The 72089-nt window shown below is 45.6% G+C and overlaps 2 protein-coding genes and 1 pseudogene across 3 annotated transcripts; all 3 read right to left on the bottom strand.

Annotated features, from left to right (window-relative positions):
* Positions 1-768: 768 nt before the first annotated feature.
* LOC146209196 (sulfotransferase 1C4-like) lies at positions 769-7151 on the bottom strand. Its single transcript, XM_084596918.1, has 2 exons — positions 6936-7151; positions 769-1856 (listed from the first exon to the last, which is right to left on the bottom strand). Exon 2 carries the CDS (start codon positions 1795-1797, stop codon positions 844-846), a length of 954 nt encoding a protein of 317 aa, XP_084453044.1. The 5' UTR covers positions 1798-1856; positions 6936-7151; the 3' UTR covers positions 769-843.
* A 26433-nt stretch (positions 7152-33584) lies between these two features.
* LOC146209195 (sulfotransferase 1E1-like) lies at positions 33585-38171 on the bottom strand. The gene is made up of 2 exons (XM_084596924.1): positions 37989-38171; positions 33585-34754 (listed from the first exon to the last, which is right to left on the bottom strand). The coding sequence occupies exon 2, from the start codon at positions 34699-34701 to the stop codon at positions 33754-33756; it is 948 nt and encodes a 315-aa protein (XP_084453050.1). The 5' UTR covers positions 34702-34754; positions 37989-38171; the 3' UTR covers positions 33585-33753.
* A 7525-nt stretch (positions 38172-45696) lies between these two features.
* On the bottom strand, positions 45697-55963 carry LOC146209194 (amine sulfotransferase-like; annotated as a pseudogene). The gene is made up of 2 exons (XR_014705706.1): positions 55725-55963; positions 45697-47234 (listed from the first exon to the last, which is right to left on the bottom strand). The product of XR_014705706.1 is annotated as an amine sulfotransferase-like (transcript).
* Between the last annotated feature and the right edge of the window lie 16126 nt (positions 55964-72089).

Here is a 72089-nt window from a genome sequence, read left to right as displayed (position 1 = left end):
GTCTTCCGCAAGCGTCTTTTTTCCATGTAATTAAAGGAATGTTTTTAATTAAACTGGAATTTATGCTCGTGTCACCGATTGGTACCATCTCCTCGTCGAAATGCTGGCTTGGCTTCGTCAAACATTGTTGAGCACCCTTTAGTTCTCTTTGGCCGTCTTCCTCTCGTTCTACCCTGCATATGACGCCGTAGTGCAGGACTCTGAAAAGTTAGGTCACCTATTGTTCTATACCGTCCACCAACACCGCATAGCACATAGGCGCTTATTTCGCCTTCTTCAAAAAACGATCGCCGCGACCGGGATTCGACGTAGCATCCTTGGGCATAGCAGGCGAATGTCCTATCCCACTAAAAAAAAGGCGCGGCCCTGCATCCTCTGTATTTTTGGCATTCCAGAGAAATACATTTATATAATTACATTATCGTTCGAATTTGCTTTCAAGAAGGGTTCCTGTTAACACAGAGTATCAACATCACTACAGCGGACGTCAAAGTAACAGCGTATGTAAACAACGCTAGGAAGAAAGCATTGCACTTTTTGATGTGAAAAGTAGGGAAAAGGGGCTATCCATTATGCACGTGCGCTAATTGCGGAAGTAAATACGGTACTGCTTAAAGCCGGCCTTCTCTGCATCAGCGTCCTCTGTCCTGTCATCCGTCTTAATTATGCGAGGAACTATAAGATAACGAGACACGGCAGCATCTTTTCCCTTTGACATGATCATTAAGGTAACTACCTTTCCATGTTTAAAATAATGCTCCATGCACAATAGATTTGGAAACTTTAATGAAGTATATCACAGTAGATACGTCCATAAAACAAGTAGTGCGCCTCAAGAAAAGGCTACATGACACCATGTTTTCGCCACGTATCAATGAAATCGGTGTTTGACAAGCGCTCGTGGATCCTTTTTTCCAGCCTGGCATTTTGTTCTGGAGAGAAATGGTTCTTCCAGTCGCCGACAATACCTTTGCGGATGAAGCTAGCAGTGGAAGGATTCTTCTGAGACGCCTCGTGAAATACCTTAAGACCTTTCGGGGCGTCTCCTTCGATTTGTTTTGTGAAGAAGTTTGTGAAGTTTTCAAGGGCGTAATTCTGCATAGATTTGACGTCGCTGTATTTTATTACATTCTGCAAGATCTCCTCGTTCTCTTGAAGCAACTTGTGGTAATCCTTGTCGAAGAACTCTGCAATCTTAAGCACATTCTCCCGTGGTTGGGCCTTCATGTCTTCGTAGTGGAGAAACAGGACATTAGGGTCGTTTCGGTGCTCGTACCAGCCCAGAACGTGGTCAAAGTAGTCACCATAGTCGGTCTCACCCGAAATAAAGATCTCGAAGAAATCGTCGAATTTGCCATTGGCGAAATCATACCCCGTGAAGCCGCGCGTGTGGTGGAAAAAGGAGACGCAGGTGTCCTTGGGATTGCGGCAGACGTACAGGTACTTCGCTTCCGGATGCATGGGCATGAGATGGTAGGGAAGGTGGGTCTTTATTACTCCCGGTCGAACCATATATCGCACACTGTCGGCTCCCAGCATTTCAATGAACGGACTGCTCTTAAAGAACTCTAGGCCGCTGGCTGGAGGCACGCCTTTGTTGAAGATGAGGAATCCAATGTGCTGCGTCCACGTGGTACCACATTTGGGATATGTTACGACAAACTTGTCATCAGGACGTGGTTTATAGCTGAGACCAGAGCGCAGCATTTCGACAGTAAAGTTTCGGCTGAGCCTCAGCACTCCGTCCATGTCTTGATACAGTGGGCCATTTGGGGGCCGTACGTCTATGACGGCCATCCTCCTGTACGTCCTGGGCTTTTGTAGGTGAGAGCTGAAGGCTTTGCTATCCTTGTTTCCTGAAAAAAAAAAATAAACACCATCAGTGATTACTTGTATTAGTACAGCTGCCCCACCGTGAAGCATGAATCATCGACCCGTTTTTAGATGTTCCAGCACAATGGCTTCCAGACTCATTCATTGTCGCTTTGTTCAAGATTCTGCTATAAAAAAATATCTTATTTAGCATTCTCTTACAGTAATAAGGGGCGCAATCCGGTTTCCAGGTTTGTTGTTATTTTGGCTTCATCTTACATCCTTTTCGCGTAGCCAGTACAAAGGCAGATAGAACTGATCGCAATTCTTGAATAGACATTTAATTGCCACTCAGCTATGAAATTTCGCGTGGTTCTCCTCTGTTTCCTTTGAGATATGAAGAAGTATATCGATTACGTGTTTTTGGAAACAAATCACTTGAGATTTACAAGACATCCGGCACTATACTCTCAGCATGGCAGGAACTTGCGAGGTGTATTCAAATAGATTCACCTAGTTATTTAGGATATTATTGACGCAATGGCTGATAAGGCTAGAGGGCACGGAAACAATGCCCATTTAATTACCGTGGTACTTGGGGCAGGAGATATATTTGGATGGACTAATGATAGAGACTGTGCTACAAGGGAGCAAGAATACTAAAACCTAGTGCATATATTTATAACAAAGGCGTGGCGTGAAAATACGCCATAACTCTAGACGCAGTGTAATGAGTAGTGCCAAAAATACACCCTTTCAATATGCGCTATATCTTGAGCCTTGTCACGAGTTAACGGGCGAAGCGTCCCCTCCCTCCCCCCCCCCCCCCCCCCCCATGCCCCCTATCGCGTTTCGCTGTGGCGAACACGTATGTGGTCCATATATGCTACCTCTACAAACACGTATACAAATTTGTACCACAAACATTTGTTCTTCCCCACCCGCTACCCAGATAAATGCCCCACCTGTCAACAGAACCGACCTACACTATATAATTTTGTCTGGGCCTGCTCAAAGTCACCCGGCGGCATTCCACCTGTACCTCACTCCACCCTCTCATCTTGGAAAGATGCCTTGTCCCGCACGGAGCTGACCGAACAACGCCGGCTAATCTAGCGGGCCGAGAGGATTGCCGTGGCCCGCGGGCTTATGGACTGATTTGTATTTATTCTTTCTGAGACCGTTTTATTCGCAACAACCCGCAAGACCAGCAACAGCTGTTCTGGCGGGCCTGCAGGATTGAGGCGGCACATGGAGCCCTGGACTGAGGGCTCCACTCAGGAAGAAAAGGAAGTTTATATAATAAATGTTTTTCCTCCTCCTTCTCCTCTACAAACACGCAGCCCTGCCGAACGAAAACAGAACTTACTTATATTACAATGCATTAAAATATTGCTCAATGTCATTACAGGCTTAATCACGCTATCAATTAATATAAAAGACAAGCATGGAACGGCAAGCGATAATTTGAAAATTTTCCAAATGCTGCGCTTCATGGAGGGAAGGGAAAGTGGATATGAAATTCGAAAGCCGCCTTACTATAGACGTCGCATTGTGATGACTGTGCCCTCAAAGTCGGTAGCTGCTTAAATGATATATATGGTTAAACGTCCATAAGATGCATTGGCTATGAGCGACATCGATCGTAGTGGAGGGCTGGGGACGATTTCGCCAATCTGGATTTTTAACGTGCGCTAACATAACACAGCATTCAGGCGCTGTGCGCACATCAGCTATTCCCACTGAACTCCCAATTAAAGAACAGCGCTTCCTAATCTATTCCTTGACAGTCCTGGCAGATAACTGATTTTGTAGGGAGCTTTAAAAGTTGTGTTGAAAGCTACTCAGTCAGCGAGGCCTTTATGTACTATCGCAACGCGACTTGCAAAACTGTAGGTAGGCGCACTGCGTGCCTTTCGGGTTGGTGTTGTTTATAATTGTCTTTCGTAGATCGCAGATTTTCACGGTGAAACAATGATTAACACATTTTTAGGTAAACGAGTAGTGCGACTGTATGCTAAGCGAGATGACGTTCATCACTGAACCTATTCCTGGTAAATTAGCGTTAGAAATTGTTTTTGGAACAAAGGATTTCCATGTCTGATTCTAAACATACGGTAAGAAAAAGAACGCCTTTAATGCAAAGAGAGTTTTGCCACAATATTCAGTATAGACAAAATTCTGGAAGGTTCAATACATCAAGGCTGTATGACATGCTGTTTCTAGTTAACAGAGACCGAGATACATTTTCGGAAATTTGTGATCCACCTCCCGGATTTTTATATCAAAACGCAGGAATAGGCGAACTGTAGATCGATGACTTCGGAATAGGAATTTGTATTAATCGTTCTTTTTCTACAAAGCGTGTACTAGACGCATGTTGATCCGATATTCAGAACAATCCGAAATGCATGTGGTGAAGTAGGATGGTAGGTATCTACAATGCACTGGTCTATTCCCGGATTGAATATGAGAATCGCTAATGTGAGTGAAAGTCAGCACAGGAATATCAGCAGAGCGTTATTTGCCGAGAACATAATGAGATTTTTAGTCCATGCAATATACCTTCATATTTTTATCCTTGAATGCTCCGCAGTTTAACTAGAATTCCGATTCTGACACCCTTGATGCCGCGAGCACCGCAAGATAGTTCGCGCAAAGCTGTATCGTTCAATGAAGTTTCACGTCTCACTTATGCTATTTCACTGCGTTCTCCTTCCCCCGCTGAGAACGAAGGCTGCGCTAGAATAGCGTAAAGGTTAGGCAACTAAAATAGACGAGGAATCAGGAGTTCAGCCAGCCATTGCCATAACTCAGTCTTTTTAGCACCGTACGCGGCATATGAAGTGCTCTCGGGTTCCATCAGTGGCACGTTGTTTCTTATGAATCCGAATGAAGTACAGTAAGTTAAGAAAGATTACGTTATAAATTCTTCATTCGTCACAACATCACTACCACGCGTTGCTTCGCTTAGATGACTATTAGCTCCTTTCAAATATTGAAAAATGAGCCACACGTTTATACCTAATGGGAATCCTGGAGGCATGCGATCACCCTGTTAGTTATGCTGCCATGTGTCGAGCGTCTACCACGATAGGGGGGAGGCATCGAAGAAACGAGGCGAACGCGCTGGTGTTGAGAGCAGTAAAAACGCATTTATTTTTGCTCGTAACTTCTGTTCGGGTATTACCGTGTGCATCATTATGGTTTGCCACCTGTTCTCAGCCGTATGCAGCGTCAATGACATTGCAGCTGCGATGGCTGAAATACTCCCGGCAGGGGCATCTGTTAAAGCAGATGTTTGATGTGCTATATGACACCACGGAGTCTGAGAACATAAGCTTAGCCCTCCGTGGAATCGACGTATTCGTGGTAAAGGGCGGCTAAGCCGATGCTGATTGTTTGGACCTTTAATACCCCTCGGTGGAAGTGGAACACTACCTTGACCCTCCTGTTCACGTAGACGATACCTCCGAGCTCACCCGACCAGGAAAAATCGGCAGTCACCTCTTATATACGCCCCCCCCCCTCCCTCCCTCCCCATCTTACTGTCGTATCCCCTTTCCTGTCTTCTCCTTTCTTTGTAATTTCTTTTTTCTAGCGGCGATGAATAACCTTGTTTAGTATAGGTACCCATAGTTGTGCTATACTATTTTGGTTACAGCTAATGCGCATAGATGGCTTGCGCATGATTATCTTGCAAGCTTTTGTTCCGTTCCCTCGTTGGGCTGTTTGGTAGGTAGCTACCACATTAGCCGAAAAACAATTTTCTTAGGCTAGTTGTTGTTATTTTCATCTGATCGTCCTCCTCTGAAACAGAACGCACCCAACAAGCCTCCCGTTGCAGAGTTGCTTCTCTATTCCTGAGAGCCTCTGAGAAGAAAAGTCTCAGGTAATGAGTTACTCTGCTCGTTATTCTGAAGCAAGGTTGTAAAAAAAAATGAGGGCGTAGAATCACCGGGTGCATAACATATTGTTTCACTCTTGTGATGCAACCGTTAGGGGTCACGACTCCCCATAGTCGATGGTTGTTTGGTTTGGTTAGTGGTGTTTAACGTCCCAAAGCGACTCAGGCTATGAGAGTCGCCGTAGTGGAGGGTTCTGGAAATTTCGACCACCTGCGGTTCTTTAACGTGTGCACTGACACCACACAGGCGCCTTGCTTTTCGCCTCCTTGCTCGCTGTGTGCACACAATACTCTGCGCATACGCTAAGCTGCTGTCCAAGTAATTCGAAGTTAACGCAGGACATAATACGCAATTCGCGGCTATTACCTTTCCGCACATGTCGCTACACCAACAATTAACCGAGAAACGACTTTGCAGAAGGTCACTCCAGTTTGTCGTGAGGCGTATATTTCTTATTGGCACTCGTACATAGATGAATTCCTATTTAGGGAAGAAGATGGTGCCACTGAGCGTCTGCGGAAGGGCTGCTGAGGAGGCCACAAAAGGAACTAACGCGGTGGACAGCAGTGGAAACAACGGCTGCTGAAGTTAGCGCAGGCTTCAAGGAGCCTCAATTACAGTCCATGTTAGACTGAACGCTCCCGTTCGCTGCAATGTGGAACGCTATCCAAATGCCGAACGGTAAAAGGAGACCATTCACGTAGAAATCACATTTTCCTCTAATCTTCCTTTCGTGTCAGTGAGACGTTCAGCGTCTGTGACAGTTCGAAAAGCACGTACTACAGAACGCCGATCGCTCTTTGTTTTTAATCCTACACGCTGTTACAGCGAACACTACTGCTGCACAGCCCACTACGCACGGCAAGCATAAAACGGGCATACATATCAGAATAAAAAATGCTGAATAAAGAATTAAAACAAAAAGGCAGCTGAGAGGCGTGGTTCGCTTCTGAGACGTAGAGAAGAGCATTTACGTCAGCCCTCGGACTAATATCTGTAAGGCAGGAACGATCTTTTTCTTCAGCTTTCAATACCTCAAATGACAGTTCCCCTATCGGAATGCGAAGCAAACATACCACGCAGTTTAGTTATTTTTGGCGATGCCGTCGGAGCCTCTCCTCGTGCATGCCATTTGTATGCAACAAGTTCTCCCATGCGAACGTAGTACGTATACACTTTAAGAGGAAAACGTCTACAGGTCGTCCTTGCGCTCACCTTGTCGGCGTAGAGCGTCCGGGGGACCGTTTACGGTAAGCTGTCTCCCGAGTCCTGACAGGCCCGGACCGTAGGTTGCAGAAAACTAGCGGCCGCACCGTAGAATATCAGATAATGCTTCCTGCTGGGTCGCCAGCAGTAGAAAGGCGGCCGTTCAACGAATGCACTAGCGCCCGGTTATCGCCTTGCGTCACTCGGAAACCCGAGGCGGTGGAAGCAGCGGCTGCTTCGGCGAGGAGGAATGTTAACGCGGCCTAAAGCCCCTTGATACTTTGAAAGTTACGCCAACGATTGAACTTTGCCGCCGCCGCGCTACCTCCTCGCCTCCTCCTCGCCCCTTCGCTGAAGGCCGGCTCTCCGCCCGATTTCCTGAGCGACGATTGGTCTCCCTGCCGTTGCCATTGGAAACCGACGCGCGTCCGGCGTTTTCCTTGTGTTTTCTTTTTCCTTCGCGCCATTTTTCCCCTAGTCTCTGCGAGCGAATATTGCGCGCTGTGCTTTTATTGCAGCGTGCAAGCTCTATGCCGCGCTGTTGCGCGTACAACTGCAGCAAGCGACCTGAAGATGGTTATGCGGTATTCATGATATCTCAAGGCAAGCGTGACGGCTTGCGCACGAGTCAATGGATTCACAAGATTAGTCGAAAGACGTTTATTCCTAGAAACAACAGAGTTGTTTGCGACGTCGAGTGCCTTTCTCACGCCCCGTAATAACGCGTCACCTGACGCTGCGTTTTTTATTCCTGCTTGCTGCTCAATATTTTTGCGGCGGCAGCATGTTCATTGTATAAAAATAAGGTTAACCTCTGCAGCATGCTGAATATTCTGCGAGGCTCCAAGGCTCCATCATTTAACACGCTTCGACTTCTGTACAGTCAGAAACAGGGCGCTATAATCTGCTTTTTGGTGTCAGAAATAACTGGAAAATTACAGTCTCTCGATTGCATTTGTCGCGATTATGCTAGGATCCCTGGCCTCCTTCACTAAAAATCAAAATTCGGGCTTGTAGAGGAGCTAGCCTTTCCAGCTTTTACTTGTAGTGTGCGTCGGTTACTCGGGAGCAATGAATGCTGGCCCTGAAAAACTCTTTGGCAAGTAAACCCGAGGTATTGCGGGTAATCTGCACTAGTTAGGTCGTATGGCATTTTTTTTTTTTTTCAATTCTTGAATGTGTCTTGCCATGCTTCGACGCACGCGTGGGTTAAAAAATATGCGTTCGTTTTATCAGGGATACGGCCAATGTGCAGGAGGTGTTCATATTGTCACCAACACACGTAGCAAGCAGCACAACAACCGAGCTGGCCCTTTTTAATCAAGCGAAAACTCGAGAGAGACGAGGATGAAGCTTAGCCACGTGCCAAGCCATTCGGCCACTTGGTGGCGCCAGAAGATGGTCAGCGGTGTGGCATTGCCCCCCTTTCAAGGGGCATCGACCCGATGCCGCAAGCGTAGGGGAATAGTCGAAAAGCGGGGCAAGTAATACGGGAAAGTCTCTGGCTCTGGTTTGGATCCTGAATTGGTTTACCGATTGTAATAGGGCTTCATTCTGGCAACGTGAACTATTTCAGATTTCGGCTGCCGAGAGGAGCGTACAGTGCCTTGTGGTAGCACCTCGTAGTTCACCGCGCTGAGGCGGCGGAGCACCTCGTAAGGTCCAAAGTATCGCCGCAGAAGCTTTTCAGAGCGCCCTCGCAACCGTATTGGGCTCCATACCCAGACTTGGTCGCCGGGCGTGTAATTCACCTCTCGGTGTCGCAGGTTGTAGCGCTGGGCGTCGTGTACTTGTTGGTGCCGAATTCGCTGTCGGGCAAGCTGGCGTGCAGCTTCTGCGTCACGAATAAATTGGTCAGCACCCACGACAGTGGAGGGAGCAGAATCTGGAAGAAGCATGGCATCCAGCATAGTCAAGGGTTCGCGTCCATGAACCAAATGAAATGGAGTGAAGCGTGTTGTTTCCTGGAGTGCAGTGTTGTATGCGAACGTGATGTACGGCAGAATCCGGTCCCAGTTCCCATGATCATCGTCTACATACATAGAAATCATATCGGCAATTGTCTTGTTAAGCCGCTCAGTCAGTCCATTAGTTTGAGGATGATAGGCTGTTGTCTTGCGGTGGGTGGTGCCACTGAGTCGAAGTACCTCACTCGTGAGTGCCGACGTAAACGAGGTTCCTCTGTCAGTTAAGACGACTGATGGCGCACCATGACGGAGTACAATGCTGTGAATGAAGAAATGCGCAACTTCATTTGCGGTACCACGTGGAATGGCCTTGGTCTCACAGTAGCGGCTAAGGTAGTCAGTGGCAACCGCTATATACCTGTTACCCATGGAGGACTTCGGAAATGGGCCCAGTAAGTCCATGCCGACCTGTTGAAATGGGAATTTCGGGGGATCGATAGGCTGTAAGAGCCCAGCTGGTTTAATGGGTGGTGTTTTCCGCCGCTGGCACTCACGGCAGGTACGGACGTAGCGGTGCACAATGGCAGCTAGCCTGGGCCAGTAGTACTTTCGGCGTATCCGTGCCAATGTGCGAGAAAACCCGAGATGGCCGGAAGAAAGGTCATCGTGGCACGCACGAAGAACTTCGTCATGTAGCGTTGTGGGTACTACAAGCAGATAAGCAGTTTCAGTTGGACCGTAGTTCTTCTTGTAGAGCACACCATCACGCAGGCAAAATGACGACAGTCCGCGCCTGAAGAGCTGAGGAGGAGATGACACGGTTCCTTCGAGGTATTCAATTAGGGGTAAAAGTTCAGAGTCAGCCCGCTGCTTTCGGGATAAGGTGGACGTCGCGATAACACCAAGGAAAACGGAATCGTCGTCGGAGCCGTCCGCGTGGCAGGGAGTAGGGGCGCGGGACAGACAGTCAGCATCACTGTGTTTTTTGCCGGACTTGTGCACGATTGTAATGTCAAATTCTTGCAACCGAAGGCTCCATCGAGCAAGCCGACCCGATGGATCTTTCAGGTTTGCCAGCCAACACAGAGAGTGATGGTCGCTCACGACACGAAACGGACGACCGTACAAATACGGACGAAATTTCATGACTGCCCACACAACAGCGAGGCACTCCTTTTCGGTAGTTGAATAATTAACTTCGGAACGGGACAAAGTGCGACTGGCGTAAGCGATGACACGTTCTGCACCGTCCTGCCACTGAACAAGGACCGCACCGAGGCCAACGTTACTGGCATCCGTGTGCAGTTCCGTGTCGGCCTCTTCGTCGAAGTGCCCAAGTATTGGCGTACATTGGAGACGGGACTTGAGTTCCGTGAAAGCGTTTTCCTGGTCGGGGCCCCAAAAGAACGGCTCGGCGTCTTTTGTCAGGCGGGTCAGAGGCTCAGCGATCTTGGAGAAATTGTTAACAAACCGACGATAGTACGCGCAGAGGCCGAGAAATCGACGCAAGCTTCGTTTATCCGCTGGTCTGGGGAATGAAGAGACAGCGGCCGTCTTCTCTGGGTCTGGGCTAACACCTCGAGCACTGACAATGTGGCCGAGAAATTTCAACTCGTTAAAAGCAAAGTGGCATTTTTCGGGTTTTAGAGAGAGACCGGCAGATCGGATGGCCTCGAAGACAGCGCGCAAACGTTTCAGGTGCTCGTCGAACGTGTCCGAGAAAATCACAACGTCGTCGAGATATACGAGGCATGACTGCCACTTCAGACCAGAGAGTACAGTGTCCATCATTCGCTGAAATGTGGCAGGGGCCGAACACAGGCCAAACGGGAGCACTTTAAATTCATACAAACCGTCTGGCGTAATAAAAGCGGTCTTCTCACGGTCTCGCTCGTCAACCTCTATTTGCCAATATCCACTGCGGAGGTCAAGGGACGAAAAGTAAGTGGCATGGCGAAGGCGATCGAGGGAATCGTCTATGCGTGGCAGGGGGTACACATCCTTTTTCGTGACGTTGTTGAGGCGTCTGTAATCCACGCAAAACCTCAAGGTTCCATCCTTCTTTGCCACGAGGACAACAGGCGAAGACCAGGGGCTCGTCGACGGTTGGATAACGTCGTCCTGGAGCATTTCTGTTACTTGGCGGCGGATGGCATCACGTTCTTTTGAAGACACCCGGTAAGGACGCTGACATAGTGGACGTTGGTCATCGGCAACTATAATTCGGTGCTTCGTTAGTGGCGTCTGTCGGACCTTGGAGGTTGATGCAAAACAATCTCGGAACGAATTGACAAGATTATCTATGCAGCGTTTCTCACTGGGCGAGAGGTGCGGGTTCACATCAGTCTGAATGGCTGTAGGCGCCACATTGTCGGGGTCTGACGTGTTGGTTAAAGCGTACTGGCCTGTACATTCTCCAAGTTCTTCAAAATAAGCGACCGCCGTGTTCGCCGTCAAATGTTGGGGTTCACATGTGAAGTTTGTCACTAGCACGTTGGCTTGGCCACGGACAAGTTCGACAAGGCCCCGAGCTACACAAACTTGTCGAGTTAGAAGCAGTGACATGTTAGCTTCAGCAATGCCACTCATGCCAGTGCTATGATCACATTCGACTGTGACGAACTTGCTCGCACGCGGAGGGATCGTTATGTGGTCGTCACAGACACGCAACATCGTTTTCCGGAAGTCCGTGTTGCTATCAACGGCTCGCTTCGTTGAAAACGATACCATGAGCTGCTCCCGAAGGTCTATAACCGCACCATACTCTTGAAGAAAATCCATGCCGAGAATCAGATCTTTGCAGCACTCTTGTAGTACGGCAAATGTGCCAGTGAAAGTAAAACCGCAGATCTCTATGCGGCAAGTGCACATGCCAATCGGCGTCATTACATGACCACCGGCGGTACGCATCATTGGCCCAGACCAAGGCGTCAGAACCTTACGGAGTGCCGTGGCTAGCTGGCTGCTCATGACGGAGAAATCGGCGCCGGTATCCACAAGTGCGGTCACATCACAACTGTCGGCGGTTACAAAAATTTCCCCGGAAACAATGCGTTCGCAGCACGTCGGTAAGTTCATCGGATCGGGTCGTCGCCGCTCGGGCCGTCGCGTCAAATCGTCGGGTGGAGGCTGTTTAATCTGAAACGTAGCGGCGGCCCCACCCCCGGAGGTCGCCGTGTTTAGTTTTCCCGGTGAGGGGACGTGCCTCTGAATTGCCCAGAGGAAGAGTACCGAGTGGGCGAAGCAAAACGCTTCTGAGATGTCGATCGCGACCGCCGTTGTGGTGACGTTGGCTGCATCTCGTTAGCAGCCAGGTACTCCTCAATCTCCTGTGGTCTTTCGCCATAGCGGGGTCGAGGCGCGTTTGGTGGAAATCCTCTCAAGCCTATTCTCCGGTATGGGCAATTGCGAAGAATGTGACCAGGTTCGCCGCAGTGATAACAGAGCGGTCGTCTGTTGGGCGTGCGCCACAAGTGCGCCTTGCTGATAGCGGGACGCTGGTATTGCTGTGGCTCGACGGGGCGCAGATCTTGTTGCTGCTCGACGGGGCGCATGTAGCGAGGCGGTGGTCCGACAACGGGACGGAATGGATTTGGCTCGGGAGCAGGTCGACGTAAGACATCACTATAAGTCATGATGCATGGCTCCGGTTGTGGTGCTGGTGGTGGTGGTGGCTGCACCGCTCGCCGAATTTCATCACGGATGACGTCCACGGTAGAATAATTATTTGCAGAGGGAGCATTCAAGTGGAGGTTTTTTAGCTCTTCGCGGACAATGCTCCTCACAAGCTCCCGCAATGCCTCGTCGCTGGCTGCTGGCACGGACGCACAGCAGGGTGTGGCCGCTACGCTTGCCTGGCGGCCGTATTGGGTACTCCGTTCCTGCAGGGAACGTTCCATGCTGGTAGCTTCTCTCGCGAAATCTGCGACAGTTCTTGGGGGGTCGCGAATGAGGCCAGCGAACAACTGCTCCTTCACCCCGCGCATGAGGTGCCGTACCTTCGTTGCCTCAGGCATGGTAGGGTCGGCCCGATTGAAAAGCCGCATCATGTCCTCGACAAACATGGCCACACTCTCATTTGACTGTTGAGACCTTGAACGAATTGCAATCTCTGCATTTTCTTTGCGTGCACTCGAGCTGAATGTTGTAAGTAACTCACGGCGAAAGGCTGCCCAGTTGACAAAGGATGCCTCGTGGTTCTTGAACCACGTCTTGGCCGAGTCTTGCAACGCGAAGTACACATTCATTAGCTTCCGCTCGTCGTCCCATTGGTTAAATGCAGCCACACGGTCAAAACTGGCCAACCAGTCTTCCACATCCTCTAACCGGTCACCATGAAATGATGGCGGTGATCGCGGTGCGAGAAGGACGAACGGTGGGGCGTTGCTGGAAGGCTGGCTTGTCTGGCTGCTCGTCGTGGATGTCATGGTTCGAAGCGGGGTGGACAGCGGTTCAAACTCAGGTTGTAGGCCTCGCAGGCGACGGCTGGCTTTATGGACAGGAGTCGCGTCCACGCGTTGATGAGCAGCGTCACTGACGTCTTCGGGGGCAACGTACATGGGATCTTATCCTGCACAATCCACCAAATGTCACCAACACACGTAGCAAGCAGCACAACAACCGAGCTGGCCCTTTTTAATCAAGCGAAAACTCGAGAGAGACGAGGATGAAGCTTAGCCACGTGCCAAGCCATTCGGCCACTTGGTGGCGCCAGAAGATGGTCAGCGGTGTGGCAATATGATCACACACGCTTCACTTTGACCATGACTACTAGGCGTTGGCAGGTTAACTTCGCTTTGAAAGCTGGAGCTCTAAAAGCGCGATTCCGCGTATTCATTTATTGCTAGAAAAGTTATCCCCTCGATGTCAAATCAGCCGGAATCATTGCATCAATTTTCTGTATTTACGAAACTTAAACAATCAATGATGATTATAGTTATTATGTAAAAATAGGGGAACATTTTGCGAGCAACAATTCTTAACACTGTAACATATTACTCATTTCAATTGTATGCAAGATTTTTGTTTTTTCACCTAGCCTTAGTAATTATCTCATCGCTCTATGTTCTAGCTACATTTCACTGGGGACCAGTTTGAGCCGCCAATATTACACGAACTCGAAAAAAAAAAAAAACAGACCAAACGCAGTTCCATCAATTTTCTCTCACCGACCTGTCCTGAAGTCAAGGAAGCCTCCTCGACAGAGACATGAACCTCGCGCTGATAGTAGTCAGTTATTTCTGTGGCTTGCTCTTTTCCCACCTCCATTTATGAGAAAACAAGAAAGTATAAGAATTAAAAGTCAATGTATAGTTGTCTCGTCAGATATTATGAGATAACAGAGATATGACTGACAACGTAAGTCAATGAAAATTGAAGTATATGGGACGGCATCAGATTAAATAGTGATGGTTATGAATAGTGATAGGTAATGATGGTGACTGTTACGGATAATAATAGTAAATTATAGTAATAGGCCCGGATAGTGAGGTGATAGTGTTCGTTGCGGATAGTGACAGTTACGATAGGTCTCTGGCATTAGTAGATATAGTGATAGATAGGATAGCGATAGTTAATGAATTGGCAGTTATACGCTTTCTCATTTCCGCACGTTGAAGACCTATGTGCACCTTGTAATTTTTTTATTTGATTGTTGCGTTCAATGAAATCAAGCTCTTTTACACAGCGCATGAGACCACAGCATGCTTGCCCCAGGACTTCAGTGTATCGGCAATAGGGCCCACCACTTCTCCCAGTGTACCCTGCTGTCTTTTAACCACACGCGAAGTCAGTGAGGGGCCACGTACTCATAAAATTATTTAATTCCTCCATCAGCATCATATCAAGACTGCCGTGGCAAACCTGTTCCTTGCCTCGAAGCAGCAAGGAACAGCTCAAAATTTGATTTTATACAAAATTAACTAATGAACGCAGATTATCGCGGATCGCTAACTAGCACAGTGCCATTACACTTGGCCTAAGCTTTCCAACGGTATACGGTTCGGTGTTGCAGCTAAAATTTAGATTTTAATTGCAATTTACTAAATATCAATTAATTTGGCCCAGTAATTGATTGAAATACATGTACAATTAACCAATAATCCAATCTCATGGTTGATCACGTGACATATACTATGCTTAGAGAGATAGCTTGACAGTAGCGAAATAGACTAAGTCCTGCTTTAACCTTCTCTAATCTTGAAGTTCAAAGCACCAGCCTGGATCGTTTTCTGAAGTTTTACCGCGGTGACAGATTTCACGCTCTAAAAAAAACAAACACAAAGTCAGAGGCAGTACTAGATTAAGTGCACAAAGTAAAACCTTATCATGAGACTTAAAAAGTGTCTGTAGCACAGAACTCGCCTGAAAGCTTTGTTTATCAGTATTCCCCATTCAAACAGTTCTAAGAAGAAACCAATCAATTCATGAACTTTACTATCGGCATTCTCAATGCTTTTCTCGCAATTTTTCAAAAATTTTGTGCACTCCTGGAGCGCAGACCTGGCCCAAAAGCTCGCGCTTCACTCACTGCTGCGGCCGGCCGGCGGGCGTCAGGGGGAAAAAGCGTGTCGTGCGCAGCGCTCGCCGCCGCCGCGCGAGGAGAATCGAGGAGGAAAGCGCGGCGCGGAGGAGAGTGTCGCTACTTTCAAATTATCAAGGGACTTTAACGCGGCCGCTGCAGTAGCGCCCCTCGGGCAGTGATCTCACGACGCGTGCAACCCTCTCTATAGGAGAGATTGCGCAGGAGAGAAAAAAAAAGTATGAAACAAGGTGCTCGTAAAGAAGGAAACGGTATGCGGCGCCCGTACACCTTTTTTTTTGCAGCTTCGATATGCGTGAGGAGAGGTGCGGGTCAGTGCGCACGCAATCCGCGCACGAAACATTTCCGCTTCGCCGGCGCGTATCGATGCCTCGGTAATGCGTAATGTCTAATACCATGGACGTGCAACATGAAATGGTATTCATTGGTGATTACACGATACACAGACATCGTCGCAATGAATGAATCATTTTCACGATAACGCATGTTTCTGATATTTTCTCCCTGATTCAAGCGATAATTTAGCTATCTTATTTTTATACTTTTTTTTTTTCATTGCGGAATATATTCAGAGTGATTAGGCATGCTTTCACTAAGAGCGTTGAAGGCCACATCAAGAAATGGTTATGATTTATGCTGTTCTCTGACGCAAGTCATCGCGTCGAACGTTTCATTCTGCCAGTAAAGTAGAGTTTTGTGACAACAAATTTCTCTTTCTCATTTTTGCTAATGTTTGCTTACAACATGCTAAAAGCACACGGGGTCTATTACTTAAATAGCTAAAAGAAAACCAGGTCTATTACTTTAAATTACTTCAGTGGATCCAAGAAAACAAACCGCTTATCACCGAGGAGAACATAGCAGTGTATGTCCGATCTGCGATCCCAAAAGGAGAGTGCATATGACACGAACTAATTATGGTCGCCAAACACTAACTTTTCAGACTACCAAACTATTGAACAATGCGCATGGATTTGATCCAATCCTTTGCTGTTTTAAACGTGAATGCAGACGCTTCTTAGTTACTTCTGCAATTTCATACACGACTCAATGATGTGTATGTTATAGCTATGGTGTCAATAAATTAGTTGAATCGCCAATCCGAGTTCTTTAGATTACACATGGGAGGAATTGTGTGCAATGCTTGTAATTGGATACAAAATTGTTTCTTGGTTCTAGTATTTCTTCTCATGTATTGATTTTAATGTTTATCGTGCGGGCTTTGCACTTGAAGTTTTTGTAGCCTGCACATGTTACCCCATTTTCATTCGTTCATCCACAATCTTGAATCATTTAGTCTGTACCAGGCGGTACAGTTCTCCCTTTTAATGAGTTTGTTAGGTTGTATTGCTGCTACTGACCGAAGTGTTGTCTTTAGTTCTGCTCTTAATGCAAAAATTTGCAAAAAGGGGACAAGGCCTCGTCAGCCTTGGCCTTCTCTTAGACACTGTCTGAGGAACAAATAAAAAAAATATGCCAGTGCACCTTCGCCGGCAGCGGTGAAGCGCGTCTGTCGACCCCTGAAGTTGTTGACCCACTTGGGCAGAAACATGAAAGAAAGCTGTATTGTAACCACTTGGAGACAATAAAGCAATTTCGCCTTGCCTTAGCGGCCGCTTAAGGTACCTGTAGTTGGCTTGTGGAGCGCTTTCCTTGCCGCCCTAAGGAGTACACTGAAATAAGCGTTAAGTGAGAAGCATCTTCGCTTAATAATGATTTGTAATAATGATTTATTGGCAACAAATTTACAAAATAATAACCAGCCCGTTTAAGCATACATGCTTTTGAACGGCGCTGGGCAGTACAGCGGTATTGTACATGTATCTAGCCATGCACAAAGAAAACTAAAACACAATATTCAAAAACAGCATTGATATGAAAAAATAAATAAAATGATAAGAGCAAAAAAAAAAAAAGGGACAAAATATTTACAACACAAATCAATGAAAGTTAGGTGTAACAAAATATGCTATACAGTATTCCTTACTGATAATGTATCTAGAGTGAAACAGCACACGGCATCGTAAACGCTCAATTGCATTGCACAAATGGCCGAATGGACTGTAAAGACATTGAAGAGAGGTGAGTGACATATTGATTTCAAATTTATTGAAGATAGAAGGTACATAAAAATCCCGGCATATTTTCCAGTAAATCGCATAAACGCGCGTAGCTAAGAATTGTTCTGTATGGCGCAAACATCTATTCTTACATTTGAAAGCTTCAGAAAAGTAGTGCTTATATAAAATTTTATATGAAAACTGTTTCTCTATGGACAATATGTCGAAACGAAACGATGGAAGTTAATACCATAGGACAGGCTAGAGGCAATTCTTCCCAAAATATATTTAGAATGTTTAGTTTGTAAGTGGAGGCGGACCCATATACAGTGAGACCATTTCTGAGTACCAACTCACCTAAGCTCTTGTAGATCTTTTTTTTTTTATAAGTGCATCACACAGCGATCTCAGGGAGAATAGGTATGCACAAACAGTTGCTAAACGTTTGGCTATTTCGGTGATATGAATATTACATGATATATTGTACAAGCGAACGTCATGCCTAAGTATTTTGTGCTGTTAATGAGCGGAATGGGGATACGCGAACAATTTCCAGAACAATTGTAATGCAAGAAAATTGGTTTATAGTTTGGAATGATTTTCTGTGGGTTGTGGAAACATATAAGGTTTTTTGGCTTTGTTAATTACTGTTTTATTGTATGCAAACCATGAAAACACTTGTATTATATCAGTTCGTAATATATCCCCGAGATCGTTATATGATGTTCTAAGCAGTACAAGGGCAGTGTCATCTGCATGCAAGTATAGCTTGGATTTCAGGGGCAAAGTAGCTAAATCATTGACATAAATAATAAATAGAAGGGGACCTAGAATTGAGCCTTGGCATAATCCAGATTTAACGTCTAATAACTTACTGCAACAATCGCCTATTTTTACACATTGTTGTCGATCTGTGAAGTAATTATGAAAAAATGTTTGGTATGGCCCTCTGAAACCAAAGTTCTCTATTTGGTCTAGCAAAATTTGATGATTAATTGTAGGAAATGCCTTCTGAAGGACAATAAAAAGTGTTGAAACAATATTATTTCTATCAATTTGGAACCAAACGAGGTTATTAAAATCTTTTAAAAGGTCAGTAGTGCTGTAACCTGAACGAAAACCGTATTGAACGGGGCTTAGTAAATCCCACTTTTGACGGAATGCCACCATATGGGCGCGAAAAGCCTTTTTAAGAACACAGGCAACACAAGAAAGTATGTTCACTTGTCTATAGTTGTAAACATTTCGTGCTCCTTGGCCTCACTACACTAGTTTTAAGTTTAACATGAATCAGGCCTGTTCTCTTTGTTTCATTATTGATATAACTGAGGACTGCTTTCAGTTTATAAAGGCAAAAATTTACAATAATATCCCTGATTCTAATGCCATCATGACAAGGCTACTTTGTGATAAGAATCGTTTTCACGATATTTCAGAGTTCTGTTTCCGAGATGGAAAAAAAAAATAAGCCGAATTAATATTTGATGTATCAGGTGTGACGCTACTGGAGAAAGATGAATTAAGCGCAAGTATCTTGCTAACAGATTCTATGAAGTGCTTATTAAAACCTTTAGCCAGCTTAAAGCTGTCGGGAAGGCTTGTGTTATTGAATTATCAATCGTCCGCCTTGGTGGTCTTCCTAAAACAGAGTTTACTAAACTCCAGGTCTTTCCAGAATCGTAGCGAGAAGCAGAAAATGTTTGCAAATGATAGCGTTTCTTAGCTAGACTTATTTTCGCGGTTATTTTATTTTATATTTGTCTAAATTCTTATTGCATCGTAAGGTCATTTGGTTTTCGGAGCAGGTTTTTCTGAAGTGTGCTCTTAGTATAACAAAGTTCAAGTATTTTGTTGCCAATCCAAGGGCTGCGGAAGTTTCTACGCCTGAGCTTAATTCTTCTTTGCGACTTCTGGTACATATCTGGAAACCTTTGTGCCAAGAACTCGTAGCATTCCAATTGACCCACACACATAAGCGAGTCCTATAGTTAAAAAAACTAATTTATTTATCTACTAAGTCATTGTGAAACACAGCGTTTCTACGAGCTGTTTGCCAGAGGAGTCAGAGTTTCCCAGAACGACAAGCGCAACAAAATAGAGATCCGCTAGTTTTTCCTTAATTACACACATCGAACCCACTGTCCCTGCACAGCTTTGTAACAATGTGGTCAATAGAGCTTTGAGTTAAACAATTGCCTAGAAGTTCTTCACGGGTGTAACCATCAATTTGATTTTCAAGTCCAAAGCTCGCTAGCAAAGTTAGGTATTCTGTTACGCCTGCTTTGTTACCATTAGAGACATCCAAGTTGAGATCACCAGCTAGTATGACTTGCTTTTTGATCCATGGTTATGAAGAAAACATGACAATGCTTCCAAAAAAAGTCAATGTTCTTGTTCTGAGGGCTATGGAACGAAACAGGGTAGGGGTAACATTAACAGATAGGAAGCGTGCAGAGTGGGTCAGAGAAATATCTCAAGGTACCGACATTCTAGTGGAAATTAAGAAAAAGAAATGGGCATGGGCAGGACATGTAGTGCGAAGAGAGGATAACCGATGGTCACTTAGGGTAACAAACTGGATTCCAAGAGAAGGAAAGTGTAGCAGGGGCGGCAGAAAGTTAGGTGGGCGGATGAGGTTAAGAAATTCGCGGGGGTCAATTGGATGCAGCTAGCTCAGAACCGGGTTAAGTGGAGAAAAATGGGAGAGGCCTTCGCCCTGCAGTGGGTATAGTCAGGTTGATGATGTTGATGTTTTTGTTCGGCGGTCTGTATAGTGCGCACGCTAACAATTCTTCGCCTTTTACGACATTTAAAGCAAAAACTTCCGTTTCCTTGAAGTCTACCTTCACCTGTTCGCATAACCAATCGTTACGCTCAAACATAAGTATACCACCCCCCTTCCGGCTAACTCTGCACAGTAAGAATGACTGAAAGCCTGGAAGGAAGAACAGGGAACATTCGAGTTCAGAAACATTAATCTCAGTCAAGATTAGAGCCTGCTGTTGGCCTACTTGGGCAGCAACATAAAAAGAAAAAACCGTTCTGTAATCACTTGGAGACAATAAAGCAATTTCGCTTTGCTGTACTGGGCGCTTAAGGTGCCTGTAGTTGGCTTGTGGAGCGCTCGCCTTGCCGCCCTAAAGAGTACACTGAAATAAGAGTTTAGTTTAGTGAGAAACAGCTTCGCTTGCGGACAATTATGCACTCCTGTTGAAGCTATAGGCATCTCCGCAAAGACTAACTAGAGGCTTTGTTTCTTTACGCTGCGCGAAAAATGGCAAAGGGAAATGTTTGAACTACTGAGACAAAAATTGAATTAGCTTAAACATAAATAAACCAGATGGAGAGCGAAGAAAATAATACAGTCGACAAAAAGTTTGGGGTCCTTTATAGGGTATGACACGTATCTAGGCAGTTTTAGCAGACAGGTATTGCGACCACGCTTCGCTTACGCTGACCAGCTGGCATTTTTTAACCATGAAATTGTTTTGCCGGTGCACCCCACAATGGCCGCTCATTGGTTATGGCGCTCGACTGACGAACGCAGAAACGCGGAATCAAATTCCAGCCGCGGCGGCTGCATTTCGTTTGAGACGAGAAGCAATGCGCCCGTGTCCTCTGAGATGTCAGTGCACATTAAGGAGCCCAAATTGGTAGCCATTTGCAAAGTTCTACACTACGGCGCTTCTCATAGCCTGAATAACTTTGGGACGTTAAACCCTCAATCCCAAACCAAACTGTTCTACCGGTTTGGCTGAACGGAGCTGTTAGGCTGGTTGCGCCAGCTAGTGAAGAAAAAAACTGATTTTACAACACACACACACACACACACACACACACACACACACACACACACACACACACACACACACACACACACACACACACACACACACACACACACACACACACACACACACACACACACACACACACACACACACACACACACACACACACACACACACACACACACACACACACACACACACACACACACACACACACACACACACACACACACACACACACACACACACACACACACACACACACACACACACACACACACACACACACACACACACACACACACACACACACACACACACACACACACACACACACACACACACACACACACACACACACACACACACACACACACACACACACACACACACACACACACACACACACACACACACACACACACACACACACACACACACACACACACACACACACACACACACACACACACACACACACACACACACACACACACACACACACACACACACACACACACACACACACACACACACACACACACACACACACACACACACACACACACACACACACACACACACACACACACACACACACACACACACACACACACACACACACACACACACACACACACACACACACACACACACACACACACACACACACACACACACACACACACACACACACACACACACACACACACACACACACACACACACACACACACACACACACACACACACACACACACACACACACACACACACACACACACACACACACACACACACACACACACACACACACACACACACACACACACACACACACACACACACACACACACACACACACACACACACACACACACACACACACACACACACACACACACACACACACACACACACACACACACACACACACACACACACACACACACACACACACACACACACACACACACACACACACACACACACACACACACACACACACACACACACACACACACACACACACACACACACACACACACACACACACACACACACACACACACACACACACACACACACACACACACACACACACACACACACACACACACACACACACACACACACACACACACACACACACACACACACACACACACACACACACACACACACACACACACACACACACACACACACACACACACACACACACACACACACACACACACACACACACACACACACACGCACGCACACACGCACGCACGCACGCACACGCACGCACACACACACACACACACACACACACACACACACACACACACACACACACACACACACACACACGCACAAATGTGGTAGGTTTGACTTGTAGGGTTGAAAGGCGCAAACCCACTTAAACTATGCAGACTGTGGAGCGCTCTGGAAATTTCGGTTACCTGGGACGTTCTTTAATTGCGCGCACCTCATGCAGACGAGACCTTAACCAGTTACATTTAAGACAGCGTTGACCTTTACAAACATGTCAACACGCCCATGTCCGAAGCGGAGAAGGTCAATCACATCCTGCAAGACGTTGCTGACGGCGCATTTCAGATGGTGTTCCCAAAACTTCCTGCCACCGTCACTGACGTCATCAAACATTACCTGAGCTACAATGAGTTCCGCAAGCAGTGTGCTTCTTTACTTCGTTCCGGTGCCTGCTACGAGAGGCTCTTCACAGTAACCGCGGGCGGGTCTACTAGTTCAGAGGACGCCCTTTTGATTCAAGAAATCCCCTTTGTTCGCGAATAGGTCATTCGGCAGCTGTCACTGATCCTTCAATTACAAAATACTGGCCGCCTTGATCCTCACTTAGCTCCGTCTTTGGCATCTACCATATGGCGGGTCGTGCAAGGCCATGTCTCTAATGTTTTATACGCTCAGCGCCGCGCGCTGTCACCGATGACGGCCCCTCTGACGTAAGCCGAACTTTCGGCCAGGCCGTTACTCGCATCGGCAAATATTTCCTAGCAGTCAGTCCCTTCCTTCCATCCACTTTTGGCTGAGGCTGCATTCCACATGTCCCTGTCTCGAGGGACGTAAACACTCACCCCCCCCCCCCCCCCGCCCCTTCTCTCCCTGACTCTAACAAAAGCGGTTTTTACTGTTCTGTTACAGAAAGAGGATATGTGACTAATATTTGGGCGACCAGAAAATTTCATCCCTGTGCATACTGTCGACCCTTTGACGTGGTCACTGACCACCACGCTGTGCGCTGGCTAAAAGCCCCGTTTGGCCGCCTTGCTCGCTGGGTTTTCCTTCTCCAGGAGTTTGACATTCATGTCATTTGTCGATCAGACCTGAAACATACGGACGCGGACGTTCTTTACCGCTCGCCACTGCCTTGCGCTATATCGTATGAGGAGCTCCGTGCTTACGAATTTTCGTTGCTTGCCACAGCGGAAAGGCTCGTGACTTTCAAATTTGACTCCAGGTCATTCGTCTAGAGCACTCGTCTTCAAAGCGCACCACTTCTCCATTCGTGATTGACTGCTGTATGTCAGCAATTATCTGTTTGACGAACGGAAATGACTTCCAGTCATTCCCCAGCATCTTCGCATCGACATTTGCACTCTTTCCCATGCTTACACACAGTGCGCCAATGGTGGCGTGTTGAAGACGTACACACGCATGGGCCATCGGTTTTACGAGCTTAACAGTATCACTTTATCCGCCATTTTGTGCGCAATTGCCTGTCTTGTCAATGCCGAAAACCTCCTTACAAGTCCCTTGATTCGTTGGAGCTGTTACCCTGTCCTGCCTGTCTGTTTGACCACGTTGGCACAGATCTCTATGATCCTCTTACCGCCACTCCCGCCGGCAACAGCTGCATTATCTTGGCAGTAGATCATCTCACCCTATATACACTGAAACATCACTGTTATCCTTTGCTTTCGCACGATACGTCGCTTTCTTCTCAAAACCTGATTATGCGCCATGATGCCCCACAATAAACAACTCAGCGACCGCTGACGCGTTTTCCTGTCCCACTCTCTTGAGGCCCTCGTGAAAGAATGCTGAATCCTTCACCGCACCAATACCTTTTACCATGCAACCACATACTAATCGCCTAACAAAACGTTTCAATCATACTCTGAATCATATGCTGGCTATGTCATGTCTGAGCATCGAAAAACTGGGCGGCGTTCACGAAACAACATAAGACCGTTTATTCCTGCAACTTAGCAGGCTGCCAGCTGGTTGCATTCTGGGGGTGAAGCGTTCGTGCCAGCGTCTTTTACAGCGAGCACGGACTATCGGATGACCAATAGCCGCACACAGTGCATGCTCATGCAACAAGCGACAGCGTCACGTGTGCCTCAGTTCGTGCGCACACAACAGGCTATGTACGCGGATGCCGCTAGTTCCAGTGGGACCAGGTTCTTCCCTCCGTTACCTCAGTGTAAAATACTTTGACACAGAACACCACTCTACTCTCTTCATTCTGTACAGGCGCGAGCCAATCTGCGCAATGGAAACAATCCTACCCCACCGCCCTGACGTTTCCGAATCGACGTCACTCTCTGATGCCACCAAGTACATTTGAAGAATGCCGACAGCTCGCCTGATCGCTTACAACGAAACACCACTGGCAGCAAAAACACCGGCGAGGCTTCTTCATAGCCACCAAACGCCCTGGTGTGGCTCCGGGTCCTTGCCACAAGAGCCCACCAGGAGGGGGAAGCACAAGCGAAAAGGATAGAGGAGCGTTCTGTTCACTACCCGTGGATTAGCGCTCACGGCCCGCAGTGGTCAGTTCATACGATGACCGGAGATTCTGGGTGACGGCGGCGGTCTCCGCGGCGGAAAATCTGAACCGCACGCGTGCGCTATCACCCGCTGAAAACTCCAAGAAAGTCGTGAAAGGCGCGCTCGTCTCGGACAGTGGAAGAGGGTCTCCAGGGTACGCCGGGACGAAGGTGGGAAACGTGCGGCGGTGTCGCTGCGGGAGACTAAGAAGCAGTGGAGGGTGGCCGGTGTGCCCTTCCTCTCACCATTCTCCTTAACAGCGCACGGCCGTTTTATTGGGACATGGAATTCGTGGGTGTCCTCACATCACCCCACCTTAAAATCGCGGTACGGCTAGAGGTAGCCGAGTTCACCGAGGTATATACCGAGAGGGACCGGCTAAATGCCGTTTAAAGTTTAAACTAATTTAAAAAAAAATGCCATATATAAAAAGAAGCAGGCAGTACACAGCCATCGGCGACGCTGCAGAAGGTCATGGGTGCCGGGCAGCAAGGAAGGACGAACCATAATAGGAAACGACCATTGAGCCAGGGGCACACCTGCGACAACCGCCGCAAAGACAGGTCCCGCTCCTTCACCACCGATCGGCCAGGGCAGCAAGCTGACTGGGAGACCGGCTTGCCTCTCGTCAGCTGCTGGACCACTTGCGCTTGCTTGCCTCTTTTTTCCTTCTGTCGCCGATGCAATCAATGGTATGCGCAGCGAGGCGCCAAACTGCTCCCACTGGTGAACTCGTATCTGTGAGCGCCGAACGGTGTCAAGGCGGTCCTTTTGCAGTGGCTTTCGGTGTGGTAGACACAAGTGCCAGTTACAGGAACGTTCGCTCGCCTCGTGGCCTACCGGAAACAGTTTTTATTTCCTACTTGGCGGTGACAATAGGCTTTGTGTCTTGGAATGCGTCCACTCTTCGAACATCTTGACTCTCGATGCCGTAACGGTCGTCGCAGCACCTTCCAAACTAATCCCCCCCCCCCCCCCCCTCCCCTCTCCTTTCAGTATTAAAAAAAAAGCGCGTGCTTGCTCTGGAAGTAAAATGCACTGAATATCAACAGAGCGTATCGTCCATATTAAGCGCAAGAGATTACTCGTTGGTCAGAGTAAGTCTGCCGTGGAAGCAAGGTTAGCGAGGCGCGATGCTGAAATGTCGAGCCCGGCCTTTTGCTCCAGCTGCCTGCTGGTGGGGGAGAGCGACCGACTTTGGCCACGCAGCGGCGGCCGGGTAAAGAGTCCGCCATATTCACTTGCAGCTCTGTCGCGCAGTTGGCGTATGCTAGACGCAGAAACCATGACGTTGTTTCGAAGTCAGCTCTACCCGTTCGGCCACCTCACCATGCACATCCCTGGACAGACCAATGACACTATTTGAAGCGAGTCATAGGGCCACTCGCATGCCCAGCGATGCACACGTCATGCGATATAGCTCGTCTCAGCGCGGCGTTACTAGCCTCGAAGGACTCATGTGTATTCTTCTTGGGAGGAAAAAGGATTTCGCAAGGTGCCATCGGAGTTAAGCAGGCAGGGATCCAACGCGCCCACAGCAGTACAAACTATATTCGAGCGCCCGCACAGGCAAGGATACCAGTGCGCCCCGGCCAAATCGCGCAGCCCAAGAGCCCATCGAACACTTGTCGACAAAAAAAAAAATAAAAAAATTGCCGGCGATTACGTTACTTCCTAACGCGAAATTTAAGCGCAGCTCATCTCCTGATGCAGATTTTCGATAGACTGAGAAGACGAATTCGAGCAAGACATGTATGTACAATTACCGACAATTTTTAATTTTGCACACGTATTCCTTCTTCCTCGTAAAAAGTGGGTCTGGTTTGGCCACCTGCATGCGCTGCTGACTGAGGCTACGAAGTCTGGTCCGTGTAGAGTGCATAAGGGGTGTGTATTGCCCGCCCAAGATTGAGTAAGGATGAAGCAAGTGGGGTGGGGAAGTAAATGTGGACATCTCACCTGCCAAGGCAGCTGCGACGTGTGCCGCCTCATGGTCCTCTGATTCGTCTGAGTGACCTGGGGTCCATTGAATAAGGGCAGGTCTGGACTCGAAATCTTGCACAAATTAAGACGACATACAGGAACACCCGCTCGACAGCAATTAGGGTTTGCTCGACACATGCATGCATGAATGTATAGTTTGCATTGAGCACAGGCAGGTGCCTCATCATTTAGAACAGATGTCGCGGCAACCTACCACCTCCAGCCCTGTATGGTATGCGATTGCACAGAAAACCAATGCCAGTGTCAACGCCTTTAAAGGGGGCTGAGGCGGATGTTGCTTGACTGTGAATTTCAAGAGCGTCAATGATTTCACGTTTTTTTTTTTTTTTGTCAGAAACGGTACCAACTAGCCTAATGTGAAGTTCTAACGAAGCTCTAGGGCGGTGTTAGGTAACCATTCGGTGTTGTTTTTTGCGTCAGTGTTGGGTATCCCGTGGGCATTGGTGTGCCGTTTGTTTCTTGGAGGGATCAAGCCGGGTGTGCTTCTTTGAGTATCCAAGAAGTTTGCAGGCTGCATCTTGTCTCGGAAGCCTGTACAGTTCCACTTCGGCGCAAGTATAAGAGTAGCTGGCTGTGTGCATTTTGACTGTCTACTTTACTTAGAGTTCCCCATAATTTGTTTTGGCTCGAACAAGTGCTACTTTCTCATTTAAGACGACATGTTCCGTGGCCAGCAGCGGGAGTCGAAAATCGCTCGGCAGGACGACATGCGGTAAAACAAACTGCTTATGGCATCAAGATCGCCAGGCTTGAATGATTCGTTAAGCTACTCAGAAAAGTAATGCAGGGAAGATGTGGGGCCTTGTCGTGATATATATAATAAAACAGCCAACAGTCAATTACCGACAGAGAAACATATTGGATCTCTCGTTTTGTTATGAATCAAAGTGAACTATAAGACAATATTAGGACTAATCAACTGGAGTGTAGAAGGAAACATTTGCCGACGATTACGTTACTTCCTAATATGAAATTTCAGCGCAGCTCGTCAGCTGTTTCACCCTTTTCGGTAGATTGAGGCAAATATTTCGAGGAAGGCATTTATGTACAATTAAAGACTAGTTTATTTTTCAGACATATTGTTTCAAGAAACACTCCACTAACAATTCTTGATTGTCATGAAGGAAGCTTTCTGGTAGGACAAGTGAAGAGAGCAATTAATTTATCGGGAGATTGCGGGAGGCAGCGCGTGGGCCCATAGAAACGTTGCGAGGCAAAGAAACTGATTGATTGATTGATTTATAGGAAGGGAAAGGCACAGTAAATGTCTCACTTGTTTTCTGTGGACACCTCAACCACGCCGTGAGGGAAGGGCGGAAGGGGGGGGGGAAAGTGGAAAGAGAGAAAGAGGAGCCATAGTGGAGAGCTACGGAGTAATTTCGACCACCTGGGGATCTTTAACGTGCGCTGACATCGCACAGCACACGGACGCCTCTTCGTTAATGCCACAATCTGCAGACGTGAAGAGGAGGAGGAGAAAACATTTATTTACAATGAATAGATTTGGGAAGGGGGGTGCGTATGGTTGTGGACCTGAGTGGCAAACGCTATTCCGGGACGCATTGGCCGCCACCGCTGCCTGAGCTCTCTGGAGCAGGACACGCTGGGCCTCCAGGTAAGAACCTTCGCAAATATCCTGATCTTACTTTAAAACGCTGTAGCCAGAATTAGCAAGTGTCTCATCGAAGTTCTAGCAATATATATTTTAAAGCAAAATGAGGGCGCGCTAGATCCGGGCCAGGAATTCCTCGAAAGCCAAAGGACGGTCGGCTAGAGATTCGGACTATCAAACTATCTGTATATAGACAATCTACATCGAAATATGATGCTTTCTTCCGTGAGTGTGTGAATTCTCGGTTATGCACATGTTACCCTGCAGTTTGGTGTGGGCGCTCGCTTTATTCATGAATTATCTTAGCAATGTGTGGTCACGTCTTCCAGTTGAGCTCTGAAGCGTGCCTTTCATAATTAGTTCACAGGAATGGAAAGGCGCAGTATCTGTCACACTTGCTTCTGTGGGCACCTGAACCATGCAGTAAGAGAAAGAAGGAAGGGGGGATTGAAAGCGGAGCTAGTTACAATGGAAAGGCGCAGTATCTGTCACACTTGTTTCTGTGGGCACCTGAACCATGCAGTAAGAGAAAGAAGGAAGGGGGGATTGAAAGCGGAGCTAGTTACAATGGAAAGGCGCAGTATCTGTCACACTTGTTTCTGTGGGCACCTGAACCATGCAGTAAGAGAAAGAAGGAAGGGGGGATTGAAAGCGGAGCTAGTTACAATGGAAAGGCGCAGTATCTGTCACACTTGTTTCTGTGGGCACCTGAACCATGCAGTAAGAGAAAGAAGGAAGGGGGGATTGAAAGCGGAGCTAGTTACAATGGAAAGGCGCAGCATCTGTCACACTTGTTTCTGTGGGCACATGAATCGCGCCGTAAGGGAAGGAAGGTGGAAGGTAGAAACGGGGGACAACGCTGACGCCGCGAAACCCAGGAACGGGCGCCAAAGAGCTGCGCTCTGAAAACATGACCACACGCCTAAGGCGTGATCAGAACCCGCGACCTACAACCTGGGCCAGGTTGTATGGGTTGTATGGGTACTGATATTCATGGGCGTTTTTTGCTTGGCCATTCGAAGAGTTGGTTACCTTCTAGCGTTCTGATGCTGTCGACAAAGCAGCCTTTGTCATTCAACCTACCATTTAATATAGATGTATCAAATTTGTGTAGCACACCACTATCGTGCCCTATCGTCTGGCAAAATACTACGAACACTGAGCACATGATGTGCAGGATAAGTATTAGTAGATCAAAAAAAAAAAAGAATTATTTGATAATGATGTTAATTATTTCCATGTCATTCCGCTTTGTTTGAGCAATACATAACGGGTCGCACCTGCTTTTTGCGGAGTGATTGCGTCAAATTAAACCTGGCTCATGCGGTTAGTGTGACCTTCGGTCAAGTAAAGTGAGGAGTTAGTAAAAGATGAGAGGGTCGCGTGGAGCAACCGTCGAATAAGCTATTTGTGCATTCGTAGGCTCGAATTTATTTCTTGACGCTTAGAATCCTCCTTTTATATCGCGTCCGGCCACCTGCCCGACGCAGCCTCTTTACATTATCTTGCCATCGAAGGATTTACACATGAAAGGCACTGCAGCGAACTAAGATTAATAATATTGGCGCAATAGTAGCTTAAAGCCCAACAGCAAACAAACTTTATTTTGGTCACAAAGTGAGGAGGAGGAGGAAACTTTATTGAGGAGAATTTGGAAAGTTCTTTCTTCGTGGGAGTTCGCTTCTCCTCAAGCCGCCCCAGGGGTGGTCATCGCTCGATGGCGCTCGACGACCTCCTTGGCCCAAGCCGTGATTGCGTTTTGCCGGCTTGGATCAGAGCTAAGCAATGCGGCCTCCCACTGTTCCGAATTGGTAATCTGCAGGCTCTCCGGCGGATGCATGCTTTTACATTTAAACATGATGTGTTCGAGATCTGCCCTCTGGTCACCGCAAAGTGAACATGAGGGGCTGTATTCGCCTGGATACCATTGTGCTATAGCTTATACGGATTAAAGCACGTATTTTGAAGTTTTCTAAGTATTGTTTGTTGTGATTTGCTGAGTGTATAGTGGGGCTCCGGATATTTCATTCAGTCTGTTGTTTTTATAACAAATCGTAATTCCTCTGTACGTAGGGTCTCTCTCGCGAGCCGATCTTAGTTCGGGGTAACGCACCTCCCGGCCTACGACGAATTCTCGGGCATACTGGTGCGCCGCCTCGTTTCCAGGATGACCCGCGTGTGCGGGGACCCACAAAATTATGATCGAACGTGCGTTTTTAAAGTAATCAAAAAATTTCAAAATTTTGGCTGCTGGTTGATGAATTCTACCTTTTGCGAAATTTCTAATGGCTCTTTTTGAGTCGCTAAAAATGTATTTGGAGTCCGTCGTGACAATCGCCAGAGCTACAGCCGCCTCTTCTGCCTCCTCTGGCGTTCGTGCTTCATTTATCGTCGCTGAATTTTGTAAGCGATACTTGTAATCGACTAGTGCCAGGGCATAGGCTCTCTTATTCCCGCATTCTGCTGCGTCCACATATGTCGTATTTGGTAGACTGGAATAGTATTTCTCTAATGATTGGGCTCTTGCTACCCGACGCTGCAGGTGAAACTCCGGGTGCATGTTCTTAGGTAGTGGAGGGACTACCATTATTTTGTGTATTGGACGGGGAACCGACGTTACCTGTGAGTATCTGCCCTCGTAGTGTATGCCGGTCTTTTGCAGTATCTGTCTTCCGGTCGATGTTGCGGTCAACCGCTCGTACTGCGCCGTGAGGTGTGCTTCGATCATTTCTTCTAGTGTGTTATGTATCCCCAGTTGCATGAGTTTTTCGGTAGCCGTGCAAATGGGAAGACCGAGTGCTGTTTTGAAGGACTGCCGAATAATGGAATCGATCACTTATCTTTTCTTGGCCTGTAGGAATAAGTAGGGCGTGGAATATATAATGCGGCTGAGAACGAATGCTTGCACAAGTTTTAGTGTCTCTTTTTCTTTCATCCCTCTTTCTTTGTTTGATATTCTCCGAATAAGGTGAGATGTTTGATTACTTATCGTTCGGAGTTTTTGGATTAAATCCGTGTTTTTGCCATTTGATTGAATGTACATACCCAGTATGCGTAACTTTTCTACTCTCGGGATAGTGAAATCATCCATGTATATATTGATGTTTGTGTGGCTGTTTTTTGTATATCTTTTTGGTTTAATGACTAAAAGTTCCGATTTTTGAGATGAGAAATTCTCAGCATAGTATTTGTGACCCCATCCGCGCCGGGTGCCGAGGGCGTGCGGATTTTATGAATAGGTGCTCGAACTTCCGCTTCCGTTATGTGGGAGTCTATTTGAGGGTTCGGGTTGCCTTTATATTCCGGAAGGGGTTCTTTGTCACGAGAGATGTTGAAATAGCGAGCCTTAAGAGCGTTAATGATTTCTTCGTTCGTGAAGTCATTAACGTGAAGGAGTCTTTGTATTGCCTGCTTCTTAACTCCTTTGCTGGATTTGGGATCGAGAAGATGTCGCAGTAAATTCCACGCATCTCGCGTACCCATGTTTCCATTAAAGTTGTCGCATATTTGATGCCACTGTTGCTGAGCCAACTGGGACGCGTGATCTTGAATTTCCTTGTTTAGGTTGGCTATTTTGACCCAAAGCCTTTTGTTGTGTTTTTGCATAGCCCATCTCTTTCGTGGAACCCTAAAACAGACTCGGACAAGGCTTCATGCTGCTTGGTTGGTTGGTTGGTTCACAGGAAGGGAAAGACGCAGTATCTGTCACATTTGCTCTGTGGACACCTGAACCGCGCCTAAGGGAAGGGATGAATGTGGGAGTTAAAGTGGAAAGAGAGAAAGGGGAGTCGTAGTGGAGAGCTACGCAGTAATTTCGACCACCTGGGGATCTTTAACGTGCGCTAGCATCGCACAGCGCACTGACGCCACTTCGTTTCGCCTCCATCGAAACGCAGCCGCCGTGGTCGGGTTCGAACCCGGGAACTCCGACACAGTAGTCGGGCGTCTTATCATTGCACCACCCCGGCGGGGCTTACAAAAAACGTTTTGTAGTGAGACGTGTTTCAAACGCTGTGTAGCAGACGACGCGTGCATCAGGCGACTCGTGCATCAGACGGCGCTTAGTAGAATCAGAAAATTTGCTGACTATGACGCAAAAACGAGTACTTGAGAAGCGTTCTAAGTCTGGCCCCTTTGTGAGTTCCAGAAGTGCAAAAAACAAAAGCAAAACTCTAAGCTTTGTTGGCGCTTGGCGTTAATTCACAGCGCTGTAAAGGAATAAGGTCGAAGTTCACGTCACTCACAGTGGCGAAAATAACGCGTGCCTACTTGCGGATGTTTCTGCAAGAAGCGACTATAGTCGCCAGAATGCAACAATTACAGCCCTTGATGGTCCGATTGCGCCTCTTTTTACCTCATTTCCGGCTTGTAGTAATGACCACCCTTTTCCCAAGTTCAGGTTCGACAAACGACGGCTTTATCGAACGATTTCTGAAGTTGTCTGTTAATTGCGAGCGCCTTTTGATTTTATCGCATTCCCTCTCTTTATTTGTACAAAAATTTAGCAAAAAAAAATATTTGTAGTTCTTCCTTTAGGTGTAATGGCGCAGCTGTTATTTATTTCCATCTCCATTTGTCGTGATTCGAGGCATACTTCAGCAAATTTTCCAGCACGGATAATCGCAAATGCAGGATGGCCAGATCTTTTGTTCATTTGCCCAGGCGCCAGTAGCGATTGGACCACATGCCTAAAGCCTGACAAATGCACTAAAGATAACGTGCGACGTGTTTTTATACAGCGGCTCATATCACCAGTATTCAAAACACAAAACTTCACAGGAGCTTTACAAGGCGCATTGTCCCTTGGGAACTATCTTCACAGAAGACACCAGTACGAAGGATCGATATATTAGCTATGATAACTCTTATGTATTTTTGAAAATTCAGCACATATACTGAATTAGACAAATTAAAACCAAACAGAGGCACTTTGTACGGTCTTTAACTTTTATTCGTTCAAGTGCAAATAGTAATGCAGAACTTCTCTAATGTAGCTATCGAAGCGCCCATCTTCGTTCTTGAGCATGCACGTCTACCCTGTTGGCGTGAGAGTCAGGCTAGTAATATCGTTGGTTGCAATCAGGCCCATGCCACATAGCATTATGCGCCTACAGTATGCCGTAGCTCTTCCAGACATCAATAAACTCGGTTCCGGAAAGCTTGTCATAAATCTTCTTTTCCATTCTTGTGTTCATATCGTCCGTGAAGTGGTTCTTCCAGTCCCCTAACACACCTTTTCGGATGTAGCTCGCGTGCCTAGGGTACTTCGAAGTAGTCTCTAAATAGTGCGTGATCCCCGAACAGAGGCTCTCTTTGTTGTTCAATGGATTCTCGAAGAAGGCCTTGATGCTGTTAGCTGTGTTTTCACGCATGTAGTCTATTGAGCTAAACTTGAGGATCCGGTCTAGAAGATCTGGTTCTTGGACGAGTCTCCGGTGGTACTCTACCCCAAGAAAAGCGGCGAGCTTTAGCACTTCACCCCGCGGGTCTGCCTTGAGCTTCTCGTAGTGTATGAAATGCACGTTGGGGTCATTGCGGTGGGCGTACCAGGAAAGCACGTGATCGAAGTAGTCGCCGAAATCGTTGCCGCCTTGCATAAATATCTCGAAGTAGTCTTCAAATTTTCCATCTGTAAAGTCGTACCCTGTGAAAGCTTTCGTGTGATAAAAGAAAGAGACGCACACGTCCTTTGGATTCCTGCAGACCCACACGTACTTCGCGGTGTCACTCATCGGTATCATGCCGTAGCTGAGGTGAGTCTTGATAAAACCGGGACGCGCCATCTTCACCACGTCTTCGGCTCCGAACATCTCGAGAAAGGGTGAGCTTCTGTAAAATTCGAGCCCGTTGGGAGCTGGCATACCGTCATGAAAAAGGAGGTAGCCAATTTGTTGCAGCCATATTGTGCCGCTTTTGGGAAATGTGACGATGAAGGTGTCGTCCGCTCTGGGCTTGTATCGCAATGCCGAACGGACGAGTTCCACAGAGAAGTATCTGTTTAAGGTGAATCCGTCTATGACTCGGTAGATGGGGCCTCGCGGCGACCTCACTTCCATGACTTTTCGACAGTTCGTGTGCCCGCTTCTTGCCGTGAACCAAGTTATTGAGCCTACAGAAGAAGAAAAGAGACTTCGATCGTTTTTTTTTTCACTGCTTGATTTGAGAGTTGAAATGGGCTTTAGATGTAACTATAAGTGAACTAAAAATAATAATTCAGCAGAACACGTTGTTTGGGTAGTTAATTCTTTGCATCAAGATATAATGAACAAGCCGAAAGACACACACAGGAAAAGAAACCGGTCTCTTTCCTATGTTCGTCTTTTTGGCTGGTTCATCCTATCTTAATTATATATAAAAGGATACTGTCCCAATCTTAGGGACTCATATTTATCTGTGCTCCTTGTTATAGGCCTTTTTTGCATTATCCTCGTTTATTTCCTTCAGAATTAAACCCAATCCTCCCTAAGGACTTCTCTGAAGGCTGAAATTAATGTTAATATTTTTTATATTTTTATATATATAGAATTGTAGCCCTTAATGCCACAATTCTCAATTTTGCAACACAGTGTGATATAGAAGAAATCAAACTCATCGTACGAACAATAAATCAAACTAACCTTGAAGGCTGTATTATGGGCAATGCATTACGATGATACCACATCTCGAAAGTTGAAAAAAGTATTGATTTAGTTGTTCTCAAAGCTTTTCCTAGAAGTTTGCAGCATCAAAATAAACAGTGCAATGAAGCGCAGATGAATCGATATTCGATTTTCCAGGTGTAGCTAGGAGGAAAAATATTTAGTTTCTCCATGTTTCAGCGCCTGCACCTAGGGCATTGCGATAAACTTAATGATTGTTTGCGTGAGATAAATAGCTTAGCATTGAAGGGCCGAGGCGACATATTCGTTTCTTTTCTTTTTTTTCTTAACATCGCATTTTATGTTGTTTTCCTCGTTATTTAATTGCAAAATTGTTTATACTGCAGCCGAATAATCTTCAAAATAAAAATTAAAGAGCACTGCAGAACCTGCATTGGAGCAATGAGAAAGCATGGATGCTGCTCTTGGTTGCTTCTAGTTGCTCCTAGTTGCCTAATAACCTTCTTGTTTACCCATTTTAGTCTTTGTTACTTTGAGATTGCGCGCCAATCCCTTCCTACGCTCTTTTTCGGCTCTACTTCCGGTTACGTGACGTCACATCCTTGACGTCACCCTATTTGACTGACATAATCATTTTAGTTGGTTGGTTTCTTTGGTACATTCAAATTGCGTGCAAATCTCTTCCTATGCCCTTTTTTGGCTCCACTTCAGTTTGCATGACGTCACATCCTCTACGTCAGCTTAATTGACTGATGTAGTTATCTATTTAGTATTTGATACATATTGAAGTCACCCTAATTGACTGACTTAATTATAGTATTTGATACAATAAAATGTCCCCGCCGGGGTGGTGCTACTGTCCGGAGTTCCCGGGTTCGAACCCGACCACAGCGGCTGCGTTTCGATGGAGGCGAAACGAAGTGGCGTACGTGTGCTGTGCGATGTGAGCGCTCGTTAAAGATCCCCAGGTGGTCGAAATTGCTCCGTAGCCCTCCACTACGGCTCCCCTTTCTCTCTTTCCACTTTCACTCCCACCTTCACCCCTTCCCTTACGGCGCGGTTCAGGTGTCTACATAGCAAGTGTGACAGATACTGCGCCTTTCCCTTCCTGTTAACCAATCATTTTTACTATACATTAAAATGTGGCGCCAAGCCATTGGCTAATGAGACCATTTTCCCCTTTTCCTTCACATTTTTGCCTGTAATTAATTACCTATTTACCTTATTGGCCTAATTATTTTTTTGGAGACCACATTACGTCATCCTCATCGATTGACACCGCTCATAAACCTCTATTACTTCTCAATTACTCACAACTGCTGCGGACACGATTTTACGGACGTGGTCTGGGGACAGAAATCTGTGAACATTGCGAAGCAATGCGTTCGCATTAAAAAAGAACTTGTGACTAGTTGGCATTCCGTCCCAGAACCTAAACAGCGTCGAATCGTAAAAATGCAGTAGGGACCGAGGAAGAAGAAACACTACTGACATCAGCCTTGTGGGATCCTGTTTCCCTCCTCTGTTCAGGGTCCCATCATGTAATTCGGCTCTACTTTCTAAGGAAGACATCCTTCGTTTTCACATATGCACAAAGCTTAACGTGAACAGACAAACGAATGAGCAAATGAACAAAAAACATACATGCAAACAAAATAAGCAGGTGGCAGAAGAGAGGAATGCGCTGTTTTTTGGACCAATAATATTAATCAGGGTGAGTTACACTGCCAGTGATGCTCCACGGGTGTAGTTATGGGTCATTCAGAGGTATATAGGCGTCGACTAATGAAGGTTTCATAATAAAGTTAACTAAATTGTCTACAGCAGGCACTGCTAGGTGATTTCCTAATTTCTCATAAAAGAAAAGATTCACAGCGCTAACAAATGGACAGGACAGGCAGCGCCGGTCCTGCGTGCCTATTTTTGTGTGTCTATTTGTTAGCGCTGTGAATCTTTTCTTTTATGAGCAATGCACCAACAAGCCCAGCAATTAGTTTTACTTTCCTAATTTCTGCTTGCTTGCTTTACTGCATTTTGAAAATTATTCAGCGTTAGATGCACGCAGCAGTCGCTGTTGCCCGCGTTCTGAAAGACTTTGTAGGGAAGCTTCATGCGACAATCCGTGCGTATGGTTATGAGTTATGCAAGGCTACCATGCGCCTGTCAGCTCTGGTACCGTAACAAGCGGATACATTGGCGATTATGTGATCGAAGTGGTGTCATCGCAAATTACGGACACGTTAATCGGAATTACTGCGTGTTTTTTTTTTATGAGCAGACTGGTGGAAAGAAACGGCTGTTTTTCTGAAGACTGGCGGTAAAGAGTCTTAGTTTCCTTAGTTTTTGTTTTATTTCAGGCTCAAGTATCACAACGCTGAAGCCCCATCTACCCAGTATGGTTGTAAAAAGAAAAAGGTTGCTGCCAATGGTGGCTCAGGGGTTAGACAACTAGACTGCTGAACCCCAGTATGCGGGATTGAATCCCGGCTCCGTCGGTAGCTTTTCGGTGGTGGCGAAAAGCAAGGAGTCTGTCTGCTATGCAGGTGTGATGCATGCCAAAGAACCCCAGGGTGTCGAAATTTCCAGAGCCCTCTACTGCGGCGTCTCCCATAGCCTGAATCGCTTTGGGTCGTTAAACACAACATACCACACGAAAGTAAAAGCAAAATTGTGAGTTTCGCCACGATGGTATTGCAAGAACTAAACAGCAGACAGTGACGCGGTCAGCAAAACAAACGCCTAACCTGTTTTGAAAAGGAGCCGCCCCGACCGCCGCTGCTGCGTTCCGAGTTCTGGCACGACAGGTTGATAGCTGCTCCACTCGGTGTGCTGCTCCTCACCGATAAGGTGAGGGTAGAAAAACAGGGTAAGGCGTTTGGTAATACGGCCGAGCACAAAATACCAGACATGGGCTGCAGGCAGCGGCCTCTGTCGTTCAGGTTTGGAAGGGAGGGCGATAAAAAGAGCCGTAAACTGGAGGTTCTTGTAAATTATCCTGGACGCGCTATCAACAGTTATGACACTCTTCCGACAGCCACCACATTGGTCACTAAGACGTATGCTCCTGTCGCTATCCTAAGACGTGTTTTGCTGGCCAACAAAAAAGCGAAGCTGGCAACATATTAGACAAACCTGCTTTCCACAACTCGGGGTCAGGAGCATATGTAATATCAGCGTTTAATATTACATTTTACATCGCAAGAGTGACTGACGTCCTCGTAACACATATAACAGCCCGAGGCTCTTCGCAAGCCTTTAAGTGCGCCGATAACTGAAGCCAACGCGAAGGTGAAAATTTATTGGTCCCGTAGATGATGAAAGTAGTGCGCTTCGGTGATGGACTGATGGTGCGCGCTTCGCGCATTTGACGCAGTCTGACAGGCAAGGCTAAACAAATCAGCCTGCATGCGGTAAATATAACTCCAGAGGCCGCACGTAAGGGGTCTACATGCTCATGTTGTGCACAAATCTAAACAGAGCAGCGTTAGTTTGCTTTTTGCAAACTCAAGCACATAAGTCAACCCATCGATGGTACTTTTACAACGGCGTGAAAACGCCTTTTCTTCCGGCTATAGCCGAGGGTTCGAATCAATTGCCTTTGCAATTTGCTTTTTTTTCGACGTTGCAGGAATACTGACTGGGTAAGAACGGTTTCACTGTCGTGCAGTATCACAAAGTAACCTCAGCCTTGCTCCGCTTGCTTTATCACTTGCCATAAGAATGCGCTATCTCTGCAAAAATAGACAATGTAATCAGCAGGGCTTTGAGACCAGTTGTATGACGGGCATAGCAGTTCCTATTGTATTATCAAGAGTAATAAAGGCAGCCAAGGCATACCCAAGAGCATACACGTGGATATCATTCCAAGGGAATAAACTAATCATTCCCAGGCATGACTGAATGGCCGAGAAAGTAGCCACAAAAAAAAAATTCATTCTTGCGTCAGTTAAAATAGGGTTCCTTCTCATTCACAGGACACAAATTTTGACTATTATAGTTTAGTGTTTCTCCATCATATAACAGGAGAGCCCGGGAGCATGCTTTGCAGCAGCATGTTTTGGAAGGCGGAGCTACGAAGGATCCTGAATTAGAAAAAAAAAATACAAACGGCTTTGCTATGCGCAGATATCTACATGGTTAAACATACAGCGTGATGTTCACATAAAAGGAAAAACACTATGACTTAGCGCATTTTCTCTTTTTTAATACTAATGCGATTAGATTATTTTTTAATAATTTCGTCTGCGTGCCCGCAAGCAGATGTTGGGTTACTCTAGGCAAGCACTGTCATGAGATGAAGAGGTTAATGAACGGAAGCCCTATAACCCGCTCCATGGCCCAAAGTAGGAACTTTTGCAGAAAACGTACTTTCACGCCATACAAGCTGAACTTTGAATAGGCCTCTCAAGACACCGGAGTGCTCAGAACAGAATAATTACACGTCAGGTAAAAAGTGTAGCTAGCTGCTTCCTAAGCTACTTCACTTAGCCAGCAAAAGAGTGTGAAGACTGCACGGTAATCTGCCACTTTCCATTAGTTGCACGACCAAACATTTATGCTTAAAATTATGCTATAAAGAATCATGTAATTAAAAAAGTCGATGTGTTGGTTTTCAGCTATGAAGAGTTATTAATATTTGTGGGGGCTTGCGCGTGGACGATTAGCAGGCAAAAAACGCGTGTTGTACAAGGCACATAAGCTCGAACACTGGTAGAGCCGCTCTTCAGTAGTCGGCGGAGAATCAATCGCGGCCGAAATAATGAATTGCTTGAGTGACGTCCGCGCTTAATTATTTGCTGATTTGCATAGTTTGCTCATTTATTAGCATACATGGCAGAGAGATCATGGGAATCGTTAGGGATCGCGAGAGCGCTGACATCGAACGAAAGAAAGCTCCTCTCCATTAGTGCGTATGGAGTGCGTCGCGCTGTCCAAAGCGAGGATTTCACACCACGTGACAGGGAGATTCGGCGACGGTGATTCTCGGTATTGCATCGTGTAGCCGTTTGTCTCACATGCATGTAGTTTTCTTGTAAATTTGAGTGTTTTTAATTGTTTATTTTCTCGTCCAGAAGCCTGGCATTTCTTTACTTGGCTTCTGAAAGATGCGATTTAATTTTGCTTTGTATACCTAACTTTTTTTTATGTTACATCATGGAATGTTTTTAGTTATTATGTTCGGCTAATTCATGCGAACATCTGAGCAATGGATAGCTGCACTGAGTTATCCATCCGAATTTGAAAAACTACAGGTGATGTTATCGTTGTCTGAGTTGCGAAATAGATAAGCTGCCTTGGCTGATGCTCGAAAACTCTCTGCCACCACCGATATTATTAACTGCCTTGACATATTTACAACAGGACAAGAAAGCGTTCACCACTCAGATCATAAAAAGCAGTAGCAGAGAAACGTTTCACTCGCAGCGGAAACCTGATTGTTTGAAAGGACCTGTTTGCATTGGAACACCTTTCATCAGATCACAGAATGGCCTATTTTACACTTCACGCAAATTAAGAAGGTTTTTTTTTTGTTTGCAAACAGTCGCGCACCGCTCATGCATCCATATTGTAATGCCTAGCAGCAAAAACTGCACTCGGCAAATTCTGTGCAGTACAAGGGAAACAGTATTTAACACCTCGCTCAATATCTAGGAACGCCACCCATACGGCGTCAGGGCTAAGTCTTTATAACTTGCCTCATCACGTCTATAAAAAGGTGCGCGTTTCAGCAGTTAGCGATGACGTTCTAGGCTGATTGTGTTCTTTGAGGGAGCATGCAGTCAGCTAGCAATTGATAAAATCTCGTGTCAATTTTCTATTCGTGTTTTTACCTGCAACGCACCTGTGGAGAACTTGAAATAACTGGTTTTCGCTCCATCGTACCCAAATGTCTTTTATTACTTTTCAGCAGTTTCCTATGTCTTTATGAGAAATTGACGCAATGCCAACGTTTCATAAAATTCAAGGATTCCATCTTCATTATCGCTCTATGAAGGATAACGTTTGTCACTCGCTTACTCCATTGCTGCAGCTGGATGTAGTTAAGATCATCACTGGAGACGTGCGCAGCATTTCGAACCCTACAGCGTGCTGGGTTTCGAAGAACATGTAACACCACTGATCACGAGCACAGATTGGGGCTTGGGCGCACTGTTAACGTACAGATGAGATTAGCCTTAAAGTGGCACATCGGAAATCACTCCACCTGAGTCATTGATTTCAGTTTTCGTGCCCCTACCATAGCTATATTCAGCCCTTGTCCTCTATGAACATTTAAGCATGCTTTTAGCACGGAGTCTCGCTTAATTAAGATACATTTAGAGTGCACGGTGGTGGGGACATTTGCAATGAAGCAAGTTACCAGGATAGAAAGTGCCATGCTAGTTGCAGAGAGAATTGCTGGGGATACTTAATCGGAGCGTAGATGGCTCCCATCTACGGCTACCCTTGCTGATTCTCGTTCACTTACAACTACTTTGTTAGTCGTGTAATCAGTACTCCTTTCATTTCTACTCATATTACGTCGCACGTAACTATAAGAGTTCTCCGCTACCCAATTATGTGAATGGCCATCCGGCCTAGATATTGTTGTATGGGCCGGGCGGCCGTAATGAATGGAGCCGAGAATGAATTCAATATGACCATGACCAGCCTTAGTCTGAGACTGAGACTGATGTTTATTGAACGAGCACATGTGTTCATAGGTTCGGGATGGGACAGATGACTCAAGCAGCCAATAGACAAGTACGCATGATTCACAAACACGCACGTAGCAAATTCGTAAAATGTAAACAAGAAGCAAAACTCACGATATAACAAACAAAGCGCCGATTTACCGCAGACGTACAGAGATGCTTGTGTGATATAGTCTGTTTGACTAGAGATCGAAGGGACCCGTAAGACTCGTTTATAATCTTGTCTTTCTATGTGAAATGAGCCACCAGAGCCTAAAATATGTCATATAGTGTGGTCTGCAGAAGTCAAGCAACCAGTCGAGCCATCGGTTTTCGGGCGCCTAACCTGCGAACTACCATGCCATTGATATGTTGGTGATTTTAGGCGCTAAACAAGATCAACGCCAGATATTGTGGAGAAAGCGGGCTGTAACGTTCTGGCGAACGGGGCGTTTAAAGATATACGGTTAAAGCATTCACACATTGCACGAAAATATTTCAGCTAACCTAAAACAGCAGAAGTGACGAATTCAGATGAGGTGCCGTGGGGATTCTTGTGCAACCATATCGGCACAGGCGGCACAAGAGAGCAGCTCTAACGCTCAGCAAGCCTCGCTTAAAGTTCTCGTCTTTTGAAACCGCCGTTAAAGACGGAAAGGACCAGACGTTTTTAGGAAAAAGGTATATCACTGTATCACCAGTGGCTTCAACGTGAGATGGCGGTTGCTGCTGCCACTGGAAGCACATTGTAAATCTTTTGAGCTATTGCTTCCTGAGCCAGGTTATGGACCAGAGGCAAAATTCATCAATTAAAGCCCCTTGTTGCAGACGCTCCAGCGCAGATTTGGACAGAATGACGATGCTCTCTCATTTGTGAGAAGACATAGGCTTGATCGACATTTCAATGGCCAGTCACTCAGTCGAGATTGACGACGGCCTCCTTTGGACTCACCGAAACCAAGATTAATCGAGGGCTGGTAATACAAAGGCAGGCAGTACAGGGCCGGCTGAGCATGACTGTGCAGTCTTATTTACAAAACCTTCAGTGTCAACTTGCGGGGCTCCTTGAACGCGCTGTCCACAAGGGGAGATGATCAAAGCAAATGTTTTAATCCCACCATACTCATCAATCTCGAAGAGGCAATAACTGTCAGAAAACCATAGTGGCCCTGCATACGACTGTATGTCATGGAGAACTATGCCAATCTTGTGACTTTTCATCGTTACTTGCACTCGAAAAAGTGGGATCTGGCATGTCAGAGCATGAACACTGAGAGCTAATAAATGGTTTTGGAGGCTGGAGACGTAACAGAAAGGAGCAGACGTCTTCTAAAAACTAGCTGGAATATCCCTGCTGCGGATTCTGGCGGACTATACCAGCGTTATCTTTTGACGCCTTTTCTGGGGATGATCTTATAATAATACTTTAATGTCTATTTTAAATCGATATAAAAGGCAACAGGCTCATGTTTCAGTTCATTTAGTGACCAAGCGCAGCTTTAAATGTTACCAATAACTTCTGCCAGAAGTCGCATCTGTCAAAGGTTTCAGTATACGACTAGGTCGCTCTGTGTGGTGGCTTCCGCAGGCAGCAAGCAGATTTATGCAGAAAGGCGTATTGTATAGAGGAAGCTGAGAGGCTCTGAATACGCAGTTAGCAGTGCCACGATCTGAACAGCCCAGAACAATGCTTTATGCACAACCTCTGGGTGCATACCCCCTCTTCCAACGCGAGCCAATGCCATTGAGGAAGCGCGTCGATTCACTCTTTCCAAAGACGGGATATTAATTTTTCGAGCGCGTTTTCAGCTACAACTTCCTGTTTGCTTTGAAACAGCGCATTTTCTATTGTCCACCTCCATCTATTATACCGAGTATATGCGGTGCGATCCACAGCATCGATTACGAGGTTTTATAATTGCTTTCTAGTCCCCAAGTGCAAGAGAAGTTTCACGCTAATCCTGAACAAGTTTGACAGGTTTTGCACTATTTACTTGCTATCTACGTCAAGTGCTACGCATACAGAGAGTTACTAATGGTGAATTACTCCGAATGCCTTTGCGATCATTCTAACTGCTGGCTCGTTCATGTAGGCAGACAAACGTTTTTTACTAAGCTGTGTGCCTCGAGCAAGCTTATGAATGTTGTTAAGATGATCGACGTGCAAAACAGGCTTGTTATATGCAGCGGCATGAAGTTTTCATGAGAGTGTTTCATATTGATCTCTTCTCCGTGCACTATTCACGCTTTCTTTTGCATCAAGCAGAGACGCGTTTGAACGCAATTTTGATAAAAGGACCCATTCTCGAGAATATTATGCCTGTGTTGTAGGCGTCAGCGTTGTGAAAGAAAATAATCGGCGTGGCTTTGATGTGGCAATTGGTAGCTAGCATGGTCGGGCGGCACTGACTGGTCGTATAGGTTTGCAGTGATTATGTGAAAACATGACATGACCTATTTTGTGGGCGCTTGCAACTCGGGTCTCTCCTTTTACATTGGAGGGTAAGATCAGAATGAACCTTCCAATAGGACCCTTGCATTATGAGTCAGACACGCTGCCCCAAATCCATGCAGGCGCATGTGTATGGTTTGGTTTGCTTATGATCAAATGCTTTGCTCATTTCAAAAGACATTATCTTAGAAAGTATAGAAAAGCAACTAATGACTTTGGAAATCTGTATTGATTTCAGCAAAGCTTTTCATCGTGTTAATCACAATCTATTAATGAACAAGCTAGAAACGTACGGTTTCAATGGCACGTGCATTCGACTAATCCGTTCATACATAATCATGCTGGCTGACAGTTCGTTTAAATTAATGACCATAGGTCACGAATACAATCCATACAATGTTTTGTGCCACAGTGCAGCATCCTTGGCCCCATCCTTTTTTATTTTATATAAATGATATAGTGCTCATTGATAATTTGTCCAAATTTGTAATCTGCGCTGATAATTATAACATATTTTATAGTGGAAAAAATGTGACTGATATTGTTCCACTCGCAAGATCAGTTTGTTTTCGGCTGCAAGAATGGTCTGAGAATAACAATATCTTATTAAATAATTCGAAAACAAATGCATTTTGTTCTGAGCACCCAGTACACGTATGAAAATGCCTGAAAGCATCGTCATTGGTCTATATAAAAATAATAGAGAGGCATTTTCAAAAACACTTGGAGTTATTTTCTCTAAACACATGCTTTGGAACGACCATGTCGATCATCTTTGCTGAAAAGCGCGAAAGGTAGTTGGCATTCTCAATAGAAATCGAAATTTATTTCCTGCCAAACTTAAACAGTTTTTGTATAATTCTTTATTTCATACCGTGCTCAGTCACTGCGCACTGGTGCGGGGAAACACCAGTGCGCAAAATTTAGACAAACTGATCTTACTACAAAAAAGCTGTTTGGACAATAGAAAAGGTTCCATTCAACGAGCATAATAAAACTCGATTCTGCAAGTATCACATAATGAAACCCGAAAACATATACAAGTACAAACTAATAAAAAGTTCCATTGGAGGAATGCAGGACAAGTTAGATACATTCATCTCACTCATCAATATCCATAAGCAAGAATACGTATACCCTCATCGCCGCAAACTGCCATGAAAAGTTCCCGTCAGGCGCACAGGTTATGGCCTCCAACGCGCTGAATACATACTCCCCCACACACTAAATGACTTTTCGAAGAAATTCGTAGACTTTACGTCACTTAAGAAAGATGACATAACAGTTGTTTGTTATTGAGCATTAGTGTAACTAGAGGCTCCTTTTTACTGTCTTTTTTTATTGCAATTTGCTCTTTTCTCTCCTAATTGGTACAGTTACTAGTAAACTGAACAAAAATTTAAAATGTTACAAAGCTGTCATTGTTGTAAGGGTGGTTGGAGCTTTTCTCTTACCCCCTTTGTTCGCCATGTATATTTTATTTCGGTGAAAATAAAATTCATTGATTGACTGACTGATTTATTTAAAGCCCGAAAGTAGCAAAGTCAGCTTTCATTCGCCACACTGCATCAGAAAGGAGCTGGAAAGACAATCAAGAATGACTGCAGCATGTTTCTCAGTTATGTTACTCTCCTTTATTTCCGGAGAATAAATACTGCGACTAATGAAAAGTATCTAGTTTAGAGTCGTACAAAAAAATAAAAACAACTGCTGCCTTTTTTATTTGCTGGTCTTTCGCACTGCTTGTATCGCCACGGGATGCAAACAATGAGAGGACATGGTTCTGGTACCGCGAAAGAACACACGCCGCATATAGCAGCTTTACTCCAAGAAGGCCTACGCGACACATGACTGCCTTGCTGACAGGATCCCATGCCTCATCCAGACATCAATGAACTCTGTACAAGAAAGCTTCTCATAAATCCTTTTTTCCATTCTTGAGTTCATATTTGTAGTGAAGTGATTTTTCCAGTCCCCCATGACACCTTTGCGGATGAAGCTGGCATTCCTCGGGTACTCCATCGAACGTTCCAGGTACTGCCTAATTCCAGGGCCTAGATCTTCGCCGCTGGTAAGAGCTTCAGCAAAGAAAGCTTTGATCGTATCCGCTGTCTGCTTCTTCATATATTCTATTCCACTAAACTTGAGTACACGGTCCAAAATTTCTGGTTCTTGGGCTAATTTCTGGCGCTGCTCTTCTCCCAGGAAAGCTGCAAGTTTTAGCACCTGACTCCGCGGGTCAGCTTTGAGCTCCTCGTAATGCATAAAAAATACATTTGGGTCATTACGGTGGGCGTACCAGGAAAGGACGTGATCAAAGTAGTCGCCGAAATCTTAGGCTCCTTGCATAAATATCTCAAAGAAATCTTCAAATCTTCCATCTGTGAAGTCATAGGCTGTGAAAGCTTTCGTATGGTAAAAGAACGAGACGCATACGTCTTTTGGGTTCCTGCACAGCCACACGTACTTCGCGGAAGGACTCTTTGGTGCCAAACCGTAGTAAAAGTGCGTCTTGATAACGCCAGGCTTCCTCATTTTCGTAACGTCTTCGGCCCCGACCATCTCAGGAAAGGGCGAACTGGTGTAGAACTCCAATCCGCTTGGAGCCGGACGTCCATCGTGAAAAATGAGGTAAGTGATCTGCTGCAGCCATATAGTTCCGCTTTTGGGAAATGTGACAAGGAACGTGTCCCCGGTTCTTGGCTTGTACCGCAACGCTGAACGAAATAGTTCGGTGGAGAGGTACCGATTACCGGTGAACCCGTCAATGATTCTGTACATGGGTCCTCTAGATGACTTCATATCTACCGCCATGTTGCCCGGATGATATCTTCGTGTCGGTCGCCATGAAGAAGATTAACAACCTGCAAACAAAACAACACGCTAAGTGAATACGTTCTCGCAAATACATATGTTTAATACATCCTTTTTAAGTGCCACAGGTTAAGGTTACTCTTTCCGTAGCTGCTTGCTACTTTTGCCATCAAACGTTCGTCGACTGTTGTTCATGATAATTTCTTAGTGCTTAAATCATTTAGAAGAAACAGTATCCCAAAATGAAGTAATAAAGGCGGTTGAAAGTTATTTTATTGAAGCTATAAAAAAGCTTAAGAAGGCTTGAGGCAGAGCCTCAGTCGGCACTCCAACGTGTCGACAAGAAGGCCACTTCGTTCGTCCGGGTAGTGCTGTCATCACTGACAGGGTTTATTTTTTTATTTATTTTCGATACCGTCAAGCCAAGCGCCGAGGCAGTACAGAGGGGTGTGGGCAAGCAAACAACGCAAGAAAAATATTTTTTTGTTAAAGGCGGCACAACAACGTAGTTAAAATGCAGCAACATACAGTATTCGAAGCAGTCAAGGAAATACCAAAAAAAAAAGTACAGAAACAACAACTGTAATAAATGCAACGCATGAAACTGAACAAACATAGCAGAATAAAAAATAAAAAAGCGAAGAAAATAACAAAACACAAGGCAACTATCTATTCGCATCAGATAAAAGCGTCGTCATCAGAGACTGACGATAGGCAGCATAATTCCGTATGCAAGCCACGGCAGCGGGAAGGGACTTCTACTCTTTCGATGTGCGAGGAATGAAAGAATGCAAAAAAGTGTCCGTACGGCAAAAAATAGATCCATTCTTACGTTGATATTCGACACGAGAAGAGCGGTAAGGGGTGTAGTGATAAAACGAGAGTGCAGTAACTGGTGATGATAAATTTTATGAAAAAAGCATAGGCGTAAACATTTTCTACGTTTTGCGAGAGACGGTAAGGAAACATTAGATTTCACAGCTGGGACACTCGCGGTCCGGTTAAAATTAGAAAGTATAAAACGCAGTGCATTATTTTGATCAAGTTCTAGTGAAGTGCAAAGCCAGACGTGATATAAGCTTTTTCTTCGGATAAAGAATAGTAAAGAAGGGGAGTGGTATCGAGTAGGGCGATTGATGACAGTATTTTCTTGAAGTTGGCGCTGTCTAACATGTACTCGGTTATTCATATTTTTAAGAAGAAAATAGAAAAGAGGCAGCAGCCGGAAAGAGCTACGTGATGGAGGAGCACAACATGCAGCCTAGATGTTGCCTTTAGGAAAAAGTTATGCATACCAAAGCAACCTGATAAAAATACAAGTGCAACAATATACACGTGAAGGGTGTTCCGACAGCGATGGAACGTAGAATATGCGGATAGGAATGCTTGCGTGAAAAGCGAGGGCGGGGGATAAATCACAGGCGGTAGGTTGGCAACATCCTTGATTTTCAGGAGAGGCATGAGGAAGAGGGGAGTATAAGAGAAGCGAGAGCAAAAACGAAAACGAGCAGCACAAAAACAAAGAAAAAAAGTGGAAGGGGAATGTCTGGGGGAAAATTAAGAATAGAAATGGTTCGAGAGGAGAAACATGTTGAAGAAGCGATAAAACAAAGAACAGCCCATTTCAGTCTGTGGCTGTAGAAGCTTTCCTTAGGACTACTCGCCGCGATAGTATAGTGGTTAGCCCATTTGGTTACTGCGCCCATGACTCTGGTTGAATCCCAGGCGTGGCGGCTGTGCCGTTTCGGTAGAAGGCGAAAATATAAATTCGTAAGTGTGCCTTACGATGGCACGAATGTTACAAAGCTCGAGATGTAAAAACGTCAGGAGCCCTCCATATCACTGTCCCTCAATTCTGCCGTTATATCTACTGATTATCTGGCTCCAGATTCCCACTGTGTAGCTTCAGTACCACTCGCAACTTTAGTCGAATGGATGCAGTCCTCATGGACGAAAATGAAAAAAAAAATAACTACAAATGTTCCGCTCTGCACGAAAGCGCGTAAACAAGCAAACAAACAAACAAACAAGCAAAAAATATGCGCGATTCGGTTTGCGGCAATTACAAGTGACCCTTTGACCTAAAACGTAGGTGCTTGCTTCCCACGAAGCCAAGACAGCCCGCAGGCTACTATAAGTTCGAGAGAGCAGCAAGCTCTTGGCGATATGTGCATGGGGGTGGTGTGATAAAGCACTGCGGGTGCGTCCATAAAATGCTTGCTGCTCTTGATATGTGCTGAGGCTGTTCTATCGGTACGGAAAGTTACCCGTTGGGATCGCAACACCGCGTTGGAGCATTTTTCTAGGGCTGTTTCGTACTTGTTTTTTTTTTCTTTGACAACGCTAATCTTAAAATGTTAGTTTCGGAAATGTTAGTTGCGTTCACCCATAGAAGTCAGCTTTCAGCCACAGGCTTGCCATGTGCGGTTTATGATGATAATTAATCAACGTTTATTGGGCCCGAAATAAATCGGTGGTGCATGCAGGCACCAGACGGGGTGGTTCCCTAGTTGCGGGACCCATATGTTCCCAGCAGCTCCTGGCCCCTGTCCTTCGGTGCGAGCTGAATCGATAGGGCGGGGCTGGATAACGAGGTCTCCCATTGCTCAAGGGGGATTGGGGGTATTGGCGGGAAGGGGAGGAGGTTGAGGCTCCCTCAACGTAGTGACAATGTCGTGTAGAAGCTAGAGCGAAGGACGCAACGCGTAATCGAGTTCTCAGGGCTTGATCTTTAAAAGTACGGCAGCGTACAGCCGTACACAACGCCTTATAACGGCGATAAGCATGCAACAAGGTGAGGTTTCGCGCACGCGCACGAATGTAGAGCGTCGTCTGCTACGCTGTTGCAAACACCAGAACACACGCCCTGCCTCAGTATCCAGGCAATGTCTTCCACGTGCGGCTGTATTCCCCATTCTTTTATTTTTTTTTAATGACAACTCTGCTTCGCCAGCCGCAGCCTTCCGTAATAGGAAGAAAAAGAGGAAAGTCACGTCTATGTGTCGCATCATATTCACGCGCATGTCCTCTTCTGCCCATCAAGTTTTTTGCGAACAGATATTCTGGTAGGGCGTGTGCCCCTGTGATTGGAAAAGCGTAGCAGAAGACGCTCTTTCTTCGTGCGCATATGCGAACTCTAGCCTTGTTGCACGCTCATTCCCGTTATAAGGCGCTGACCAGCAGTTTGGTGGACGCTCGCGCTATATTGCTAAAAATCAGGAGGGCTGTATGCCGAGACCCGACTAGCGAAATTAGGCTCCGCCTGCTAGCTCCATATTATAGCCTTTCTCATAGGCCCCCCAAAATTTGCCAGAGTCGCGTGCTTGAAAGTTTCTTCGTGAAACCGTCAGGTTGAGAAGGTAATTTTCATGTTCCCCTCAGGAAGACGTGATTTGAAAACTGATTTTTCAAGATTATTTATTTATTTATTTATTTATTTATTTATTTATTTATTTATTTATTTATTTATTTATTTATTTATTTATTTATTTATTTATTTATTTATTTATTTATTTATTTATTTATTACAGTTACCGCATTGGCCTAGTGGACATTATAATTGGAAGTGGGACTGGACGTACATGAGAAAAAAAAAAAGGCAGGAGTAAAGAGCAAGGATACATAAGAGTGGAAGTTAAGTCTAACAATGATAACAATACTGAAATCGCACCTTAAAATACTAACAATAGCAAGAAAAGAAATCATTACAAGCGTAAGTGACAAACTGTTGGATCCAGAAGCTCAATACAAGGTGGAATTAGGAGAAATGAATTAACAGCAATGACGGTATATATATACCATACAGGCTGTAGCACTCGAAAAACGTAAAACAAAAAGGAAACAAGAAGTTGCGACACCATATCTTGATGTTATCAAATTCACAAACTGGCACTTTATACGAAAGGCCTCGGTCGTTGTGTTCGAAATACGCGAGTAACATATTCCAGAACTAGCAGGAAGGCAACGTGGTGCTGATAGAAAATGCGTATTTTGAGAACCGGTTCCCCGAAGCAATGTGCTTCGCGCGTTCCTAAGAATGGCCCAGAGAGATACGTATTGCACATACGGTCCCGCGGGCGTGGGCGCGGGAACTCGAAGCTACCTATGAGATGCTGCATGATTCCCTAGATAAAGAACACCGAAGAAGGATGTATCCATTAAAGACGCCAAGTCATAAGCTCACTTGTCTCCGGTTGAAATACATATATAAAAATAATGCCAGATGAACCTGCTAGATCGCGGATCCACAAAACTAAACAGCAAAATAATTATTCCCAGGAGATGAAAGGAAATGAAAGGAAGTCGAAAGGTAACGCACATGTGATTATCATGCAAAGACTGAGACAATTTGTAGCTTGTTAAAGGGACAGAACACTGGAATTTAGGTCTCGATTTTTTTTCGCCGCAGTGGAAAGATTGATGCATAAAATGTTGAATTCCATAACGGTTTTGTTAGAAACGCTGTAGAAATTTTTAACGGAAATTTTTCGATCATTGCGGGCGCCCGTTTTTATGTAGTTCGATGCTGGAAATGATGAGCAGCGTCCGCGATGATGACTGGTGGTCGACAAAAAAGACGTACCGAAAATAAATATAGCTTTCACTCGCCAGACAGTAATCAGAATTTTTTTTCCGCAGAGTAACGTCCTTTTCAGTTTCACACTCAATGCTGTTACGGCACAATAACGCACGTCCTCGTCGACGAAAGTTTTAATGGGCACTGTCATTGCCTCGATCACGAAATTGCAAACACTGTGGCGCCATCTAGTGGCAAAACCTGAAAGCATACCTCTCGCAGTGTGAAAGCAGGGGTGGTTTTTATTTAAGGACGCACTGGAGAGAGCGCCAAATATGATAAATTATGGCAAGCACTCCTCGAAGAAAAAATAACAATGTGCAGTTACGAAAATCAGCGATATTTTGCTGACATGTAGTCACGTGGGGGGCTACACTGAAAGTACTATGGTTTCTCCGCTAGATAGCACCTCGTTTGTTTTTATGCGATTTTTAATGGCAAATTAAAATTGTAAATCCTCTTTTCTTTGATATTGTAGTGCTCGATCTCTACTATATGAGGCAAGATCTTTTTATCTCCACCATAATCTCATGACATATTTTGACCAGTGTTCTGTGCCTTTAACATTTGGGTGCATTATCCAAGGCGACGTTTCCTTTTGACGGTTTAAAGTGCTGATTATTTAAGCACCAGCGCCGGTAGCTATGCTGGTCTTTCCGAGCTCGAAGTTGCTTCAATTTATCTAGCATGGCATTAATTTCTGAACTACTGGGCGGTAGTAGTTTTTATATCGTGAAATTTCTAAATTTGCATGCGCTAATCACCGGTGGGTATCGATACGACATGCTAGCCGCGTTGAGTATATACTGAAGCTCTGCCGGCTTCCCTACAGACATTGCACGCAAGTTCCTGTATGCACCAGACCTGTCTCAATTATGAAAACTTCTACGGTCTTTGAGTCGTAACGTTCAGCTACAGAGCCAACTCGACGGTCTGAATATGAAAGGAGCTGCCGAGGATGACATGCTGTCAATCTGGAATGGCGTGCTTTGGTTGTGGATGTGGCAGTGTGCTGGGCGTTTGATATTAAAGAAGCAGGTTAAACAAAAGAAAAAAAAGGGAAGTTTGTTTTACACCTCACGCTACCTGCTCATAATTCGTGATAAATTTCTCCCTTCCTCAGCAGCTTGCCTGTCCTGAGCCTACAGCATGGGCTCTTTGACGCGGAATCGGCTGCCGCTATGTTTTCGCGGCGATCACAATGCCTCATCAAACATAATCGATCTTGTGGCGACAGCAGAACACGAAAAGCGTCACCGTCGACTAGTAGCGGTTGTCGTTTTAGATATAAAGGGGGTTTACGACAATGTCCTCCATGATGCTATTCTTGATGGATTTGACGACATGGGAATTGGTGGCCGGCTCTATGCTTGTGGATTATGAGCTATCTAAACGGCCGCTTTGTTACATGACTACGCCTGATAGAGATACTACTTGCTATCAGGTCGGTCTTGGAGTCCCACAAGAGGAGGCCTCAGCCCAGCTTTATTTAACGCTGCGCTAATTGCCCTGGGGAGTGAACTGCCAACTAACATCCACATCAGTGCATGTGCTCACGACGTCTGCACCTGGTCTTCTTGTTCGACATGCCCACAACTACGTCCGAGATTGCAACGAGCTGTGTCATCGACATCGATGTACTTACGTCTTGTCTTGTTTTTAGCGACAGAAAAGTGTACAGTGAGCGCATTTACAGGAAAACGTGTCAGCCACTACCCGATTACTCTTCATGGAGTTGTTATTCCGTACGTCTCAAGGCACAGATTCTTGGGAGTAATTATTGACCGCAGGCTATCTTTGTCGAAACATCTTAATATGGCAAAGAAAAGGGTAATCAAGATTTGACATTTGCGCCATTTCATAGCTGGCATCAAATGGGATCCAAATGAGCGCTACTTACAACTGCTTTACGAAACTTTGTTGGTCACATCCAGTACAGGCCCCTAGTACTTTCTAATAGGAGCATTCCCTGTTTTCGGACTTTAGAGAGCGTGCAAGCGCAGTCACTGAAAATATGCGTTGGATTTCCCAGATGCACCTCTAATAAAGGCACAATTGAAGAGCCACATGCTTTCCCAATATCCATATACTTCGCATACGAACCACTTCGTGTATGTTTACGAGCACTTACATGACGCCGTTTGCACCCACTGAGCAAGATTCTGGACCAGCGGCCGGACTGAAGTTTTACAAGTGCACTTAGCTGCCATTAGTCGCAAGTACCAACAGGATATACCCTTCCATATCGTTCCGCTCAACCACCATGGGTGATGGGTAAACCTTTGGCGCACCTTCGTGTTCCCGGGACACTAAAGAAATCAATGGCGCCATATAGTGGCCTCAAACAACTTACTCTGGCGCACATCTGGTCAGAATACCTTAATTATATTCAGATATACACCAACGGATCTGTGTCAGCACAGGCATCCGCTGCAACTGTGGCCATACCTGCTAAGAAAACGACTGTACATTTCTTTTTGGGACATGCCTCTATATCAACCGCTACTGAATTTGTAGCCCTTCGGAAATCTATTAGCTAGATTATTAGCTAGATATGTGGGGAACCACCTCAAAAATGGTGTATATTCACGGACTCAGACTGCATTGCAAATTTTGAAAACTTTCTTACGCCACATTGCCTACCAGTCTCTGGTACTAAACATTATGGAGCTCTTCCCATCTGGCCGACTGCAAGGCCACAGGATAATGTTTCAAGGGATCCCTCCCACCGCGGGCTCCATGGAAATGAACAGGTCGATGTTGAACCGAAAAGTGAACTCAGCAATGGCCTCCAAACAGCTGTGTCTTTTTGAAAAGTGGATATGACGTGCCTTCTTATGAACTGTATGAAGAATGCTACGGCAGCTTACTCGGCCCAGCCAGACGCCCGATACATTCATCTAAAAAGGCTCGATCGAACATTAAAATTTTATGTTCCACGTCATCATATATGCTTGCTACATGATCACCATGTACATGATGTTTAAACGTGGCTTTCACGCTCAGGCACTTACATTTAATTGGACAGGTGGACTCCCCGGAATGCTCAACTTGTGGCATCTTCGAGGCTGTTTGTTTGTTCGTGGGGTTTAACGTCCCAAAGCGACTAAGGCTATGAGAGACGTTGTAGTGGAGGACTCCAGAAATTTCGACCACCTGGGGTTCTTTAACGTGCACTGACATTGCACAGCACACGGGCACCTTGCTTTTTGCCTCCACCGAAAAGCGGCCGCTGAGGCCGGGATTCCATTCCGCGTCCTTGGGAACCGTTGTCGAGCGCCGTAACCACTGCATCATCCAAGCGGGCTTCATCTCCGAGACTGTGGACAATATATTATTGGTGTGCCCTGTGTATGCGTGTGAAAGAAATGTGCTAGCCGCTTCCTTGAAGCATTTGGACAAGAGGCCTGGGTCGGAGGAATTGCTGCTGGGCGTTTGGCAGGACAAGGGGAACGGTGTCCAGGCAGTGCGGGCTCTTTTACGTTTTTTGTGCGCCACCGGGCTTGATTCGCACTTGAAAAGCAAGATGCCATGCATGTATAGTTATGGACTTGGTCTCAAGCAGAGCACTGATGAGGAACAAAGGAAGAGGAAGAAAACGCTGGTTTCTGGGGCTAGCAGGCCTCACCTGGTCCGGCTGCTACAGCACTGTAAATAAACACCCCCCTTTCTTATTTCACCATAACAACTTGGTGTAAGGTGCTCCGTTCAATCCCTACTCCACAAAGACGCGTTCTTATGCCTTCATATGCATTCACCAACATCGTCACCCATCATGGTTTTCTTTCTTCTCCCCTTCCCCAACGCAGAAGCAGCCCAGATGTTATTCATTCCGGCCACCCTCTCTGCCTTTCCTTTCAATAAATCCATCTATCTAAAAAGCCGCGAGAAATGCATCTTTTTAGTTCGCAAGCTAGTGATTCACCAGGCACCAGTGTGAAATGGTCAAGAAGTAGTGGCTGACCTTTTTCGTACAGGGCGCTTTCGCGCTATGTAGTCCGGGTTGGTGGTTGCAAGCTGGCAACTCACTGTGAGCGTTGCTGCTGACAGCACAGATGGATGAATCGAAGTATCGCTATGAAATCCAGTCTGCGTCGACGCTGTTTACCAGACGGCTGAAAAAGGGCAATAATACCTATTGGTCGAATCCACAGTCGTGATCAGTGTGAAGGTGATCACGTGAGCGTCCACCAGCGAGCTTTTCGAGCTGCATAGCGGCCGATATCGGAACTGCGACGATATAAAGATTGCGTTGTCTTCTTTCCCTCGTAGGCTCTTCCGGGCTACAACCGTCACCCCCATGACCACCTCGCCACCTTTATCCTGTGTTTGTTCTCTGGGATTCGGTTTATCTGCGTTGCATATGATTTATTTTGCATTTTTGCCGATATAGCAGGGGCGGGTTTTTTTCCGTCCCAAGTTTTGGTAACACTGTCACTGTTTATACAGCCCACATGCGCCGGACTAGTAATGCATAGAAAATAAAGTCAGCAGGCGTCCTCACAAGATTACGACACGTGCGTATCTGTCTGCTGACGCGTAAAAAAAAAATGAACGAAATTTGGGACTTGCAGAAGGAAGTGACAGCAACTCAAGGAACAGCGGAAAGAGGGAGGGAAGCAACTTTGATGTTCCCCTTGTCACGGAGGGGTGGCGCTGTTCCATGCATCGGTCGCCGCTCGAGCGATCACCTTCATGTTGATCGCCAATAATCGGTCACCACGGAACTGGCTAGCCGAGAAGGCGCTGCTGTAGCGATATGATATGTGCCGTTATCGGCGTCAGAGTTTTAACAGTAAACAATCCACTGCATTTAGCACCGACGTAGATATGCTTATATGTGCATAAGCGAAAATGTACTATAGGGCAATGCTCCGCAACGATAACGTTTCTAAGGCAACTTGTAGGCGGGCAGTGCGGGAAAGGAGGTTGCAAGAACTGCGTATTTCTGGTGATGACAGGGATGTTAAAAGAAAGCTTTTATTCATTAATCATTCATCTCTTCTACAGCCTTTCGCTCTTAGCTAGGGCTATGAGTGCGCCACTAACGTAAACCTACTGTAAGGCGAAAGATGAATTTCTTTATACAAGGCGCAAGGCGCGTTTCACCTTCGCAATTAGAATGCGATGTGAAATGGACGAAGTGCTTCCTGGAGCATCAATGATTGCGATATTGATAGAAAGACTGAAGTTGAGGGAAGGGCAGCTTATATCCGCGCGATAAGATTTGCTGTCATGAAGCTAAGAGGAAGACTGTGTCACAAACGGTAATGCAAGAGTGGTGTGCATTGTCGCCCAGTCCGCACGTAGGACAACATTTTAGTGCGTAGCCGCACTCTTCAGAGGATCAGAAGATTCTAAAAAGTAACCTTATTGAAGCGATTGGCGCAGACAAAAAGCCTCAGCAGGGCTCGTTCAGATAATCTGTCACTTGGCATAAGACGCAGTGGGCTTTTGACAAGCGCCGTCAACACTCGTGTGTTTTCCTTAACAGTAGGCGACCGTGTAGATTAGGTGGAAATAGTTTCCGTGTTCATTTCTATCTTTGCCTTTAAAAATATAACAAACATATCACACTGAGCAGTACACCCAACAGCGAAGGATGTGAATCTGCGAAGCTGCACGATACAACGAATACAAATTCTCCGCATGTGGTTGCTTACATTGAAAACATTACAGTGAAGCATCGAAGCTGCTTACACTGAAAGCAGAGGCTGCTCTCCTTGCTTGCTATTAAAAACGTCGAACTATTTGTCTATGGAGAAGGTCAATCCCCTTTCGGAACCGTCCATGCAGCTCCTTTTATATATCTTTCGGCGGAGCAATCGCGCGTGTGATAAAGGGGGTTTATCAGCGCGTTAGTTAAGGGGATAAGCTGAGGGCCACGGCAGAGGCTTCCTTCATAGTCCCTATTGCAAGTTCAGAAAAGTTTGCTGAACAGTAGCCACGATAAAAAAGATTCATAAACTGAAAGCTTGGAAGAGAGTTCGAGTCTGCTAAGCATATTGTTGTACCATGGCGATCTTGCTTCCCTTTCTGTGTATAAAAAGGTGTGGATGTTTTGAGCTTAGGTTTAGGAGAGCCAGATTCATTGCTGGCGGTAAAATATTCAACTCTTTGTAATAAATGGCCGCCGAGGTAGTAAGAATAACTAAAACGGGCTTTGAAATCCCGATCGAAGCGTCGCATTCACTAAAAGGATGTAGCAGCGGAGCCCTCCGATTTGAAGTGATACATTCGGATGACACCGTACGGCGCATTACAGCTTTCATAGCTTTCATACTTTGCCTCCATAAATACGGCCATCGTGGACAGGATCGAAAATGTGAAGTTCGGACCAGCAATGAAATGCCGAAGCCAGTAAGCAACCATGGTCGTACTTTTTATTGCAGGTTTCGGCAGAGTACATTCGGGCACCCAAAGACTACATATGGATTTAAACGTTCAAAACCAGCAGCTGGAAAAACTCTCGTTCTCGCCAGAAGCGTAACTGTTTACCGAAAAACCAAATCCCACCAAAGAACCTCAAAGGAAGATTAACGGTTTCAGCAAACACACCTTGTTCACCAAAGCATATCCTTTTCACTTCTTAAACCCTAATCATGGTTTGGCTTAGAAGCGAGCACTTCGATATCACACAGAGCGCACTTGTATATAGTGGGCGTATGTTCGTTCACACTACGCTATGCTTCTTACCCTATTCACATACATACAGAAGATCACCATGCTTTTTTCTTACATCTACGCCGCTCTGTAACTACTTTGCAGGAGAAGAAGAAAGAAGAGGTGTTACGTAAACATACGGTTCAATACCTAAAGATACTATCCTACCCGGTACCTTTGTTTACTATTTGCAGAACCATGTTTCAAAGGCGCAGCATATCACTCCACTCAATAAAACGCACTATATTTGCTCTGGTTTGTGACAAGGCCAGATGTGAACCACCAAAAATAAAAATACCCCCTTTTCTACATTTATATTTTATCTGAAATGCAGTTAAAGTAATTGGAGTAGAAAAATACCTTCGCACTATCTGATTCTAAATATTCTTCACTCATTTCAAGGCATTTCTTCCTTAACTTCTGCCTTACACGTATCGGTATATGGTTCAGGTAAACCGCAGGAAAGCAAATATGTGAAAAATAAATTACGTATGATATTTGACAAGTATTATAATCTCAGCTTGCATATAGAGACTAGGAAATATGCATCCCCTCTTTCAGAAATCGGCCTCCACTATGCCGCTACCGACCTACGCTGGAACCAAAATGATTCGGCAGAGCTAGATGAAACACCTCAATTTACGGAACACTTACAGTGAAGGGGGTGCTGTTGTCTGCGGGAGTGCAATGCACATGTACAGCCTTTATCAAAAGTTTACAGCCCCGAGGGTTTGCTTTTAAGCCGTATAATATGATTTCTGTAATAATCATGGGAGTCCTAGAAATTGGGGAGGGTAGGACGAAAAACCTTGCCTTTAGCAAGTATGGAAAGCTGGGATTGCATTACGAGCCTTATAGTATCGCTCAGAAGAAGACCCTCTGGGCTGTAAACTTTTAATAAAGGCTGCACCTTGAAAGCCCTTGCTTGCCTCAAGCACATATGTGACAAGGAAAAGCCGAAACAGAAAAATACTATCCCGCTCACTTCTCTTTCTGAGGAGTGTGAAACAAAAACGGCGACGATATTGGCGCGAACCATTCTAATCTTGGTCTTTTTTCGAGAGCAGCCGCCATGGAGCCTTATCACTCCGATTCTTGCGCATGGATCAATCCTGTATTCTTTGTTCTTTCATGCTGGTTATCGAGAAACGCAAACTTGCCATTTTCTTTGTCACAAATAATGTGCCGAGATGTATCTCGAATATTCCAGCCGCTCGCGCGTGTTTCGCCACTATTCCAGGTTATGCTAGTCACCGTTTGTGGCTTTACCGAGATCGTATGTCTTCGCCTTTAAATTGAGCATTTAAGGGTGTGACGGCCATCCTTTGTTCGACGACCAGCGGCACGTGTTTTGTCATCGCCGCCGCCGAATCTATTATTTCTTTTGCGGGCGGAAGCCACCCAAATAAAGAGTTTGTTTAGTGTACTCCAATAGTCATTTGTTGTTATCGGCCTTGTCATCACCACGTGACACCTGGTGGAGGTGTTGAATCCTGACATCGGAAATACCCCCGAGGATGGCATCCGTCCAGCAGAAAGTGCCTTTGGCTTTTGTCCAACACCGTAAGCCCCCTTCTTCTAAGGACGACCAGATGAGAATGCGAAAGACTAGTTCGACCTATTCGAACGCATGGCAACTTTCAAATCCTGAAATGATTAAGCTAAGCTAAGGTAAGTCTACGTTGCACTCCAGGGGTCTGCCCGAATATAGTTACAGTATGAAGAGGCTTATTTTAGAGATTAGGACATAATCAAAGACGAGAAGTGTGAGGGCTTTCTTAAGTACAATCAGAAAAGAAAGAGCCCCATCCCTGCTTGAATCAAGGATTCAGCTCCCTAATTAGGCGGCTCTGGCTTACATTGAAGAAATAAAGCGTCTCTTCTGCTGCACCGATCCCAACATGACGAAACAGCAAAGTGAACCTGCTCATGTGCGGTCATCATCATCATCATCAGCTTGACTATGCCCACTGCAGGGCGAAGGCCTCTCCCATATTTCTCCAATTGATCCGGTTCTGTGCTAGCTGCATCCACTTGACCCCTGCGAACTTCTTAGCCTCATGCGCCCATCTAACTTTCTGCTGCCCCCTGCCGCACTTTCCTTCCCTTGGAATCCAGTTTGTTACCCTAAGCGACCATAGGTTATCCTCTCTTCGCAATACATGTCCTGCCCATTCCCATTTCTTTTTCTTGATTTCCGTTAGAATGTCAGTAACGTTTCCACGTTTCAGCCCCATAGGTGAGTACAGGTAAGATGCAACTGTTGTATACTTTCCTCTTGAGCGGTAAAACAGCCATAATCTCCGAGTTTGTGAATTTTCAGTAGCATTCACAATTGAGATAATCGCCTGTTGTGTTCTTTCGATCTTATATGAACAAAGATTTGATGTTAGGAAGGGGCGTAGGGATGCTGAGTAGTACTTGCGTGCGAGCTAGTTGATTAGACGACTGTGAAGATCTCTGGCGCTGCATAGTCTTTAAATATTTATTCTTTAATTTTTGTTCATGTAGGACCGACAGAGCACAGCATGGTGCTTTCCTAAGTTGTGAATGCTACTGAAAATTCCTAAGTCACTGTGCGGTCTGCTGTAAGCAATAAGTTGCCATCCCCATAATCGTCCGGCGGAGGTACGCAAATGGAAAGGAGGAGCCTACGGAATATAGCGACCTCAGTTAAGGCCCCCAGGAGCAATCAACAGAAAATGACGGGAGCGCATTCAGTGTCCCTGAGAAAAACAAGAAAGACTGAACAGCCTAGACACTCAGCCTCCCTCGAAGAGCTTCATAGTGCACACTGTGAAAAGCATATGCGAGAGGAAGAGACTGCTGCAGTGGTTCCAGGTACACGCCAACCTCTGGAGACCCTATGAAAGATGCTAAGGTGGAAATCGAACAGATCGTCTACGATGTTATGACACGAGCAAGAGAACTGTTTCGTGCAATGCTCCAATCACTTGTGAGGAGGTTGTTGAGGAGATAGAACGAATCGTCGAAAAGCCTGGAAAAGTGGCGGCAAATGTTTCACAGGCACAGAAAAAGCACGCGGTGGTAACCCAGAGTGTTCTGTCAAATTGTTGTGCTGTGTTGTGCTAGAGTGTGTGTGTGAGTGTTGTTTAACATCAAGGATGTGCATCTAGAAAGTCGAGCTGCGCTATGAAATTCCAGCATGAGATCACTATTTACGCATGTGAAGAGAATAGACGCTGATTCCGTTTCACTGAACTGGGACGAAGCCACAAAACCATCGGGCCGGGGAGCAAGGCTACAACAAGCAGATGACATCCAAGTAACTCGCAGTTGAACCTTTTTCTCCAAAGTACCACGTTTCCCGGAAGTAGAGAAAGTTGTATTACGGCCGGTACCTGGAGAAGTGGTGCTCCGGTCGTCGTCCAACAGATCCAGAACCTATGGATATTTTGCAACGTTGATAATGACCAATGGCTACGATGACGCTCAAGCAGATCAGCGATAAGTCTGGTATACCAAACAGTTAGAAACACCAAGGGGAGGACTACGACGTGCAACGGAAGCAGAGTTTGAAAATGGATGTATTGTGGTCGCTCAGCCCGACAAATCAGCATAGTCTGTTATTGGTCGTATAGCAGAGTCCACGGAAGAACTTGAACTCAGAGTTTGGGCTGCACTGCACGATTCGAATTTGTGCTGCCACACCCCTCCTTGTTCTGCATTGGTGGTGTCGTCGTTGCGGAAGGTGGAAACTGGTCTTCGTATCTCATGTCGTCATTGAAGAGATTCACGAGCAAGATGTTAGTACCGACTTTATCATGCCGGTTATCAGAGGCATTGAGGGAAGATCGTTCAAGATTCGAGCTACCTCTCACAACAGGGCTCGGAGCGTGTTGCAGATTCAGGCACGAATCTGTAAACAGAACGAGGAGAAGAAGGACGACGATGTTTTGGAAGAGAGCGCGCTGTAGATATTGAGCGCCACGTTGGCATTTTGAAGGAAGTGGGGACAGCCGGGGATTAAACGTAGTCAGAGGTGTCCTGGTGTCTGCCCTGTTTCTTCTATAGACGTAACGATGCCTGTAAGAGAGCCTTCCGCCGCAGTACAGCAGTATGGAGGTGCCTTTTTTAAACCAGAGCCCAGTAAACTGGATAAAATACATATTTTGTTCGAAGTCATTTCAAAGAGCCATAGCTCAGGCGAAGGTAGAGTGCAGCCAAAACTGAAATACTAATTTGTCCAACTCAAAACATCATCATCATCATTATCAGCCTGACTATGCCCACTGCAGGGCGAAGGCCTATCCCAAATCTTTCCAATTAACCCGGTTCTGTGCTAGCTGCATCCACTCGACCAATGCGAACTTCTAACCTCATCCGCCCACCTAACTTTCTGCCGCCCCCTGCTACGCTTTCCTTCCCTTGGAATCCAGTTTGTTACCCTAAGCGACCATCTGTTATCCTCTCTTCGCACTACATGTCCTGCCCATGTCCATTTCTTCTTCTTAATTTCTACTAGAATGTCAGTAACTTGAGTTATTTCTCAGACCTACTGTGCACGCTTCCTATCTCTTAATGTTACCCTTACCATTTTTTGTTCCATAGTCCTCTGAGTTGTCCTCAACTTAAGTAGAACCCTCTCGGTTCTACTTAAGTTGAACCAAGAACCCTCTTGGTTCTACTTAAGTTGAGGACAACCTTATTCTTCTTGTTATTTCCTTTTCATGGTCCGGGTCTGCGGTTACTACCTGTCCTAAGTAGACATATTTGCCTACTATTTCCTGTGCTTCGCTACCTACCGTAAACTGCTGTTCCTTCCCGAGGCTGTTGAACATTACCTTAGTCTTCTGCGTGTTGATTTCCTACCTTTATACTTTTTCTGTCTAGGTCATCAATCTATATTTGCAGTTGATCCCCCGAGTTACTTAGCAAAGGAATGTCATCAGCAAATGGCAGATTACTGAGGTGTTCTCCATCTATCCTTATACCTAACTGCTCCGGCCAATTCCAAGTCTCTGAATACTTCCTCTAAGCAAGCTGTGAATAGTACTGGGCAGATCGTGTCTCCTTGCCTAACACCTTTCTTTATGGAAATTTTGTTACTTTCTTTCTGCAGAATTATGGTTGCTGTGCAGCCACTATATATATATCTTCCAGCACTTTCACGTACGGCTCGTCTGCCCCCTGATTTCGCAACGCCTGCATCACCGCCGAGGTTTCAACTGACTAAAATACTTTTTCGTAATCAATGAATGCTATGTATAAGGGCTGGCTATATTCCGAGTATGTTTCTATCACCTGGTTGATGGTATGGATATGATCGATAGTAGAGTGCCGCTTCCGAAAACCTGCTCGATTCTTTGCTTGACTGCAGTCTAAGGTTGTCCTGATTCTATTAGCGCTTACCTTAGTAAATACCTTATACGTAACATTGGTCTGTAATAGCTGATTGGTCTGTAATATTTAAGGTCCTTAGAGTTCCCTTTCTTATGAATGAGGATAATGTTTGCATTCTTCCATGGTTCCGGTACCGTCGATGACACAAGGCTCTGCGTATACAGGGTGATCAGTTTTTCTAGCATGATATCCCCCCGTCCTTTAACAAATCTGTCGTTATCTGATCCTCTCCAGCTGATTTCCCCCTTTTCATAGTTTCTAATGCTTCCTTGATATCGTCCTTCGTCACTGGCGGAACGTCTGACAGTTTTTTCCCTACCGCCAATCTCATTACGGTCCTGACTACTTTGGCTACTGTAGAGACCTGTATAGAACTCCTCGGCTACTTTGACTATCTTGTCCATATTCGTGATGACGTTGCCCGCCTTGTCCTTTATCGCATACATCTGGTTTCTTCCCATGCTCAATTTCTTCTTTACCGCTTTAAGGTTTCCCCCGTTCTTTACAGCATGCTCAATTTTTTCCATGGTATACTTCCTTATATCGGCCCCTTTGCGCTAATTGATTATCTTTGATATCTCTGCTAATTCTATCTGGTCTGTTGGACGTTTCATAGTCTGGCGTTTCTTAATCAAATCTTTCGTATCCTTATACAGCTTTCCGGTATCCTCTCTAACTATCCGACCGCCTACTTCTACAGCACCTACTTCTACACTCAGTAATGATATCTTTGAAATTATTGTTCATTGATTCTAGGGTAATGTCGCCATCCTCGGTTAGAGCTGAATATCTATTCTGTAGCGAGATCCTGAACTCGTCTGCCCACCCCCCTCACCGCTAATTTGTTGATGGGTTTCTTTCTTACTAACCTGTTGTGTTCCTTCTTCAGATTTACGGCAATTCGGGACCTCACCATCCTGTGGTCACTGCATCGCACTTTCCCGATTACCTCTACATCTTGTGTAATGGCTTGGGTTGAACACAGTATGAAGTCAATTTCATTTTTAGTCTCCCCATAAGGACTTTTCCATGTCCATTTCCAGTCCTTCCGTTTGCTGAAGAAGGTATTCATGATTTTTAAGTTATTGCGCTCTGCAAACTCAACTGTTAACTCTCCCCTGATTTTCCTAGAACCAATGCCATAGTCACCCACGGCCTAGTCTCCTGCCTGCTTTTTCTTTACTTTGACATTGAAGTCTCTCATTAGTACCACATACTGTGTCTTTACGTTTCGTATTGCCGATTCTACATCTTCGTAGAAGCATTCAACTGCATGATAATCATAACTACATGTGTGTGCATAGGCCTGTACAACGTTGAGTTTTAACCGCTTATTAAGCCTAATTATGATGCCTGCCACCCTCTCATTAATACTGTGGAATTCATCTATATTTCCCGCTATATGCTTATTGACAAGGAAACCTACTCCTAGTTCTCGCCTCTCCGGTAAACCTCGATAACACAGTACATGTCCATCCTTCAGTACAGTATATGCCTCATTCAGCCTCGAAACCCCACTAATCCCTATGACATCACATTTAATGCCTCTAGTTCCTTTAACAGTACTGCTAAACTAGCTTCACTAGCTAGGGTTCTAGCGCTAAACGTTGCCAGGGTCCGTTTACAATAGCGTCCTGTCCAGCGGAGCCAAGAATTCTTAGCACGCCCTGCTCCGTCACAGGTCTGACCGCTGCCGTGGTCAGTTGTTCCGCAGCCGCTGGTGACTGAGGGCCGGGGTTTTATGGAGCTTATCATGAGAGGTTGCGGCCAATTACTGCACGAGGGTGGTCATCTCCTGTTCTGGTGAGAGAGTGCGTTGCCGGAGGTGTTCACCGAAATAAGGTCGCACCCCGAACCTGTTTATGCAATTCCATCAACACGCAGATGTTTTTTTTTCTGGTGGAAATTGCGCGGCACCGGGATTTAAGCCCCGGTCCTCTAGTATGCGAGGCTGATGTTCTACCGCTACGCCACCGCAACCCAAAACATAAAAAGGCTATTTATTGTTTTATTTAACGAAATAGGAACTCACACGTTTCTCAGTTATTACGTTTTGTAGTGTTGTCTCCACAGGAGGCCAAAGATGAATTGGAATGCATTTCACATGGGCTAGCATTACGTTTTCAGGAACAGTGCAGAGTCCCTTTGCACACCATGATTCCCTGCGTCGACTATATTGAGATTGAAAGGTCAGAACACCTAACCGTAACTTCTATCATAAAATCCTCGGCTCCAGGTTAGGACGGGGTTACAGTAGGTATATTCAAAATTTTAGAGCAAGAGTTCACTGAGGTCTTCCTTGATATGGTAAAGGAATCATTAGAAACTACATGGTTACCAGAAGTCTGAAAAGTGGCGGAAATTATATTGCTGTTGAAAGACCCTGGGAAAGAATTTCATGTTGAAAACATTTGGCTGATAGCTTTTACTTCAAACCTGGTAAAATTAATAGAAAGAATTGTGCCTGGTCATCTCTCAGAGCATATTTCAGAGATCAATGCTTTAATTTCTGCCCATATTGGCTTCCTTCATGGATGCTAAATAGGGTCTTCTCATGTTGGTTTAGAAAGCAGAATTCGCCTTGTTATGTGGAAAGATGAGGTATCAGCATTATTGACGCTAGATATCGTCAACGCCTACGACAGCTTTGAGCATTCCATTCTACTCAACAAGTTATTATTACGTCCACCGGTCTAAATTTAATAGTGAATCGGTGAATGTTTGAAAGGACGAAATTTTTTTGCACTGATGTCTCATTTACCTCCGGTTCTTAAGCAAAGACAAGAAGAGTGCCTTAGGGCTCTGGGCTTTCTCCACTGCTTTTTGCTATGTATATGTGGGATAATCCGGCTGATCCTGAATTCACTGTATATGTATATGTAGATTACATAGCATTTTTTGCCTCTGCAATAGATATTCACGGCCTGTCTCAATCCCTGCAGGCTTTAGCTAAATGAACTTGAGGCCTGGCTGGACAAAATTAAGTTGCTTTTGAAGTGTGCAAAAGTAGTGTGCTAGTTTTAGAACCAAAACCCCTTGATGTGTTTCGTTAACCTACTGCTCAGACGTCATACCTCAAGTGTGTGATATTTAGGCATTACATACGAATTCAGTATGAAGTGGAGGTCTCACATCAAGTCTAATGTTCAGAGGGGTGAGCGTGCACTTGGTAGGTTCAAACGCACAAGTAACATCAAATTTGGAATGCGCCGAGCCACTTTTCTTCTTCTCTACAAAGCCTATGTGAGACCGATTCTGGAATTAGACTGCATTTGTTTTTCTGGTTCTCCAAAATATAAGCTGTATCCTTTAAGGCGATTAGAGCGACGTGCGCGGCGCCTCTGCCTAGGCCTCCTGGAATCAGTCTCCACCAAGATTCTGTACTTGGAGGCTCATTTTCGGGACCTTAAATCCCGTTACCGCCTTTTAACTGTGAGATTATTCTTGCGGTCATTTGAGTCTACTCCCGGGGTGGCTATACATATTTTTGTGTCCAACTCGTCCCTCTTTCTCACTCACCATTGACCAAGGTTCTGTATGCCCCAGGTTGTTCTCACTCAGAGCATTTTAGCAAACATTGCTGTGGATCTCGATTCTATATATCCTAATGGTTACACAACGTCCATTGTGGATATCAGTTTTGATTATATAGTTCCATCTAATGCGAAGCCCTTACCTTCAAGTGCAATATCCAGTCTCCTATCTGATCATCTGGAAAAGTTCCCGGATCCCACTGTAAACGCACTGAGGTGTCTGTGACCGCACGAAATGTAGCGATTGGAACTTCTTTAGTATCTTTTCTCGAGGTGTTCGCTGCCCCTCCCCGATTACACCTCGATCTGTTTAGCAGAGTTTATGGCAGTTTTGCTGGCACTTTTAAAAGTGCGCGGAATTCAGTCAAAAATATTTTTATTATTAGACTGTCATTCCGTTCTGTTGTCATAGGAGTCAGCACAGAAGGCTCTTTTGAGCGGCTCACTAAAGGATTTCATACTGGGATGAGCGAAAGAAATACGCTGCATCTGGGTCTCAGGTCACTGCGGTATTTCCCAGAATGAAGTAGCAGCTAGAGTTCTAAGCTAAATCAGCTCTTCATGCACCTGTTACTTGTAACATCCTGGATATAAATATTTTTTGAATGTCCCGTTTTCATCGCTATCAATATACAGTCGCCTCATGCAATGATCCTTTGTTACCTAAAGCAGACTACCAGCATCTCATGTACCCATGGAAAGTTTATTCATGTCAATCACGGAAAAGTGAGATAGCGCTGACTCTTATGCGATTCAGGAGCCACGGCCTAAGTCTTTACTTATATAGATGCGGGTTTAGTCCCAAAAACCTTCGTGTGGCTTGCGGTGCGATAGAAAATATTGAGCATTTTCTTCTCGCTGGCTGAAGGTTTTCTATCAAAGAAGGGTACATTTAGAAATTCCAATAGCACAAGTGGGATTTAATTTGTAGGTCCCGCTTTTCGCTTTCCTTTGGAGTGAGTGCAAGAGGATTAGCGTTGCCTCAAATTTGTCATTATTGACATGACTGCATCAAAGCTACAGACAGACTGCTTTACAAACTTACAAATTTTTGGGCCGCATATTTTTTTCCTTTTACACAATTTTGTGATTTAAATCCTAGGATTTTTGTTAAATTCATAATTGAGTTATTACACTAATTCATTTGGCAGTCAACACTGAACCCTGGCTATTCCCCTTCGTGGGTATGTGCATTTGTGAAGGTAGAAGAAGAAGAAGCGTTCGGTTCTCCGCCCCCAGGCACAACGACAGTACGCTACCGCAAACGCATCTTTGCTTGCCAGTAACTTGTCCCTGGTTCCCGAGTGCGTCGTTCGTTCGCCAGGCGCCCTGCTGCTGCTCGACTTAAAGTCATGGCGACAGCCGGTGGAAGAAAGAGCAATCGTTCGCCCTCCAGGAAACGCCGAACATCCCTGGCAGAGATGACAAACGCGTCCGTGGGGAGCCAGGATAAGAGTACCCGGTCCGAGAGGAAACGTAGCCTGCTCAAGGACGACATCAACACAAAGGTACGCGGCTAACAGAAACGCATTTGTTTAGCGGATGAGGCTCTCATTGACGCTGAATGTGGCTGTCTGCATCGCAGTCACTACCAGTAGCACATTTGCTTGATATTGCATTAGCTCCATCGTTTCCATTGCACCCCGGTTCAGAGTTGAACTCATTTTTAGACATTTACTATGGCTTGCTTTTGGCGCTTGTGTGTGAGTGATGTTCCACGCACTCTTTAGCGTCAGTCTTGCAGTTATGAGTGGTGGTGTCGCTTTACTCGCAGAACACTCCTTCCAAGACAGTACAGAGTGATATCAGCAGGCGAACGTCGACATCCGAGCGCAGCGTTCACAAGAAGCGAGCCTCCTACTCTGATACCGAGCGCAGCAAGTTCTCCAAGAAAAATGTGAGTTCGAAATGCGACATTTGGCGTCCTCGCGTATTGAGTTGTAGTCGGCGAGTCGAATAAGAAAACCGACGCTTCAAGTACAGATCTTTTAAGATTTTACGTCCGGTTTGAATTAAAATTGTGTGATGACGTGATGAGAGAAGATTTGAACGGCACGTAAGATGAGACAAAAATAACTAGCGCCGCTACCTTATATTGGGGCACCGTTGTTTAAGGCAATGTGTTGACAATGACTGGGCGACCGAAAGACAACTCAACTCTATAGAGTGAATGTTGCAGGTTCCGCTTCAGTTCCACCCCCTTCCTTAGCAGCCATGTCTGTCAGTCGTGATTGTTAAGTGGCTAGCTTCATTGCGATAATCTGTGTTCTGTTTCCGGGTTGTTTTGTTGTAGGTGAAGGGAGTATGAACAGGTGATTTTGTCTCTTTATCCGTGAGCGTAAACCTCGGGCCGCTGATTAATGCACCCTGCTGTTTGGAATGCGTGCTATACGCTTCTGTATCTCAACGCTTCCGCAACTATTTTGATACCAAGAATTGTTTTCATGAGCCTTTGGAGAATTATTTTTATGAACCTTGCTTCACGCGAATTTTTTTGCTCATCGCTGTCATAACGCCGCCGCCTTTGTTTTGTATTATATGGCAAACGGAAAGAAGGTTTGAAATATGTTGTTCAGTCTTCTAAATGCCAAGAGCGAACCAGGATTCTGTTCCAATGATGGCATCAGCATGTCAGGTATGAACGAAATATGCGAGGCACTTCAGCTTGCTTATTATAGGCAAGCAAGAATATATATACTACATATTGCTTGCTAGGATATATACCTTTATTGCCAGACAAACTTTAACATGTCCAGAAATAGGCAGCCAGGAAGTTTTGCTGAAAACAATACTTACATGGAGTTATCCTTTGTGGCACCGCTTTAGCCCTCTCCCTGCAGCTATTTATTTATTTATTTATTTATTTATTTATTTATTTATTTATTTATTTATTTATTTATTTATTTATTTATTTATTTATTTATTTATTATATCTCAAAGGTCCATATCGGGGACATCACATGTGGGGTGGGCAAACATGTCAAAGATATTAGGAGGAAAGGCATGAAAGATGGTCTTTGACTGAAGACTTGAAGTGTGACAGGTCACTGATGGTGGCAATATGGTGAGCCAGGTGATTCCAATCAATAGCAGTTCGGCGAAGAATGAGTTTTGGTATGTGACAGTGCGTGTGTGCGGGGGATACGCAGCGTTGGGGTGGGTATTCCGGGACTGGTGGTAAGGTGGTCTGATAGAATTGTTGTCTGGGGGCAATGGGTGATGAAATGTATGAAAAATAAGAAGTTTCATTCACTGTGCAATTCTCGTAGAGCGAATAAATGTCTAGTGTCTCCAGCACTTTTGAAATATGCTCACGCAAGAAACAAAAATTGAGGGGAACATTTTAGCTTTTCCTTTACGGATACGACGCGGCAGCGCTAAGGTTTCCCCTGTGTGGCTTTTGTTTTCGGATACTTTTTAGCGTACATGACTTTTGCTACTCATTTATTCACTAATCTCCTAATGTCTGCCTCTATATCTGACAAATTCCCATTAGCATGCAGTTGCATAAGGAACGACATTACGTGGATGGCCACCCAACAGCCACACTTAAAGGTGCTCCATAAACTACAAGCGCCAGCTGCACGAGCCCGAACCTGAAAGCGGCTCCCTTGGCCTCTGTAACGTCTCGGTTCTGTGACGCGACGACGCCCGATATCCCTACCACGTGCGCCAAACTAGCTGTGTCTCAGGACGTTTAAATCCCACCATGCTCTGCCTTCATTATCTTTGTTTCTCCAACTCTCCGACGGGCTATCATCTTTACACCGCTTGACGGCTTCACACATCACTCTCCTGCCATTTGCAGTGCCTACTGATGAAGCTGGCTGCAGCGCTATGGCCGTCATCAGTCTCTTCAGTTGCTCCGCCTCTTTTCTTCGTGAGTAGCGTCTGGGCTGCGTCCAGCCTTTAGCCTCGATGGTTCAATGCAACAGCTGCCCTGATAACACTTTCCACATACCGGTAGCTGCGCTCATTGCTATTTCTGCTGATCTACACCCAATAGACATTTTCGTCAGCTCTAATGACGACAATTTCACTCCGACCCAATGGACAGCGTCTTGGGCTGCTTGACTATTTACGTTCCCCCTATGATTTGATACATCATCGTTTAGGCTGAATATCGGTTGTTACCCACTGGATCAAATCTAGTACCCAACCGCAGCTGCACCAACGACTGCGTCTCGGCGACCAAATGTTAAATTACCGACGAGTGAGTGTCCGACATGCTCCAGCGTGGCGTCATTCAACCTTCGAACAGTCGAGTAAAGCGGAAATCTGGGCGAGTTGCTATGCATTCATAGGGGGGAGCAGCGCAACAAAGGCGGGAGAAAGACGAGATAGGCGCTTGTCTTGTCCTTGTCCCACCGTTGTTGCGCTGTTCCCCACTGTGAATATTCACACAGCCTTGCGCCTCCCCTATCGTTTTTTTTTGCCAAAAAAGACGGCTCAATTCGCTTCTTCATTGACTATCGGTGTTTGAATAAAATCATCCGCAAGGACTTTTGTCCCTTGCCTCGAATTCGCTCACTCCAGTTACAATTTCGGGCAATGCTGTCTGCAATGGTGGTGCGCTTTTCAATGATCTAAACTTCGTGCTGTCAGCCTGTCACTGCGTTCCCAAAAACCATCCAGATGAACAAGGTTGGAAGCTTAATCGGCAGCTGCTTTTACATTCAAAGCTTTTTTCGCAATTTCGCTTCCATCATCGCACCCTTGACAACTATTCTTTGTAAAAGCAACGACCTCTCCGGCTGGTGTCCTGAATG

Source organism: Amblyomma maculatum, chromosome 1 (genome assembly GCF_055883805.1).
Source record: "Amblyomma maculatum isolate TAMU_Amacu chromosome 1, ASM5588380v1, whole genome shotgun sequence".
NCBI lineage: Eukaryota > Metazoa > Arthropoda > Arachnida > Ixodida > Ixodidae > Amblyomma > Amblyomma maculatum.
Note: the sequence above shows the minus strand (reverse complement) of the source record. Positions and strands in the feature narration are given on the sequence as shown.

Excerpts from the sequence above, each read along its gene's own strand:
- LOC146209196 (XM_084596918.1), bottom strand. The coding sequence starts at position 1,797 with ATGGCCGTCATAGACGTACGGCCCCCAAATGGCCCACTGTATCAAGAC.
- LOC146209195 (XM_084596924.1), bottom strand. The coding sequence starts at position 34,701 with ATGGAAGTGAGGTCGCCGCGAGGCCCCATCTACCGAGTCATAGACGGA.